Source organism: Scomber japonicus, chromosome 10 (assembly GCF_027409825.1).
Source record: "Scomber japonicus isolate fScoJap1 chromosome 10, fScoJap1.pri, whole genome shotgun sequence".
NCBI lineage: Eukaryota > Metazoa > Chordata > Actinopteri > Scombriformes > Scombridae > Scomber > Scomber japonicus.
This window is the reverse complement of record NC_070587.1, coordinates 2,789,860-2,861,948: the sequence shown is the minus strand read 5'-3', so window position 1 is coordinate 2,861,948 and position 72,089 is coordinate 2,789,860. Positions and strand designations below refer to the sequence as shown.

The window sequence follows — 72,089 nt, the reverse complement described above, 5'->3', positions numbered from 1 at the left end:
TTCCTAAGTGCTGGACCACTGCACTTCTTTTTTTTTCAAACCTTGCTTCTTTAACGCCTTGGAAAGTAAATACAATAAATTCCAGCACATAGCCAGAGCCGGGGTGTTATTTTTCGGCACCGCGGGTAAGCACAATAGAAACACAGCTGTGGTGATCAGTCCGGGCTCCCCGGGAGCCAACGGAGGCCGAGAGCACATGTTCGTTAATGATCAGTTACAAAGGCCACAATGGGAGTTGCTAGTCGCTGAGGTCTGTACTCCTTTGCATCTCAAACCATTTGAATGACTGCACCTTCTGCTAAATGTTTAAACCCTGGATGTGTCTCTCTGGATTGATTAGGGTTGAGTCGACAGTTTGACAGTTTAAACTCTTCTCTGATAGAGCTGGTGAAGTTATAAAGAGATTTGAGACTTCCTTAATCAGTAACTTCTCCAAAGACTCTTGGTTTTCTCTTAGTTGAGAATGCAGCTCATGAAAACCTTAATGTCAAAAATGGATTCAACCAAAGTCCAATACAAGTTTCATGCATCCTCTTTGAAACTGGTTTGTCTAAAAAAAAACAAGTGAAGGAACATAATCTAAGATCTGTCTATCTTCTCTTCATTCTTAAGTTAAGGAGGCTTAAGCTTTGATCCCCTGGCCTTCTTTAAACTGACTTTATCTCCAAAGGTTTTGTCCACAAAAGACAGAATACAGTATTATCTGATCAACTGAGGTGCTTTATCCTAACAAGAATTCACCATTGTTAAAAAAAAACCCAACACATTGCAAATAAGTTGACTGATAGCAATAAAAGTAAAATCTTTCACAATTATTTTGTAAGAAAACACACACATCACATTTCAGATCTTCTGACTGATGAAAAACCCAAAATGGATCTGAGACATTTTTGGAATAGATGTCTAAAAACTGCAGATGATGTGACATTGAAGGTCAGGGAGTTTAGGTGTTGCCTTATGATGGGTGAGTCTCCTCCAAACGACTCCCACAAAGCAGTAAACATCAAGAGAAAGTTCCAAATGCTCTGAGCACTAAAGCTGCGATGAGATGTTTTTTTTAAAAAAAGGGGGCTGCCCGAACAAGCTCACACATAAACACGTAGATGTGCGCGCCGAAGCAAGAGCACGCACATGCACACTCACAGCATATATACATATGTACCCATGCGCACACACATGCTCACAAACACACGCACAGGCACCTATCCCTCTAGGGCGATCCACGACCCTCCCCCACCCTTGAAACCCGATCTGTCGGCATGCAGCGCGGAATTCTCCAATCGCCCTGACTTTTGACCTCTGCCCTTTTTGGCAGTGCACAGAAGAGAAGATGAAGTGCCCAAGCCTCTCTCTTCCCCAACACAAAAAATCCCCTGTTCTAGCAGCCCTCCCACACATGAACGGGCACGCACACACACAAACATAGTAGACACACACACACACACACACACACACACACACACACACTGATTCCCAATTGGGACGCCTTGAGTCCAAACACTCTTTGGTTCTCGTGAGGCAAATGATCAAAATGATTCCTGATATGTAGGTAGCAGATATGTGTGTGTGTGTGTGTGTGTGTGTGTGTGTGTGTGTGTGTGTGTGTCTTAGAGAGAAACAGAGATAGAGAGAAAAGAGCTTTGACTTTTCAAATCCTTTCATTGCATCCTTCACATAGCAAAGACAGAGCTGTTAAAGCTTTGAGAGTTTTAATGAAGGGGCAAAATACCGGTTGCTGTTATCATTATACCATCATCATCCTCGTCACAATCATCGTCATTGTCCGCATCAATGGAGAGGACGAGACTGAAGAGAAGACTCAGAAAGAAAGAGAGTGAGAGAGAGAGAGAGAGAGAGTCACAGCCATGTGTTTCTATCATTTGGCCCCTGACACTGTGTTTATGTGGTGTCAGTTTGTGTTTTGCGTCTCTGTAAATAACACTTCATGTGTGATTGGAGTTCCACCTGCCCCCAAATCTTCCATCCAATCTAAGTTTCAAAAGGTTGATATGTGGTAGTTAGACAGTACATGTCTATATGCTCATGAAACTTGAAACTAGTTTGTCTTAAAACAACTTGAGGAAATTAATCTACAGCACACACAACTAAGATCCGTCTATTTTCTCTTCTTTGGTAGTGGCAGGGATGGTTGTTCACACTAATCTTTTGAAAGCATTTGACAATATTTGCAGTGTGTAAACTCATTTCTATAACTTAGAGTCGGGCCATGTTTCAGTGTGATTCAGCTCTCTACACGTTTTATCACTGCCAACAGATGTTTCAGATAAAGATGGTGTGAATTGGTTAGTTGAAGAGGTTTAATTTGGGGTCGGTCTGTTGCATGATGTTCATGACAACTGACAGACAGTAGTCATTATGTCATATTTAAAGGATTGATTCACCCAAATTACAAAGAGCAAAAAAACATTTGCTCACTTTCCTCTAATGTTGTCTATTTATGTTTCTAGTTTTGGTTTTGTTAGCCCATGTTTTGAGATCTTTGAGTTTTCTACTCAATCACAGTGGGTGTGAAGGTTAGTAGTGCTCAAGCAGTATTCAATAGTTCTTTTAGTCATTGATATTTGGAACCTCTAGGGCAGTTTTTTAGTCTAGTTTTTGGCAGTAAAATGTTTGTCTCATTTTTTAGATGTGTATGTCTTTCAAGCATTTTGAGGCTACAGCTGCCACCGTCTATGTTGTGTAGTTACCATGGTTACAGGTGTTCCTCTCTATCACAAGGTTAGTGGATAAGGTGCTGTTTACCTATTCACTGTCACACTCAGTTAATCCAGTTGTCATCTCCACTGACGAATAATTTACTCGTTCACTAAAGTATTGTTTGTCCGGGTTTAGCTTGAGAATAGAAGCTAAAATGTCAAATAACATTGTGATATTGAAAGAGTGATATTTCTCTAGCATCTAACATCTAGAGGAACATTTAGATGGTTGACTGCAAACATTGATCCTGGAACTTACTCATTCTTTCCAATAGTAACATGAAAGATAGTGTATATCTTTCTAAAAAATGTTCAAGAACCAGTAATATCACATAACATTACTGACAGAGACAGAGTGTTACTGAATGCAAGATGCTTCTTATTCATGGTGATGCAACAGGTGAACTGCTGAAAAAGAGGTGAGGTTACTGTTTTAATCAAGGGCCACAATGAGTGATTCCACAGGAGCATTAACCCTTACATTCAGGGTCAAATGTGATCCATTTTTACATTTGAGAGCTGTATAAACACCCAAATACACATTTCTGCCAGGTGGACTTTGACTAATGTGACCCCGAATATAAAAAAAGGAAATAAAATACATCATTTTTGTTAATTTTTGTGCAGCTGATGTTCAAAACACATCATCCATTCTTTACAGTATTGTTTAGTTTTTATTCTTTAGTGGAAAATATATTACACTTCATCATTGTTCTCATTTTCAAAGGTTATTTGAAACTTAGTAATACTACTTACTAATACTTACTAATATGTCATGACTAAATATTAAACAAATATTTTTCCTCATAGTTTTGTGATGTGTAATGCGGGGGCTCAATGCATCGTCATCTCTTTCTAGAAACAGTGTCTCTGTTATTTTGGATAATCAGAGTTTCCAGTTTCCAGAGATATGGAGAAATGGCTTCTGGTAAGACGTGTTGCAGTTTGATTTTAACAGAGTCATTTTTGGATGCTTTGAAACAAACACTAAGGCATAGGTGCCAGAAATTAGCTTTCAGGCAGAACTTATAATAGGATTTATTCAGAAGAGTCTTTCATTCCTAAACTTTGCTCTGGTTGTATAGGTAAATAATCTTCAATCTTGATTTTGGAACATTTAAACGTTTATTGTCTGCTGATGGAAAATGTAAGATTTTAAAATACTGCATTTGCATCTTAAAGTCTAACATACCAACTGATTCCTCAGCTCAACATATTTTACATGAAATTATAGCCTGTTTCTTTCTTTTGTGTCACTTTTAAACTGATGGAAAGTAGCTGTAATATTTCATTTCACTTGTGGAATCAAGCTCACTCAGATATTTCAAACATGTTGATGAGACTCTTGGTGATATACTGTATGTTGGGTGTATGAGAGAGTTTCCCATACATCTGACCCCATATCCCAAAAAGCGTCTTTAAAATCCCCGGAGCACCACCTCTCTCCTCCACCATCTGACCGCTGCCATTTGTGCATTGTGTGTGTCCAGCATGACTGCTCTCGTCATTTTCCCCTTTGATTGGCCTTCACACAATGTAATCAGTGTTGCAGCTGTCTGAAAAGGCCTCTTGTGCAGTATCTGAGCAATGCTGATCACCCCGATGCGTCCACAACTTTGCTTTTAGTTCCATTCAGGCTCTGTGACAAACGGCAAACTGTCCGGTGAGCATGTGTCAAGCCACTTGATTTAGTGCTTTGTTTGACTGCACTGGCCCTTTTCTGAATGTCGCCTCCGTCTTGTATGGCCTTACTGTATTGGTAAGAATTGCCATGGCCGTAAGCTTGAAATTCTAATGTACAGACTGACCGAAAGAATTGGACCATTGTATGTTTGAGTCACTTGATGTACTCCCAATACACAATAGCTGACTTATTCCTTAATTTTCTGTTTTGTGAACATGGTGGAAATGATTGACTGATGAATCAATAAAATATCATCTTTTGGTCTAATTGCACAAATTCAGTTGACTCTCAATTTTATAAAAAATATCAGAATCAACATATTCTCTATTTTTGGATGTGAAAGAAACATCCAAGGGAGTGCATGTCAGGGAAGTGCCATGTGGTTCGAGTTATATTGTTAGCGAGGGATGTGCCAGGTATAACTTGGTGTGCTGGACCCCTAAACTGTAGCCAATCCATTAAGACAAAGCTCTCTTGATCCCTTTCTTTAAATCCTCCACCATGGCTGATTAAATGTAGCCGATTTTCACGCCTGTGCCATGGAGGCCTCAAGGCCTGAATGGCTCCTCACAGCGCGACCACAGTGTGCTGTCACTCCGACAGCCTGAGGTAGAAAGAGAGGATAACCAGCACGCTGCTGGTGGTGGAAAATACTTAAGATGTCTTAAGATCCTGGTTATCCCTTGATAGTTCTGTCCAGATATAACCTGACTGTTTGTGAGACTGTATGATACCTTTATTATCTAAAGTTTCCTTCTCTGCTCAGAATTCAAGCTTTTTAGCAGCTACATGTATGAGGCTGATGACAGACATCAGTCCACCATCTCACTGGTCCAGACTGAATTATCTCAAAAACTACTGGGTGGCATGTCATGATATTTCCTGCACATATCCATGGTGCCCAGAGGATGAATCATCCTAACTTTGCTGATCCCCTGACTTTTAATCAGTAACTGTGGATAAGAATGAATATGCCAGAAGTCAGTGCAATGGAGTTAAAAAAGCTCTGTAACTTGTTAAGAGAAAAAATGTATTTGATAATGTTAAAAAATCTACCATGTGATATGAGATACTGTCTATTTCAACATTTTATTTAATGAATTGGAATGAAGAGAGATGGGTGAATGTCTTCAGTATTTTAGAACATATACATAATTTATATAAAGACCAATATTGTATTAATTAACAACAGCTGTATGTCAAAACTTTTAAGCAGTAGAAGCTATGGAAATAAGTTTCTTCAAGTCCTTGTGTGTCTTTTTATGTTTGTTTTTTGATAAATATTTGGATATGTGTGTTATGTGTATGTTGTTTTATGACAGAATTAATTTAAATAAAATCAAACCAAACCAATCGAGATGCTCAAAACTTAAAGAATTAAAAGACAAAAGAAAAGTCTGGAAAGTGCATGTCTGATTTTCAGTGTTACCTGAACTCAGAAACTTAATTTGTATGTAAATATACTGAATTACTATTTTAGAGGTGTTTGATGGCTTCATTTTCACCTGTGTGGTAACAACCAGATCATCCAAGACAGATTTTAAGAAGCAGTCTGAAGAGGATCAAGAGGATTTTTAAAAATATCATAACTCAAGATTGGATGATTCAAAAACCTTTTGCATAATTTTCTAGTATTCTCATTAAGACATCATTATGAAAGTTAATGTTTCTGACAACTTTACAGACTTTTATAATGGTTCCCATGATGCACTGACCTTTTTCACCTCCCCAATCTTTGTTTCATAAGCCATTTCAAAGGAAAATAACCCAATTACAGGCAAATCCAGTGAATTCCTTTCCCCAGATCAGTCCAAACAAAGCATTACTTATGCATCACTTGACTCCCAATACATGACCCTTCGGACAACAAACTGCCCCCCCCCTCTTCTCCCTATCCCTCCTCCCCTCTGCGAAAGGGTGTTAAGACCTGTCCCTACTCTCCCCAGGGAATGCTGGGAAAGGAAGGCCTCCACATCTGTCCCCAGCCTCAGGCAGACAGAGTGAGGCAATGAGACGGAGTGGGAAACATTCCTCCGTCCACAAGGAAGAAGAAAAGAAAGAAAAGAGAGTAAGAAAGACAGAGTCAGTTGACCAACAGAAAGTATGAGAAATAACAAAAGATGTTATGACTGACATCAGATACAAAATGAAAGGAGACGTTGAGAGACGGACAGAAAATGAAAGAGTAATTTAAAGACGTAGAGATCTTTGTGAATGAGAGATGGATCTCGTCTCCTTATGAAGCCATCCATCACTCCTTCAATAGCCCAGTGGGCAGAGGGAGAGAAGCAGGCACCCAGGGCCCTCCATCAAAAGGCCGGGAGGAGAGGAGGGAGGAGAGGAGGGAGGAGAGGAGGACGGCTGCAATGTGCTGGTGGAGCTGTGATCTTTACCTCCCTCCCTCCTGTGAAGTCAGCAGGGAAAGTGATTAGGCCTGCCTCTCTCCTCCTCCTCCTCCTCCTCCTCCTCCTCCTCCTCCTCCTCCTCCCTCTTCTTCCCTCCATTTTCACTTCTAATGCAAGTTGTAACAGTTTTGGGCCTCTTAGTGAGGCCTGCTGCTAATTTCTTCGCCTCACTAATGTGCCACTGATGCAGGCTTTCATCTCTCAATACACAACTGCAATACACCTGCAATTCACTATTAAAAACACTACACCACCTTTTCTTGCTCTTTAACATGTCATGTCCTAATAGTACATCCAAAATTTTAATTTGCCTTTATAGCTGTCTTAGTATGCCGTTTGTTCTTGAAAGTTTCAGGTGGGAAGTCGTGCCCTATTTGCATAGACTGTTAAATGTAAATTACATTTGGGATTTAAAATAACAACAAAAAATGATAAAAATGAAAAATGAATCAATCAAATGGATCAAAGTATTACCTTAATATATCTATTTTCATTTCTTTTGTTACATGTTAACATTTCAATTTTCCTCTTCTCTGAAAACGTAAGCAGTACTAATTCAGAAATGAGATGTAAACACACTTTCACACCAGGGTGTGACAAGTGTGAGATGTTGTTGACCCCTGTCTGTCCCCTCTCGTTCTGTTAAGGTCCCTTAACGTTAAGGTCACAACCTAGCAGTTTTATTGGCCCTCTAAAGTCATCAGTGCTTTGGGATTGGATGAAAGCCTTCTAATGGAGTCAGTAATTGGTCCAGTTTATCAGTTTATTAGGTGGTCTGGCTGTGGGAACAGCTTTGTTGTATAAAGTAAAGTATACATCATTAGCACAGAACTGGCTCTTTGGATACAAACAGAACCACCAGGACTTAATGTCATTTAATGTTTCAAGAGATCATTTTAAATATGTTGTTATAGAAAGTAGAAAAGTAGAAACCATACAAGCAGGATTTTGAAGAATGAAAGGTTTTAAGGTCTACATATGAGCTGCTATCTTTAAATACTAACCTCAGTTTTGATATTTAGCCTTTAAAACTTGACAACAATTTCCACCTCCGTTTATATGTTTAATAACTTTTAAGATAAGGTGAAGAATGAAACCTGTTGAAATTCAACCACGTCTGTCAATTAATTAAAAACAGGAGTAAAAATGTGAAGATTTTTCTCAACTCCAGAAACACTTGCTATTACTCGATTTCATTCATTCATTCACAACTTCATGCACACATCATTTCTCACTATTCCTAAACCTGCAAGTGAAATCACCAACTTAAGCTGTCATCTAGATATATTGTGTCCTATTTGTTGTCTGCTACTCAGAGGTGTGACAGGCCATCAAAGGCTCCATCCACGATATTCAGCAAAGAGGAAAGCTTTGGTCTTTAGTCTTTTCTCTCGGGTTCCCCATTATCTGTGTGACCCGTCACCTTAAAACACTCGGATGAGTGAAAGGTCCTGACTTTGCACTGAGCTCTGGCATAGATGTCAACCTTTGCTATTCAACCTGCACACTCGTACACCCCCACTGCAAGCAGAAGCCACACACTCCTACAAATCTACAAAAAGAGCCACATAATTACATGTAATTTGTAGAAAAATTACCAGAAAGCACATTACACATGGATATTGCTGGTATTTAATGTTTGAGTCTTAAGCACACACATGTATCCACACATGATTAATCCACTGAGATTTAGAGGACCACAGGAACGTGGTTCTGGATGAGCCGTCAACAAAGAGGAGGAAAACAACTGTATAAAAGCCCCCTACCCCCACCCACTGACCATCCCTCTTCCCTCCGCACCCACGGACTCCTTTCTCCCACTGACCACTGTTCAGAATTGCCCCCTCACCCCTGTGACCCCCCCAATGGGCCCTTTCACTCTGCAACAATGGCTGCCGGGGGCCGTGTTATTTGAGGCACTAAAGAGCCGTCCCACCCGCCCGCCCCCAGGACAATGCCCTCCCCCGCTGAGAGCTTTCTTCCCCTCACCTCCCTAATGACAGGTTTCATCCTCTCTGCCCTGACCCCCAGGAGAGGCTGCGGCTCCCGGCTCGGCCCACCGCCTTTCTGCCTGCTGACCCGCTCCGCCATCAGGCCCGCCTCCCGCTCACTAATACACATGTAGACACTTTCACTCACTAACTGGACTGTATGCATGTAGGGTGTCAGGTGTCTGACAGACTGTGTTATGTTTGATTCCCGTGAATCTCGGACACTTGTGAACACCACACATTACAGATACCTCCATACTGTACTTTAGCTACCCACTCACTAATTTGGAGGTGTTGTATTGAAATCCAGCCTCCTACTCCCGACAATGCCAATAGCTCTATTTCCATTTCTTTCATTCATTGCTCATTAATTTACTTAAACATATATTTACATTTTTCATTGTTGCAACTTTTCAGCACTGCAAAACTCTCTAAATAGAGAAGCAAACATGAGAGGTCAGATGTTCTGTACATGTAGCCACAACTGGAGGTGGGAAAAAAGCCTCTTCATGTAGCTAATAATCCAGGTAAACCATGAGGTAAACCATCAGTAGGTAAAATTTGAACCAGGAAGTCAGCTGTGGTAGATAAAAAATGTACAGTGCACCTTTAATTTGCCTTTCCAAATATATTTGACTAAATTGACTAAAGCTGTATGATCATCTGATCATCCTATTTTTAGCCGTTTCAAAACTTAACCAATCACTTCTGTTAATGTTATCATAACCATGAAGACAGACACTAAAAAATATAAGTATTCTCAGCCATATTTTTACTCTTAATATGTTTCCATCCAAGCGTTTTCATACTGCACAATATGGCTATGAAGGCTAATGCTGACACATTTTGTTTTCACTCTCGGTTACATATCTCTGCTGTATCTCATCTAGAAAGCCCCCAAAAAGTAAAGAATACAAAGGAGGAGGATGTCCAGGTGGCTCATTGCCCTAAAGGCGTCTAGGCTTCAGCTGAGATGCTTGTCGGTCACTGGAATTGGGAAGTCTGTGTCCATGAGTTGCTGTAACTTTTCAAAACTGATCATCACAATTATTTTAACCCAGTGATTGGCCATGTGTTTAAAAGTAAGACACTTGAACTTCTCACCCAAGCTCTCATGTTTCATTCTTTATTTTTTGTGTAGCACCATGAATACCTTTGAGGAGATACTCTCCAAAAGTGTTCACCATTATCCCAATTTGTACGATTATGGCATCTTGTCCCTTTTTTATGATAGCCAACTTTATAGTCCACCTTCAAGGGGTGTAATTTTGCCTTCAGACATGTTCAGACAATAGACCACCACGGTCATGAAAAATACTTGGCTGACAGGTGTCAATTAAGATACGGTTTAACCACAAATCAGCGAGTATGGTGAAGACTAGTGTCCTCTCAAGAAAAGAAATAGTCCCAAAACGACATATGTTTATGTTAAAGTGACATGATTTGGACCAAACCTGGCACTCCTGAAAGAAACACTGGCACCTGAAGAAAGCTGAACTTTTCACTTTCATAGTTTACATCAAAACGTTTGTGTTATTTCACAAATCAAAGGAATATACAAGTCATTTTTACATTTGTCTTTATTTAGTGCTCTAATTACGTTGGTCCTCACTTGATAATAAGAACAATTACATTTGTTGTTGAATGCAGTCCTAAAATCAATTATATTCCTTAATTAACAGTGACACCCCCATTTAACAGCAATGACAAATGTGGCCCATGGTTGAACTTAATTGCTGACCCCTGTCTTATATACTTTTGAACTACACACACTGTGTCACATTCATTTCTGCATGAAGCATGCAGAGGATATTACTGGAAATGTAATAATGATAAACAAATTAGTTTTTCTAGTGACAGGTGTAACGTCTTCCTCTTTGTAACCTTTATTTTCTGTCATAGTCCTAAAGGTTCACATTACTGAGGGAACACACAGCAGCTTGCTCACCTCACTCCGCCTCACCTCACACACAGCTTATGGCTGTTGACAGATGAAAACCACTTCTCTTTAACCTGCTTTAGAAATGATTCAACGTGTTCCAAATGCCCAAAGGGTAATGAAACATATTTAACATATTAACAGCCTAACAAGCTTTTGAAGTTGTAAAAAGACACAAAATTTCAGTTGGACATTTTTCTATGACAGCTGCATTATTCTCTTTATTCGGGATGTTAAAGGAAACCTCAGTCATCACTTACAACTTGTCACTCAAAGTCTAACATAGGTTACTGGTCACTCATTATCTAAGCCCAAAGCAACACAACACCTTTCCTCACAGGAAAAATCAATCTCTCTGCTTTTATGTCATGTCTGTCTTTGTGATGATGATGTATCACTGTCAGAGAGACCAGCATGTATTGGCTAGTTTTGCAATTAAGAGCTGGGAAGCTCAATTACCTCGAGCCAGTGAAGAGAAATTAACTTTTCTGTAGTTAATTAATGACCCACTGACTCAGAGTAACAAAAGTCGGTCATTTTCATTCTGTTGCGTTGGAGAAATGAGAGGAAAATGTTCTTTGCGGTGTCTACAACCAGCGTATACTTCCCTATTCATTCCGGTCCCATGACTTTAGTCATGATCTCATTTTAATCCTGATAAATTGTTTCCTTTGTTGGGTATTACAGACCTCCTATCCTGAGAACCTATGGGTCTAAATACAACAGGCAAAGCTTTTAAATGTCAAAGGGATATAAAATGCATATAAACATTATGATCACGTGTGTTGTTAAAAGAGCTGCTGTTCTTAAAATGTGAAGATCAAATGCAGACACACCTGTCATGTTTGAATACAAATGTACTCCACGACTATTTTATGATATACGGTTGTATGGTTATTTTTTTACATTATGGTGCTGACATTTCTTCACCCCATTGGACTAGGTCTACTAAAGTTTGTGAACCATGAGAATGTATTTTTGACTTTGTAAAACAAAAAGACAAATGGTCTTACTGGTGAAAATTGTATCTTATCGTATTTCAAATAATTGGGAGTGTCTGCAATCAGGGCCTGCATTGCGTTCTGGTCTCCAGAGGCTGATGTCAGTAGAGGAACTGGTCTCTATGCCTCTGTTTAAGTAGACTTCCCTCTGAATATTGAAAGTTAATGCAAAATGGGCAGATAAAAACCCATATGAGCAGCTGTTGCCCAGAGGTAAAGCAGGTCGTCCACTAATCTTAAGATTGGAAATAAGAAATAAGAAATATTTTAGATAGCTGATCTGAACAACAATATGGTTACAAATATCTCAAAATCTAATGATCTAATGTTGAGTTCTCATTGTAACCAAGACACCAGAGATGTGAGGTGCATGACAACCAGACTTTGCTTAACAATTACTCACCATCTCTGTCATTTATTTTTGGCATCCCTGGAAGTTAAATGCATTGACAGAGAAACGAGTTTAAGCTGTCAAACTCAACACTAATGGGATAAGTTCCAACAGTTTATTCAAGAGGCGTATTTGTACCAGAGGAGGTTAAATATGGTGCCACCCAGCTGATAAGCTATGGTAGCTTCCTCCATTTTGGACTCTCCAGCTTTTAATTAGTGTAAATCACCTAAAAATAAGAATCATTGTGTTTTCATTACCTTAGAGTGAGCTGTTTATATCTCCATGGAGGCAGCTGTGTTACATTTTTCGCAATTTTCACAGCAGCTGTAAATTCTCCTACACACTTGGAAAAGGAGGGTGAGGGGAAGTGTATTGATTTGGTTGCAATCTTCAGCCTCACTGCTAGATGCCACTAATTCTTCCACACTGGTCCTTTAAGTTTAATGAACACAAAAGATGGGAAACCACTAAATACAATGAATCCAATAAAATGAACTGATTTGCACTGTTTGTTTTAAAAGCTGGTGAGACCAGGTCTTATATAAGGATAAGAAAAAAATGGTGAACTTATATTTAAGACCTTAAACCGAGAAAGCGTGGAAAACCACCTCATTAAGAATGTATGTTATTGGCACCACAGCTTAAATTAACCTGAAACTATAAGTCTCTAGAGAAAAGAGAGACACTTGCTATCATTTAACAGAAGTGGAGAGTGAGTGGCGGTGGGAGTGTCACTACTGTCGGGCACTGAGGTGGAGAGAAGGCGAGAAAAGCAGCCACTGTGCAGCAGTGACATGAAGGCAACAGGGTGTGACAGGATGAGCCATCAGACTGCAGGGCCCACAAGTAGGAATCCTTCACTTTCTCACTCACTTTCTTTCTTTCTCTCTCTCTCTCTCTCTCTCTCTCTCAAACACACACACACACACACACACACACCCTAATCCATTTGTGTATCCTAACCTTAAACACAATCACACTGCTAACCATACGCTACCCTTAACATAACCATAAATTAGTTCCTTTTAAGTAGCTTGCTCTCCACATGGATGGGGCTTTCTGATTAATTAAAGGGCCAAATAAAAAGATGAAGCAAGTTAAACTGACAAACCAATCAAAATGATTTTTTCACAACCTTAATGACTTGTTATCGATAAATAGCATCTATAAAGCCATTTTTTTTACTGTAATGTAATTTTACTCAGTAGTACAAAACAAACATACAGGTGGAACCAGGTACACATGCTAACATATTTGGGTGGTGAAAGATAAAACATGCAAAGCAAAGCATGTCCTCAAGCACAACGTGGACACAGAAATTTTAGACACTGTAAATAATATACCTGCATGCATTTGAACACATTCTCTCATACATAGTGAGACAGTATACTTGAATGGACATGTATACTCACACACTGGCAGGCTTAAACACACAAACACGCACGCACGCACGTGCACGCACATGCACGCACGCAAACGCACATGCACGCACATACACACACACACCTGTATGAAGCTGGATTTTTGCTTTTATCTTGAGAGCACTTACCAACACTGCCTAACTGGAGCATCTGTGCTCCATTAGATGTACCTGCTGCGCATTCATGCATTTCTGTCTCAACGTGTGAACAGTCTGATAGTTTTCTCCTCAGGAACATCTGATGTCTGCATTTGAAACAACCTGCCGACACAGAGAGCACTTTCAACTACGATCGTTCAAAAGGCCTCAGCTTGGACATCGGAAACTTTCCTCAGGGTATCAGTGAGTTCATTGAACCATTCTCAATTGTATTTGACAAATTTGTCACTGAGCCTGAGGTTAGGCTGTTTTTCAAGCGTGTTCAGACAGATGTTGTTTTTCTGGAAACATCTACCAAAGAGTCAATACAGTATCTCTTAATGCACACATACAAAATAAGCCTACTGTAGGTCAATGTTACTAACCTTACACTATTACTAATATTTAGTTTGTTAGACAGAACCATTTGAGAATTCATCCTTTGAAACTTTTTGGGACAGACACTTAAAAAAAAGGTGATAAGATGAACAATCTGTCATCACTGTCACCGCCTATTCACAAAATCATGTGAAAATCCAGGTGCACATAACTTGAAGCCTCACAAGATAGATTGTTGCATTATGTCATGATGTCATGACCTGGTGAGCTGCCTCATAAGGTAAAAATGTTGCATCAGAAGTCAATGAAAAATATGTGTGACACCTGCAAGTATTCATCATATAGTGTTTTTGATCGGACAGGTATCAGTTTTTACAACTAAATAGTCTTTTGGGTACTGATACTTGTTGGTTATGTACTGTGCATGACTGGCATCACTGCCACATCTTATCCTTTAGTCTTAACTCCACTGCACTACAACTACACACACACACATATGCCTCACTGCTTGTCCACAACTCCACCCTGGGGGGTCACAGTGGCAAGGAGGGAGGGATTTCACGCTTGACCTTCCCCTCACAGCTTTGTGAGCCCCTTTACTCCCGCCTTGATTCTCTTGACCTACTTGGTCATCCTGGAGCAAGCCACTTATAATACCTACATCTTACCCAGCAGCACACACTCTCTCTCTTTCTCAAATACACATACACATCTGTCTCACTGATCTGTCTGTTGGTTTCTCCCTCTGCAGCGCTCTCTATGGCAGTGGCCTCGTGCTGGATGCTAAAGTTGGAAGATAAAGATTTAATCCCTTTGTGCCATATATTGTTTTCGACTGCTCACTGAATTCTGGGAAATCCGTTGCCCTGGCTTCCCAATCCTTTTATTTGTTTTTTAATCTAAATCTCTCGGGACCTCTCGTGTGTTTTCACATGTGTGGAGGCCAGGCCTATAACGTTCACATCAACTATACAGAGATGATTCCTTTGAAAACACATGCAGTCTCTGTCTAACTAGCAAAGAGGATGTAATTACAGAGATAATCTTTAACAATTTAATGCTGCATTACTACCCTCAAACAAAATATGAGGACTGTTTTGTCTGTGGTGGTAACGTTCGGATGTCATGTTAATAAACCAGTCTTGTGTTGTTTTAGAAGATTTAAATCAGCAAGTGTCACAGTCTATTCATCATGTGTTTTGCTTCTGATGATATGCCTCCACTGATCACAGTGCAGTCTCTTTGTGCCAAGCTCTGGGGATTCCCCTCCTCTTCCTCATCCTTTCTCCCCCTCGTCCCTCTACACCCCCAGAGGAGCTGGGTAGAGCGTCGGCTGTATTCAGTGGCATCCAGAGCCTCTGTTTCTCCCCTGGCGAGCACCACTTAAGGCCTCCTGTCTCACACTGCAGCCCCGTCAGTAGTTGGGAACTATTTCTACTCAGATGAGCGCAAACAAAGACATGCATGTGCAGGAGCGAGGGAAGAGGGAGGGAGGAGGGGGTGAGGCAGGACAGAGGAGAGGAGGAGGAGGCTGTTGGTGTGTTTGGTAAACAGTGAGAAAGCCGAAGGGAGCGGCCACTCGGGAGGAGAGAAAGAAGGGAAGGGGAAGTGGAGGATAGGGGAACGTGAGAAGGGGATCGTACAGTGAAGTATGACTGAGTCGGAAGCAGGCAAAGAGTTCAGTAAAGGAAATTGCAGGGGTTTCCATGTCACAATCCGCAGATGGGCTGATCACAAAGGAACGGGGCGGCACACCTAGCACTAAACAAACACATATGTATACACAGACACACAGCTGGAACTGTACATACTGCTCTATGTGGCACGCATGCATCCTCCTACAATGTAAACCATCAGATAGCAGAAAGCTCAATCAGAGGTAGAACTCATTTATTCATGCTTCTACTATTACAAACACACTCCAGAGAAAGTGTGCCCATCCCTTAATGACACTAAGCTCTTCAGTGTTGCCCTGAGCCTTGTCCTATTCTGAGGATATGAGGATTGAACCCAAAGATGACAAAGTCCTCATATCAAAGCCCACACACTCCCGGTTGACCCAGAGCTTCCCCCTGACCCTGTTGTTTTATTTGGGGCCTAATAACTCTCCTAATTAAAGCCCCTTCCTATTATTTTTCCCTCCACTCCGCTGTAAAAGGCCTGGGTTTCAAAGTGCTAATAAAATAAACTGGAAGGGGCCCGTTTCTTTATTTGTATGTGTGTGAAGAGTGTGTGGGAGAAGGAGTCAGGGAAAGGAGGGGGAGTTGAAAGGACAGAGGTTTTAGGTTCAGAGGGGGGTAAAAGAAACAGAGGTCAATGGAAACAAAGAAGCGCAAGACCCCGGGGTCAAGCTGCCTGGTGTCCACAGTCACCGGGGATGGCGTTGTTGCAGGGCGAATGGCCCCGCTTGTATTATCGCCAGGGTATGTTTTGTCCGCTAGTGTAGCGTAGAATATATCACTGCGCTGCTGACAGACGAACAATAGATCACGTTTTGTGGAAGTCCGAGCGGAGCCTTCGCAGATCCTTTGAGTTGGCTGGTACATCTGGAAGAGCCAAGATTAACCCTCCGTTTACTGGCCTCGCGTATGGCTGACCCCTTTGACCTGAACTGCAGCCTGAACAATATCGCTTATGGGTTAATATAGGACTCAAAGACACCCTATAGGGGAGGGCAGCAGTGAATCATCCTCTTAGAAGTGAATGGGATACAATCAATACAAAAGTGATGCAAGTTGTTGGCAGATTAACAGCAACTGGCAATTTTCATTTTTCAAAGTGAAACAAGACTCAGAGAACAATGCTAACATGCAGGTTGGCCTATAATATTACCATTTTAGTTTAGCATGTTAGCAGTACAACATTTGCTTATTAGTTTTAAACAGAAGGCAGATGGGATGGCCTTTAGTTTAGCACATATTTGGCAATAAACCAAAGTATTACGAAATTCAAATTTTCTTCTAATGATGACATTTGATGAAAGTCTAGGGATCACCAAACTGATTCCAATTCATCATAATCCAACAAGTGTGGAGACATCTCACTCTGAACCAAAAATGTCAACCTGATGGCAACTTGAGAGGAAGAGGCAGGGGATCATTAACTTAAATGGAAACGTACAGTTACACATGTACTGGTAACTCTAACAGTATATATCTTGTTAACATATAGTTTTCCCTTTTTTCTAATTTCTTCTGAAGTGCTGCTTTTAAGTACTTTAATCTATTTTCTAGCAGTTTGCTGAATGTGTGTGTGTGCGTCGGGGGGGTGGGGTGGGGGGACTACAACTGAATTTTTTTGTGCAGTCCTCCAATATATAATGACAATTGAAATAACCTTGAACCTTTGTGGCGCAAAAGAAAAGTCGGTGGATCATAAGAGTTATTAGGATTAATTCTCTGGGCACCGTGGATATGCAGTGTGTGTATGGATGGCAATCTATTCAAAACCTCTTGAGACATTTCACTAAATATCAAAAAGATTAACAAAGCCCTCATGATTCTTCTTTTGGGCACCATAAATGTCTGTACAAAATTTCCTTCCAATCCATCCAATATTTGTTTAGATATGTCAGTCTGAACCAAAGGGGTTGACCCACCAATTGACCAACAGACCAATGTTTCCCTCCCTACGTTGCTAAAAGCTAAGAAATAATAACTAATACAAACATTTATGTGTGTGATCTAAAACCAGGGTAGAGCAGGTGCAAAGTGACACCACTGACCGCACAAGAAAACCTGCTGCTAATCAAGTATTTTTTATGATATTTGAAGCTCAGCCATAAAAGTGGTCAATCTCTGTTAACTCTCCCTTTGGTTTTATGATGATAAACATGTCGGAGTTGAGGTTTACAAGTGTGGCTGGGTCTCTCTGCAGCGACTGTAAAAGCAGCTCTGTGAATATCATATGCTTCATAAGTCTGCTGCCTGTTCAGGTCTGCTGTCATTCAAATCCCACAAAATATTCAAAACACTGGTGTTTGAATAACTTACAACCTCTCGACTAAAAACATCAGCACTGAGTAATACCCGAGGGGAGAAGCAATAACATAATATGGTGATATGATAATAGCTTCAGGCTGTGCATGAGATATAAACATGATCATATAGGGTATCGAGTACTCCAGGGGGTTAAGTGAATGTAATCCTCCTTGAGACACAGTGCTAAAGAAAGGGGGAGAAAAGGGAGGCAGAGAAAGTCATGTGTCAGGGTTCAGCCATGAGCAACCAGGAGCCCTGGAGAGGCTGAGGAAAGATTGTTGGGAATCATTATACCAAGAGTGGGAATACGGTGCATGTTCAGCTCAGCTACACATGAACAGCAATGTTGAAAATTGGGAGAACTTCGATGAAAGTTGATAAGAGGTCAAAAGAAGTTTATGTGGAGAAAGCTGCTGGAGGCAAAGGGTAACTAGTCAAAGTGTGCAAACTGGGTCATAGCCTGCACAGACCATGATGTGATTGACAGCAAGTCGAGATGGACGGGGTGCAATAAGAATGAAGCACAGGTTCAAAGCTAGAAAGCAGGAGTGGGACGATCACAGAGGTTGAGTAGAAAGGTTGAGAGGGAGTTAAGAGAGGGTACAGGAGGAGCCCAAAGACAAGGCCTTATCTGTGACCCATCTGTCTTGACATGCACACTCCTCTGTTTAGTGCCCTTGAGGGGAGGGAAGGGGAGCTGCATGCGTGTCAGCAACTGAGTGTGCAGGGCTGAGGGCTTAGGGCGAAGGCCTTGGCCTGTGCACTCTGGCCCAAAAACCAGCCTAACCAGCCCCATGCCTTAACACCCCCAGGAAAAACTCCCATGACTTACTGCGGTGATCATGTGATTGCTTGAGCTGCGCAGTCAGAACAAAAAAACACATTAACAAAAAAGCTGTCACACATCAGCGAAGACACAGATGTTACTTTCTTTGACAAATAACTTCTCAACTTTACTGTCAGCTGATCTGTCACAAACCTTTGTCAGTGGCATCTTGTTCTTTTATGTGTGTGTGTGTGTGTGTGGGGGGGGGGGGGGGGGTCATTTGGAAAGACTCCACCAGATCTGCAGTGGGTCTGTCTGATGACTTTGTGCCTTCAAAGAATTGGTTGAGTTGATTCACTTGAATTATTTGCACAGAAGGTAAAGTAAGAAATTACAACCAGCTACCCGGCTGCTGAAAAACTGTGAGGATATTTGAACCTCGTAAAAGTATTGTTTTAAATAAAATAATTTAAGGTAAGTATTTCAGCAGGACTGCAGGTGCTTACATCATCCTGGATCTCATCACAGTTAAACACTGGGGTTTGTTCAGTTTAAATGTATAGTTCACTTGATGCTAGCTTATTTCTCCAGGGTGGATTAACCTCTTGACTGTCTGTCTCTCACTTCAGTAGTTAATAGAGTTGTTGGTCTAACTGAAACAAAATATACCCTCAAATATTTTGTTTTAATAAAATAGTTGTATTATCTGCTGTGCTGCAAGCTACAGCTGATTTTGACCCAATCTTAACACATCATTTTGACTTTGGTCATGGCAGAAAACCAACTTTTAATGCCCCACCTCAAAAAAATAAGGTGCAGAGATTTACCTAAAATTGTATTTCCTAGTGATGGTGCACAATAATTATGATATTTTCAGTCTGCTGTATGACACAAAGGTGTTTTAAAAATCACATTTCTGAGAATAACACTTCAGCTGTGACTGGAATCAGTTTGTGAGGTCCCCGCCAGTTCCCACGTCTACTGTCCACAGCAGTCCAAGTTGGTTTGCATCAAATCCAACCTCCTAAGATGTTTGACTTTACTTGCATGTACAGCACACCTGGGAGATTTACCATAATGAATACCTGATGTGGTGAAGCAGTTAATTCCGCCTATAAAATAACTCCCTTCCTCCTTCCTGTGGGCCCCGGCTGTTGTTTATCAAACGAGGTAACGTCCTGTCATGTGACCCCTCCTCCCTCCCAGCAACCCACCTGTGTGGACTTTTCTCTTAATCCCTCTCTAGCCTTCCCCCTTCTTTTTTTTTGCACTGCGCTTTGAATACTTAGACTACTGAGTGTAACTAATTCTCCCACACAAGGATATTGTCTTCTCCCTATCTCTGCTTTTGTCCTTCCCTTTCAAGCCGGCTATTCACTGATTTCATTAGTTGGCGGTGTGGTGTGAGAGAGAGTTGACGAAGAGGGAGGGGGGAGCTTTCCAATTAAAAGGCCTTAATAGCCTATTACCATCACCTTAAGTTCAACATGAGGGCTTTTTTTACAACATGAAACCAGCTAAGGATTAATCACCAGACCGGTGTGCAAGCTTTTAAAAGCAATTATTTTATTATTTAACTGTAATTAGGACTGATTAATTTGGGCTGCCTTCTATAATAGTTTTGCATATTATTCCAATTAACAATAAAGATTAAAGGGACTAAACAGTGCTACTTCTGACTGCTAATAACAAATCATTCCTGTTGTACAACACTATCAGGTTTAGCATTAAAGATAATAAATGTAATGATTGTTGTTCTTAGTGGGGGTTTGAATTAAATGTGTTTAGCAGGCTGTTCTCCCTGCACACATGCTGCACAGATCCTGCAGCTGACCAGGGGGCCAGAGGATGAAGCTAGTCCCCTGGGATGACCAAACCACCCTTTCTCAGACACCCATTTGTCGTACCCACCCCACCACCTCCACTCCCTCCAGCCCCCTCCTCCTCCCTCCCGATGGATGACCCTGCAACCAGCAGGGGTCAGCTGTGCAGAAGGAGCCCCCTGCACCCCAGCCCAAGGTCCGGAGCCGCAGCGTAAATCAGCGGCTGTTCATCGCGGGAACACTGCCCTGCCCGGGGTCCCAGCCCAGCCTGGCACCATCTGTCCCGGGGCTCTGACGCAGAGGCAGTGCTGCCAAGGTGGGTTCCCACTGACCTGCTGTACCCTCCAGGCCATATGGGCAAGACGTGGGCCCAGAGACAGATCCATCACCAGTGGAGTCTGGACATGGTATAAGAGGCTTGGTGTACATATGTGTGTTTGTGTGTGTGTGTGTGTGTGTGTGTGTGTGTGTGTGTGTGTGACTGTGGACAAATAAACGGTAGATAAATTAAAAGAAAATTCCTTATTATACATCAAAACCACAATACACCAACAGCAAGTTTGATCTTCACTGAATGTCTAAAAACCGAAACATATAAGTATTCAACTGAAGCTCATTTTTATTGCAGAGCTACTGTATTTTAAAAAAATCAAATTACATTGTTGTGTCCATGCTTTGCAAGTGGGGATGACAATAACTGGCCTGAAATACTTTTCCTGAGCTGGATGGATTCAATTCAAAACATATCCATAAACGGCCACTCTGCTATTAAAACTACTGCTTTTCATTATGCTGACAGGTTTCTACAATATAAAGCATACCGGCAAAAAAAAAGAGGCTACAACAACTACAAGAATTTCCTTCTCAAGTAGAAGTATTTTTACCTTTGACACAAGTATTACTAAAGTACATGATTACCTGTCTAAAAAGTAAATCAAGCAGCCCTTTTGAAGACAACACAGTTACGTAGGGTCAGTGTGAAAGGCCAAATGTGGCATCCTGATTGTAACCATTTCAGTGGGAATACGTCCTCCCTCCAAGTGAGGATCTTAGAAGTACTGACCATCTCATCAAGAAAGCTTTCTCAAAGACAGCCCTGTGAAACAAACTAAAACAAACTTAAGTGGCGTCTTCTTCTGATTAGGCCTTAATTGCAGAGCTGTAGGCTACTCTGAAAATTCCTGCTTGTCTTGCCAAGAAGTTGACTACTTTGTTCAGTAAGAGCACAAATACTGATTTTAGAATATAGAAAAAAAAGAAGTAAAAATACATGAAAAAGCACTTGCAATTAGTTATATTCTACCTTGGGCCAAAACAATTCACGGCCTATTAGAGACGACCTGACCGACCCTGTTATTTAGCTGTAAACTGCCACAGACTAAATAGGTGATGTGCTACTCACACATGTAAAACTGTCCAAAGGTTTAACTGCAAGACAAGTCCTTGCACTCCTCCTCATCACCCTTAGACGACTTGACGTCTTTTCCCTCTCCATCATAACAGCACCTGGAATAGTGACACGTAAATCTTATCGGCAGAGACAGTCTGCGGGTCCCCGGGCAGTAAGGCCTGCTTATTGCTTTCTTCCCAGCCTGGCCTTGCTTCTCACCCCCCCTCCACCTACCCTCCTTAAGGCCTGACTCTAATGGGCGAGCAGGGTCATAAAGTGGTCGTGTTACTGTTTTCCTTTTTCCAAACCAGTGACACCAGTTGTTCACCCTCCTCACTGAGGCCTTTTGTGAGGCCTGACAGGCTGTCAATTCCAGGCGGAGGATGATTGTAGAAGACAACACGCATTACCTTGAGGTGACACCACATTCCTCCGAAGGCTCGTCTTTATGAGCTAACAATAACTTTGAATAGCTTTGCAGAAAAGCATTAAAAGTTCTGCTCTGGGTCTGTTGTGAGCGATTGGTGCTGTCTCATTTCTCGCTCTGTGTTGCATCAAATCTGGACAAATCTCTAAAAATATCTGGAGCAAATTAATCTAGCAGATGGATGATAATTGGGGTAAAAAGATCACTGTTTATTGAGACTCCCACCAACAGTCCCTGATGTATATTTGTTGTCTTATCACTCTCACAGGCTCAAGGAGTGATTCTTGGCCGTCATTTGGGTTGAGGGAAGGACAAGAAGACCTTCACAGTGACACATACAACCCCCAAGACAGAAATAGACGCCCACCCACATACGCATGCACACACACATACTGTAAAAGAGTGTGTCATTCTGGGAACAAGCGCAAACTACTAAACAGTTTGTACTTTTGTCCTCTGGTTTGCTCGGCCTGTCACAGTAAAGTTGAATTTAAGGATCATTTAAATCACAAGTTATATTAGGCAGATCATAGGTTGATTGTAATAAAGACTTGTCCTGTCCTGTCATCTAAAGCTACTACTGGATTTAAAAGTAGATTCTTAAGTGAATAAAACATTTTGGGTCGTTAAACATTTTACAGATTTTCCCTTGAATTAATGCTGTATTTATATTCATTAATTTACTCTTTTAGTGTAACTGTTCATGAGGACAAATTTCAAAATGACTCCATAACTGATCAACATTCAGAGTAATAATGAAGACATCTTGTATTCTTTCATCAGCCCACCCTCCTGCTTCAGTTTGTCCGATGATATGTGTTCATACTGCCCCCGTGTGTTGAGACAGTAGTACTGAGATTGTCGTCAGGAGCAAAGGCGCCTCACATGGGAATTACGAGGCATTTTTTGCACAACTTGTGTTACTATTAGTACCATTTCTTTCAGAGTACTGTTATTGGAGATGATTTTAAAGTAGTTAACCATAACTGAAATGTTTAAATGTTCAATAGTAGCATAATGATGTTAAGGACTGCTATACAGAAAGATGGTAGTGAAAATTAAATTTAACACAAACTAATTGGATAATGATTTTTTTTATTAGGGTTACACATAGTAGGTGAGGGATACCTGAAGACACCAAGAAAGGAACGTATCACGAGACTGACTTTACTGTTTTTGGAGTTATGTTTTGTTCTAAATGTGTTAAACCGAGTCACAGAAATATTAGAACTTTTCAATCTCACAGCAACCTGTTTTGGTGTTTTCTTTGCTCTGATTGTAACCTCTATTACAAGGCCTATGTTCAATTTAGAAGCTTGAATATTCGGTTAAATCAAGTTGGAAGCTATACAGTCTATGGTTGGAAGACCTGTTTCTTTCAAAGTCGTCAAACTAAAAAGCTGCAGTGTGTAGGATTTAGTGACATCTAGTGTCGAGGTTGCATATTGCAACCAAGTGAAAACCAAGTGGCTGTGAAACTTGCTAAAAAAGCGAAAGTTACCCTCTAGAGCCATTTGAGCTACATGGAGGGCTCCATGGATGAGGGCCCACTCCCAACGAATATATAAAAGGCTCATTCTAATTTCATAAAAACACAATATGTACTTTCAGGTGATTATACACTAATGAAAACATACACATGACATTATGACCTACTGGGTTTGTTTGTTTTCCTTGCCAGGACAGCCTTGATTCTTGACCTCACTGCTTCAGTCACTGTAAATATATCCTGCTCTGTTTATTTGTTTCACTCTTCTGCTTCTGTAGCATTTAACAATAAGTCATCATAACTGGCACATGTGACTTCATTATTAATTAATATCCTGCCTGGTTAAATAATCTGGTTTGAACATCAGTCATGAGTCTCAGAAATGTGTTTACAATTTTAAAGGACACTGTTTATTTTCATTGGCATGCAGAAATGCACACATGAACGTCCATTTTAACATCTGGCCTGTGACACTGCCACTTTCAGTCATCACTGAATAAACATATTAACGCACAAACACCTCTATACACAGTGCTGTTGGAGATTAGACAACAGTCTTTTCTGAACGTAAACTCAGCATTTCAGACAGAAACTGGGAACTATGAGCAGAAGCACAATAATGGAGTTGTTTAATAGGTGTGTCGCATCAGAGCAAAATATCAGCAACCACTAGTATAATAGGAGATTTTTGATTTAGCTGAATTAACTCTAAAACCCACTGTTGATTTATGTTTACAATTATGTTTTATTGTGAGAGAGCAACCATAGAAACACATGTTTGTATTATTTGTATTATTATTTATTCTGCACAGAATACTAAGAGCCATTAATGTATAATCAAAATTAAAATACCTCCAAATATCACTGTGTAAAGAGGAAACACTCATCTTTATACCTCTTCTAAAACATCCACCTGCATTTTTCACAGTTCAGTCCGACAGCAAGTGTAAAACTGTTTCATAGTCCAACACTTCACTCTCGCCCTGCCTTCAGTTTCTCCTCCATCGTGTGATCTCCCCTCGAGCCTCCCAGGCAGGGCGGACTCTTAGCCAGGCTGGGGTTACTCCCCCACTGCTCAGGAGTCTTTGCTTGGATAGCCAGCGCATGAACACAATTGCTCAACTCCTCCTTCAAAGCCTCATTAACCAGACGGTGGCGCTGTATCAACGACACACCCTCAAACTTGGAGCTTACAACCAGGACACGGAAATGGGATTCAGAACCGGGGGGTACGGCGTGCATATGGCTTTCATTGTGCACCTCTAAGTGGTCCGGCTTAAAGGAGTCGGTCAGTTTGGTTCTGATAGTCCTCTCAACGGGCCGGCTGGGATCTGGGTCCATGTGCGGTCTGAAGTGGGCCAGAGGCCGGGTAAAGGCAAGACTGGTGGAGACGGGCCGAGCACAGCGGAGGACACTGGACAGCATCAGAGAATGTGGCAGGAGACCACTTAGAGGAGCCAGATGTGTATAAAAACACCTGGATGATGGGGGGTTGAAATGAGAGAAATTCATCTTTTAGCAGGCATTTTTAGTTTAAGAGACTTTCAGGTGGAGTAATGAAGGGAGTTAGTAATTCAGAGAACGGCCACTTGAACTTAATCACAACACAGTACAATTTACTGATTGGCTAATGGACAGAAAAATAATATGCAACAGTTTTGATAATTGAGAAGTTATTTAAATACACAATACTAGTTTGATGACATTGTGAAACAGTGAGGGATCATTGGAGTTGTTGTTTCCACTGTTAAACAATCAGCTTCTCCCAGTCAGGATTCCTTCAGTGTTTATCGTTTTTACTGGAAGCCTAATTACCTGCAGAGGTCTTGCTTTATTCAGTTATTATAAACTGAATAAAGCAATTTCTCTGAGGCTATTAGTGAGACACAGGACGTCCAGGAACGCTGTGTGTGAGACAAGCTGCCGCTAACATTGCTCAGCTTGTATCTCTGTTGTCTGTCTCTTGTTTCTGAACATAACATCCAGACATCCTTCATCCACTTTATAGATATACTTAGAAATGAAAAAGATCTAAAAAGTTTATCATAGACATGCAGCTTGAAACTGAGTCAAAGTCAGTTTATGAAAGTTTCTGGCAGACAACCACAACGCAGACACATAGGCTAGTTTCGACACTTCTGCCCTAGATTGTTGTAGGGCTGAATGCAAATTTGATGTACAATTGGCCTAGATTAAAAAAAGCATCGGTCACACTTCTACATATTGCAGATTTATTTCCACAAAGAATGTTTACTGTATATAGGCCTAGTATTTTATCACTTTCACCCTTGTGCTGCTACTTTTTGTCCCACTGTACTGCTGTGTCAATTTGAATATCTACCAAGGGTGATCAATAAAGATACACCTTATCTTATTAAGAAAACCTCTGACAACCTATGGACTAAAATCAATCAATCTTTATCATACAACTATCTGTCTGTGTCTGAAATGTGTCAGCATGTTATAACTATATTACTTCAATGATGCAACCAGATGTTTTGCAACTATAAATCCTCAACACACTGATGTCTGGTGTGACAGAAAACACATAATGAGTCACATTTACAGGTGCACGAAGTTGGTGACACTATAACTAATAACGTTACAGCTAAATTTACTAAAGTAAACTTTCTAGCTTACATTAACTAGCATGGCGTTTGTTTGCTAGCATTAGCCATTAGCTTTCATGATAAACATTACCAGATATTTACGCAAACAGGAACAATGTCACGGAGCTTCTGCGCAGATCAGCTTTATAAAGAATAAACCCACACCTGTGTAAAACAGTAGAGCTTAATAATAAGTGATGAAGCTACAGTTATGTAAAGTGTAGGAAGATTTTGTGTACTCACCTTGCAAGAGAAGACAGTTGCGTCACTTCGCCAGATCCGTCACGTAACACTCACCGGAAGTGCTGGGGTTTGTAGTTTTTTAAGCGCTGTGTGTGTAGTTTTCTGGCTCTGGTAGCAGTAGTAAACTCTTTTTTTATGTTTAGTTTTTGTCCACAACACCTCATCTATACAACTTGTGTCTACAAACCGGGGGGCTAGAATAGTTTATTGTCATTGTGTGCTCAAGCACCCCTAAATTTGATATCAGCACCTCTAAAAATAAATAAATGTTTTTTAGGTTTTGGTTCACTTTCAGGGCATTGTCAAATTAGGAAGTGAGCCCCCCTAAAGATTTCATCCTACAATCGCCCCTGTGTAGAGGTAGCCTATACAATGAAATGTCTGCTGCACCGCCTGAGTGGAGCTCAAACAGAAAGACACAAAATTAATTGAAGTTTAAAAAAGCTCTCTCTCTCTCTCTCTCTCTCTCTCTCTCTCTCTCTCTCTCTCTCTCTCTCCTCTCTCTCCCTCTCTCTCGCTCTCTCGCTTGTATTGCACTTGTTCAAAGGTAGGTGTATTGCACACAGTGGCGGTTTTTGCTATGGGCAATGTGGGCAACTGCCCAGGGCGCAATCTACTTGGGGGCGCACGAGCGCTCTCAAAAAAAAAAAAAAGGAAAAAAAAGTCCGTCCGACTCCTCAAAAAAAGAAAAGCGCGTCCTCAAAAAGAAAAATCGCCAGTTTTCTAGACTAATACCGCTCATTTCCACATCAAGTTGGTGCAGTGGGCGATGAGGGGCCCCTACTATCACGTCAACTTGCTGCTGACAGTCATGTTTACAGGTTGTGTGTGTCAGAAGAAAAGGCAAAGGGGAGGGAGGGGGATCAACTTGCGACTACAGAGGCTGTGAGCAGGTTGTGAGTGAGTCTCAGGGGCCATCCACACGGACACGCTTTTTGGTTTAAACGCAGATGTTTTGCATCGTTTTGGCCGATCGTCCAAATGAATACTGTAAACGCATTGCCTGTAAACGAAGCTTTCTGAAACCTGGTCCCAGGGTAAAAAAATCGCAAACGCAGCCCTTGAGTGTTCGTGTGGATGGTGAAGACGCATACCCGCGTTTCGATCATGTCATCGCCACACCCCTCGAGCTTAGCCTTCCACTGTGATAACATACAGTCAACAGATACAGTCTCAGCCATGGATGTACATCCAAGGCTTTAATTTATCTTAACTTCTCTTATACAGTCTATGGGCTTTAATAGGCTACCCTCATTCTCAGAGGAAAAGCAAGGGGGGGAGAGGGGCGGGGGATAGACTGACCTGTGATGATTATGATCCTAGGCCACACAACACAAACTGCTGCTTCCAAATAAATAATAATACATTTATAAAATTAATACAGACCCGCTATAGCTACATGTAAGTTATTGGGTTATGTGAAAATGCAATAAATGAATAAATAACTTTACACCTGCACTTTCATGTGGTCAAGGACTCCCTGATAGCAATCTAATCACCCACAAAACATTTTAATGCCAGTTGTAAAAAGGGTGAAAGTCTGTCAGATTACGTTAGCCTAATTATTAGTATTTTTCATTTTATTTTATTCATTTGTATGATGACGGATGTGTGTAATTTACTTTGGTGTTTACATACTATATTTCATTTATTTATCTTATTTTTTGTGTGATGAAGGATTTGTGGGGAGGGGCGCCAATAGTCGGTCCGCCCAGGGCGCAAGACTAGCCAGGACCGCCTCTGATTGCACATAGTAAAAATAAATAAATGAGAGTATTGCACTTCATAGCACAGGATTGTCCATGATACTTTAATTGCAGTGTCCTTTAGTGCAGTGTTCAGCGTGGTGATAGCTTTTGGAACTGTTCATGAGTCTGTTGGTGTGTGCTGTGATTCTGTAGTGCCTTCCTGAGGGCAGAAAGTCAAACAAAAAATAAAAAAAAAAATTGAATAGTTAAAGAAAATGAATGAATAGTTAAATATTAATAATGAAATATATATACATACCTATATATATACATACAAAACCCCAATTTTCCAGTTTTTTATTGAAAATTATTTTCAAGCTTACCATCTTGGTCTTTTTTACCAAGGTAGTTCTGGCATAGCTTGGTCTGTTTTGGGTCATTATCTTGCTGTAGGATGAACCCCTGACCAACTACGTGCATACCAGAGGGTACTGCATGGTGCTGCAGAAAGCTGTGGTAGCTGACCCTGGATCCAGATAAACAGCCCCAGACCATCATGTTTCCTCCTCCATATTTGACAGTTTGACAAAACTCCTGTGTGACTTTTGATTCATCAGTCCATAACACCTTCTCCCAGTCTTCAGTAGTCCATTGGTGGTGTTTCATGGCCCAGACAAGCCTTTTCTTCTTATTCTGACGTCTTAGCAATGGCTTTCTGCTGCAACTTGACCTGTCAAACCTGCAACTCCAAGTCTTCTCTTCACAGTTGAAACTGAGACTTGCTTACTAAGGCCACCATTAAGCTGTGCTTGAAGCTGTTGTCCTGTGAGCCGCCTATCACGCAAGCTGTTGACTCTATTGTGACTTTGGGTCTGCCAAACCTCTTCCTTTCAAAGTTTCCCCCAGAGTACTTTTTGATGGTAACCTTTTTTTTCTTTACCTCTGGCAGTTCATCACTTACCTTTGCACCATTTCAAGCTATTCATTGGACTTGAACTGCTTGAATTTCAATAAAAAACTGGAAAAATTGGGGTGTTCTAAAACTTTTGACCGGTAGTGTATATAGTTAAAAATATCTTGTGAGGCTTGCAGGAATTATAAGTTATTATAGTCGCTTTGTATTCAGGCGTGTTTTGATTTGTGAATATAAAATTACGTGAAAATAGCAAATTACATTAAACTGAGCAGATCCATAATCAGTGAATCCAAATATCGTATTTTATCAAAGTAATGCATAGTCGGGATTATGATCAGCAATAAATCATGACATTTTACTGAACAGATATTTTGTATGCAGGCAAGACCCCCCATAAAGTATAACTTACACCGATGTCTTTCCTGAGTAGCAGCAGGTTTTCTACCATTTGAAGTGTGTCTGTTATGAACATAATCCACAATATTCAGAGATATTTAAAATAATGACAAATATTTCACTTTTCATAGTTTTTATTCTTCATGGTTCTTTGTTATCCATTGTGATTCTAAAGGGTCAGGCGCACGACAAAGTGCAGACCCGATCGAAAATCAACAATGAGAAAAATATAAGAAAAAAAAATCTCACACACCTTTTAAACAGAACTGATGTTGTCACATTTAGGCTAACTATGATTCATAACCGGTATTTAACATTGATGTATTTACTTATATTTCATTCTCATTTACAAAATACACAAAATCAAAGACAACATACAGCATTGTCCATTTGCACTTCTTTTTTTTGTAACTTTTTTTTTATATTTATGATTCCACAAACAGTTTCTATACTTACAAACAATCAACTACAGTTTCTACAGCACAGTACAATGACAAAGGTGATAAATTCTTTGTTACATTTAATTAATGGCAATGCAATCTTATTGACAAAAGCCTCAAGGCCTAGGGCTGTTTTAGAGAGTACACACGAATGTTAGCTGTTACGTTTTGTGTCATCAAGCCAACACTCAGCATTTTTAGTGGGCAAGGCCGGCATATAGTAATGTGCTCCGATTCCCAATAGCTTCAAAGGAGAGAATAGAGACAAATACCCAAACACTTATTGCTTTGTTAACTTTTTGCACTCACGATTGACTGTTGCTCAGGCAACAATAATTATACAAAAAAACCCTGTAACATAAGCTAAGATATGTATCTACGAGAGACAATCTTGACTTGAACGGAGCCTGAACTGAGTCACTGAGACAGGTTAGCGTTTTAACAGCAATTTCATGTTGAACAAATACAACAGTTACCTTGACATCGTTGTTCTTAATTTCATTGGTGATACAGGACAACATACAGAGAATAGAACTGCTGACTTTTATGTGCTTTGCTTTTATATTTGTACAGTTAATGTGCATTTATAATCTATCAATGTGCTTTAAAGAGGGCAAATTTTTCTTTCTGCTTCCAATTTTTGGCTTCTGAAGCCATTATTTCTTTCATTTTAAAAACAAGGGCACCTGGACCCTTGAAACCCAGCTCCTGGGTGAGTGATGAAATATTTTCATCATCACATAACAAGTCCAGTTGTTCTTGTCTTCCAACTGCTAGATATCACATGAACCAATGGCTGAGAACCTGACTGCAATAGTATATTTCTAAGGGTCAAAAGGTTTGAAGAGCTTATAATCTTATTAGTTACATTATAATTATTTTTATTTACATATATTCATATCTATAACAGAGATTTGATGGTGTAATGTGTAAACTCAGGCCATACAAAATATTTGGCAATAATTAATGAGGTGGTACTCATGGCACACTCATGGATAATAGGTCAGATGTCAATTTTGGGTTCAGATTAGTGTGAGATGGTGGGGGGGGGGGGGGGGGGCGGTGAAATGTGAAGAGCAGGTCATTTTTCTGGTAGAGGGCTGTGGTAAAGCTCGAAGCCCTAATGTTCACAACTGCACTCATGTTCACAAACTTGTCATTTGGAAGATTTTGGTCATTGTGCTCTTGCTAAACGCTGACCTTGTTCTTCATTAAATTTCTCACAAGGCTGTATCAGGATGTGTCTTGAAGAACTCAAGGCATTCACAATTGTGCATGTACAACTGTGTGTGTACATTTAGTGCAATGGGTTGTCTATTTATTCAACTGTCTTGAGTCTACCTATGGCTGCTATCCTACAAAATGGCAGTTTGGACAAAAACTTTTTTTTTTTTTTTAACTCTGGTATGTCAATGATTGTTTTTTATTTCACCATGCAATTGTGAACATATCACCCTTGCTTTTCTAGATCAGGGGAACGTGGCAATGTGTCCGCCAACACTCTGTGCTGTTACCGGTGTGGAATACATGACAATCAGCCCTTGGCAGTGAGTTCTCTACGGTGAATCTCATGTTATATCCAGCTACATTTGTATGAATGAAGCACAAGTTAACACAGTGTCCCATCCTAACTGTTCAACATGTTATGTGCTCCGATGACAAAACACATCTCAAATGAGGAAAATATGAAATAGAACAACTCTGCTGTAACCCACTTTTTTTTTTTACTCTGGGTGCAGTATATTCCAACCACTTGAATAACTACTCTACTGATTTTGTGCTCTAATTTTCTGGACTTTCTTGAACCCAGAGCAAAATCCCAGTTAACATGAGACAGCTACCCCACATCCATTAATAAAATAGAATTTGCCAAATGTGAAATGGTAAAAGATGAAAAAAAAAAACCCAAAACAAAACAGATATTCAATATTGCACAGAGGTTCAATATTGCACTAAGAAGCACACTCACATTAATATAAACATTCAGTTCACACAATTAGATTATAGTTTATCTGCCATCTCTTACACACTTAACACAATTTGTGTCTGCACTAAAAACATCAAAAATAAAAATGAAGCCTTTTTGTTTCACTTTTTTTCTCCTTGTGATTACCTCTTTTTCTTTCACGTGTTATGTAAGTTAATAAAGGAATATTTTTTAAATTTGAACCCATCCTGTAGAGTGTGCTCTAAGAAGAGTGTGGTAAGATTCATCTGCTGTAAGCAACAGCATAATAAATGCATTGTGCTGTCTTTTGTGGGGTAGGGTAGGAAATATCCAAACATTACAGCAACTTAAACCAGACTGACTGATAAAAGGAAATGCAACATGTCCAAAATGCTGTTTACATGTTATACTCTCAATTTTCATAAATTTACATACATACTTTTTGACATGCATAACACCCTCCAAAACACAATTATAAGAGACAAACATACTGTAAGTCTGGGAGGAGAGGTACTAAAAAGGCATTTCTTACAAAGGGATATACAGTATGATTGAAAAATGATGATTGAGTGTGAGCTTCTAGACATTTTCGTCAAGTCAAGAAAATGTTAGGGACATTCACACTGGCAAGTGGTTGTGCTTTAAATGTACATTTGAACAAATAGCTTAATTGTCGTGATGAAATGGCAATCATGACAGCACAAAATCTTCACTTGGCATGGGAAACTGAATGATCTCATGACTGGTCAGAGGTGATCAGAAACAATGTTTTTAAAGGGAAAAGGGGCTTGTTTGATCGCCTTGTCACATTCTAACAATAAGAAAAACAAACCTGGAATGTTTCTATAATCTATAAAATGGCAGTTAATCTGTACACCAACACAAGACCTCAGGAGATACATAATGAGGATAGGTCTTTGTTAAAGAAAAAGCCAAGAGAGTTGTGTCTTGGTTTTACCCCGCAGAGTCAAAAATGCTTCAAATCAAGGCATAAAATGTTGCATTTTTGATCTATGTCCAACAACGGTAAAGTAGCTACTCAAAACTTGAGAGGTGAGTTGAATTTGCTCAGAAGAATGAAGGTGACTACAGATAACTCTGCAACAATGGCTAGTGGTCATTTCTATGAGTCTATTTGCATGGCTCACCATCAAGAGCCCCCATCCCCTGACCTCCAACCCCAGGTGTATGTACAGATATTAGGGGTAACACATCTAAATGTACTATTATATTCCAGGGAAATCAAGTTTCACACCCTCACTGAACATGTTAACATTATGTTTGCCTCACATTTTCCTTGAGACCAATTCTGAGCAATCATCAATAATTTGTCCAAATCAGCCAATCATGGTTCATCACAGCTCCACCATCATGGAGAGATACCTATCAGATAATGACCAATACCAAATATTTACAGCTCAGCAGATCTGTGTGGATCTTCTGCACTGTGTTATGTGCACAAACTTGATTCTGTTATTGTGTGGAAGGGGTTAGAGGGTAGAATAAGGAGGGCTCTTGAGCTGTTCGTTCACAGTGTGGCGAAAACTCTTCTGCCCCCCTGGAAAGTTGTTGGCGCCACATTATTGCAGCACCTGGCCCCGGGTTTCTGGTAGTTTGAGGGCCAAAAAACTGCCTGCCGCCAATGCCCCCGAGGCAAAGAGGATGGGTACAGCCTTGGTGATACCAACGAAGGAGGTGAAAATACTTATGCCTAACACTGCTGCTAATTTACAGAGGGCGTTGAGGAAGCCAAATGCCGTAGTTCTGAGGAAAGAGAGGGCACAGACAAACAGTACAGAGTTAGTTTGTTGTCTGTTGCTTGATTGTGTTTTAATTAGGAATAAAATAACCAAATGAGAAAAGAAATTGAGTAATATAGCAACAACAATACATTAATCTTTCACTTTGTACATGAAGTACAGTCATCTTACTGAGACAGTATGGTGAGAAATTTCTCTATTTTTACACCATACACTGTATACAGTATATATGTAACATATTATCTTTATATACAGTCCATGGTTTATACACTGTACCATAGTGGAACTCCATACAACCACAAGGTGGAGCTACATCCTCTTAAATGAAAAGTCTCAAAAGCATTTCTCTTGAATACAGCAGGACAACATAAACAATGATGATACTTGAGAATTATGTTCCTCGCAAATAGTGATATTTTATTTTGTATTAAGCTCCATTTTAATGAATAAATCAAAGTAGGGTTTACATGCGCTGCCATTCAGGCAAAAGCACATCCTGCTCAAACCATTAGATGGCAACAAGGCAGCTAAATGCTGTACATCACAAGCACTACCAATGAGTTCCCTCCACAATGTCATGCATCCACATAAGCCGACCAATCATGATGGAGCAACATTTATGACATAATTTAACACATCACTCAGCACCATTGACCCTGCCTTCACAGTGTCAAGGAGATTTCGGGGCATGCCTGATTTGCCTACCTCTTGTCAGATGGGTAGAGCTCAACGGTCAGCACATCCAGGGCATTCCAGGAGGCGATGCTGATTCCCCCAAACAGGCAGAGCAGAGCAATCATGGCTGACTCGCTGTTGCCAAAGGACAGGAAGAAACAGCTGATGCAAGAAATCACACTGGAGCCCGCTGGAGATAAGACAAGGGGAGAAAAAGGGTAAATATGAGAAAAGAGTGACGTATGAAGAAAGGAAGGAAATCCTGCATAATTTGACTGTAATGTAATTATACCAGATTTTACAAGCTCAAGTGTCATAAACATGGTTCCCTTAGTGCTCTTTCTGTCCAAAAATATATGTGCACCTGGACCAATGACAAAACGTACATATCAAAGTATTAACTTAACTAAAGGTGAATTTGATTTACTTTTATAGATTATGGTGACATCATCTACTATGACCCTCTACTCTGAAACCTCATGTACGTACTGTATGTAACGTGTAATGTCATGTAACTCTGCAATTAGATTTGCAACTGACACTTCCCTGTACTTTCTCTGTGTAAGAATAGAGCATAGTTGAGTTATAGTCTTCTCAACTGATTTGACTAAAGTTTGAGTTGAGTTTTTGACTCAAATGGCTTGAGTCTATCTCATCACATAGACTAAGAAACAGTCAACACAGAATCCACCACAGGGCTGCCACTGATAGAGAAGCACTCTTATTCATACCTGCAGAAAATATGTTAACATGTAAGCTATATGTCGTTGGATAAAAGGATGTCATTAATTGGAAAACATCAACAGAGGCAGCCACTGATGTATCCTGCATCCTTTTTTTCAAACGTTTTCAGTGCAGTAGTAAGAAAGTATGCACAAATCTCTCAGAGTTGGACGGTAAAAGTTCTGACCTATACTGGCAGAAACTAAGAAGCTGAGATGAGTAAGATCTTTTGACCAACCAAAGGTAAAAGAAACACTTTTGCCACGCATTACTTTAGAAATAAAATGGACAAAAGCTATTACTGACCACTAATGCCTATTAGTGATGCTGATGTACAAACTTTACTCCCAATCTTATTTTTCTTTCAATACACATGGTGCTGAATATTATGCATGTCTCCTTGCTGCCTAGAGTATATTACCAAGCATCCTCAGCCGTCCAATCTTGTCCATAAGCAGCGCAGAAACAATGTTGCCTGGCAGCACAGCCAAGGTGCCCAGGAAGCTGACAAAGTAGACCATGTAGGCATTATTATCATCACTGACGTCACTGAGCAGGCAGCCTTCTTTGTTGTGCAGGAAAGTGCTGTTGATAAGCTTGCAGTTGACCAGCCTGTATTTGAAGAGATCTGGAGAGAAGGGAGGGAGTGGGAGAACAGAAGGTGGTGAGAAAGGAGGCAGAAAAGAAGCAGGGTTAGAGAGGAAAAGGGGTTGACTAGTAAATGACCAGGCCTAGTTTTACATCAAATCACCCCACATTACTTAAGGCACGGGCAGCCACTCCTGATTAGACACACCAGAAGGTATATAAAACTCCACCTTCTAAGTTAATTAGTCAATTTCCCTCCAAATCACTGTTGTGTGAACAAAGAAATAAAGAAAGAAAGTTTAACGGATGACTTTTCACCCTTAAATTTATGTATTCTGTTTGTTAATATTCCATGGATATGTTTGAATATTTCAGTAGTAAGAGTAAGAGTGGGTAAATGCACACCAAATTCTTTGTAAGGTGCTGGTGCTAATAGCAGAATTCAGACAGGATGATTAGGAAAAAGTACCTGACACGCAGCTCCATTTTTAGTTCTGTTAATCACCAACATTTCGACAAAGTCACAGCTTTGTTGAAGCACTGTTGAAACTAAAAATGGGTTCTCATGTTGTAATTTTTACCATATATTTAAAAAAAAATCATCCACCATCCATCATCCATGCAATCATTCATTTTTTATTTAAAGTTGTATTTTTTTGGAGAGTCCTTTTGGATTCTGTGCTTAAATGTGCACCCACCTTCAATGTTACATGAGCCAATGCCATCACCATCTACAAAGTTTTTTTTAGTGAGGATTAATCCGCTATTGGACACTTGTAACTCAGGCAATGAGTGGTAATTGAAAAACTTGAACTTGAATGCCCAGATTTTCTGTAATATGAATGAATGAATGCCTTTATTGTCATTGCATGTTCACGTACAACAAAATTTGCTGTATAATATAACATCAGTAAACTCTACTCCTGGGCAGTGTTTTCAATTGTTGTGACTTTACCCTTATTTCATACACTTAAGAGGAAGAACATTATACCTTTTACTCTACTACCTTCATCTGAGAACAGCTAAGTCTGACTAGCTGTTATTTATAAAAGTCAGGTTGTATGTTTTAATTAGTGTATAATGACCTGAAAATAAGGCTCATTGGGGTTTTTTGTTAGCTTAACTGCCACCACGTTTCTACAGTAGCCCAGAATGGACAAACCAAACACTGACTGTAGGCTGCTTTAACGGCAGCTTAACATCAGTAAAGCAGACAAGTAGCGTGTATAATTGTAGATGACAGGGGACATGTAGGGAAATGTTTACCTATCCTTGTTTCTGCCAGGACATCGCAACCATTCCCTTTTTTATACTCACAATTATTGACAGCTATGTCTTTCCGAATGATGAATATAGAGGAAAAACTATACAAACATAATTATAATTAAACATTTTAATTTAGAATTGTTATATTACATATTATATTTACATTATATTATCATTTACATTATATCATTATTTACATTATATTCACATTATATTATTTTTTACATTATATTCACATTATATTATTTTTTACATTATATTCACATTATATTATTTTTTACATTATATTTACATGAAATTTACAATGAAACAACTCTCCCTAATCAGGTGGTGGTAAGGCACCAGTTTCTTCCACCACCCATTCATAATATTGCCAAAATCTTTCTCTTGCCCTCAACAGAAAAGGTAGGATTCCCAATCTGGGAATGGTAAATTCATCCTCTCGGAATAAGTTGGCGATTCTTACTAGGACTGAGTATAAAGCAAGGTACATTCTTCTCATCGCCATGTTGAAAAACTGTACTGCTCGTGCCACGGGTGAAAAGGACATGACTCTTCTCCTGGTCATGCCAAAAAAACGTCCAATTCTTTCTCGTGTCTCGGGAAAAAGGGACACGATTTTTCTTCTGGCCACATTGAAAAAACCTTCAATTCCTGCTCGTGCCACGGGCAAAAAGGACATGACTCTTCTCCTGGTCATGTCAAAAAAACTTCCAATTCTTTCTCGTGTCTCGGGAAAAAGGGACACGATGTTTCTTCTGGCCACACTGAAAAAACCTTCAATCCCTGCTCGTGCCACAGGCGAAAAGGAAACAATTCGTCTTCTGGCAACGTTGAAAAAACCTTCAAGCCCTGCCCGTGCCCTGGGCAAAAGGGACGCAATGGTAGTTCTGGTCATGTTAGTAAAAGTGTTGATCCCTGCTTGGGCCCTGGGGACAACAGCTCCAAACCCTGCTCGGGCTCTGATATGGGCAGCTGCAATCATTGCTCTGGTTTGAACTCTGACTCTTGCATGAGCAATGGCAAAAAATATCATAACCCCTTCTCTGGTCCTGTTTAAAAATCCTTGGTCCATGTAAGGAAAGTGTCCTCTGGTGATGGAAGTTTGAGCTGCATTGTTTGCTGTGGAAACAACCTCCAATCTGCCAGCATCTTGTGGCATCTCTAGGTCCAGTGATGTATCATCCCTGATTACTTCATTTGCAGGGCAGAGACAGTAAAATAGGTAGAATGAGAGACCAGGAAGTGGAAGAATATCTCGTCCTGTATCTCTCAGTTGGACAACAGACTGGCTGGAACTCTCCAAACTCAGGCTTTGGACATTGCTAGGTTGTATGAGGTCAGTCTTGGATGAATTGGGGTTAGGGTTAGGGTTAGCTTGTTTGCTACCTTGTGTAAGGTTAGTCGTGGATGTATTAGGACTATTAGGGTTAGGGTTAACTTGTTTGTTATCTTGTGTAAGGTTAGCCCGCGATGAATTGGGGCCGTCAAGCACCAGATGAGGTCTTAAGATGTGACAAACAGGCTTTGCGACCCACATGCGAGCTCCAAACATTGACATGTTGACAATATTTCTTCTTTCTCTTATGCAAATACGGCTGGAAAGTTTTCTAAAATTCACCAAAAAGGTTGTAAATTAGTCAATGGATTTCTCTGAGTATCCTTGAATTTACATTAAACTGGGAGTGGAGCCTATATGAAGTGGAACCATTGTGACGTCATAGTGCTTTAATTCGCAATGCCTACTTACGTCATCGTAACATCATTATAATATGAAAGCCATTGTGACGTCATAGTGCTTTAATTCGCAATGCCTAGTTACGTCATCGTAACATCATTATAATATGAATGATGTTACGTATGATGTTACGTAATACTGTCATAGTGTTAATTCTACAGCAATACAATGTGTTGAGTTAAATTAGTTATGTGTTATAATTACACAAGATTCACACAAGATACCACGGCGTTCACTTTAAGTTATATCTCCCGCATGTGCGTCTCCCCTTTCGTTACTGTTCTCCACGGGAGAGGTAAGCGTCTTTTCTGTTGTGTGTGTCAACTGATTTGTGTAGGGGCTGGAGTGTTTCGAGCTAATTGACCGGAGGATTTTGTCACTAATTCTGTTGTCAGAATAAACGTAGGTTGCCTCCAAAGACATCCTTGGTCTGAGTCTGCATCTTAACGCACACAACAGTTACATTAATATGACACTGCCTATGTTATAGTTTAGTTTTTTTCTGTCTGTGCCAAAAAATTTGGCTCATCCCACATTAGAGTCCATACGGATAGATCAGCACCATGGACAGCGGCAGCCAGGAGCTGCAATTTAATTTCCTGTTTCACATGTAAATTGTATTGAATCCAATTCGTAATGTATTACTTATTTTATTTCTTACGTGTCTATGTTTTGTATGCCATAGACATGAGATGCGTGTGTGTATGTACCTTTGAAATGTATTCGATTTACACTCTTTGCTGCTAGAAACGAAAACACCAAAATGATGAACAAAGCGCATTTAAAGGTCAGGAAAATACGGGCATGTATGATAACACAGCCGCTTACCCTCCCAACTCTTTACCTGAATGAAACGTTGGTTAAACCACATTTTTAGGCCGTTAACCTATAAACGTGGCGTTTATATCAAACAAATTTAAAAAAGGTCAGAATATGTTCTCCCTTAAATGGACGCAGTGCGATATTCATTCGACTTTGTAAGGACACTTTTCAGCACTTAACACAAACTTAATTTCTTTAAATTCTAAGGTAAATTTGTACAAAATGTATTAAGAGACTTTTACATGTTATTCTCATTTGTTAATTCTGTCTTCTCCTCTCCATGCCTTTCTCACAAACTTAGGTCAAGTACAAGAAGAAAATGCAATCTGAGGTAAGAAGAGGACACAGCAGTCCCCCCCCCCCCCCCAAACAAAATAAAATCCCCCCAATTTTGAAAAATGTCAGGCCCTGTAAATAAACGAGTAATAAATAAATGCATTATTATTCTTTTATTGCTGCAATCATGCTCCTTTTCCCATTGTTTAGCTTCATTGGTCAGACAGTCAAAGCCCAAAACCCTGCCAGCCTCCTGGTGGATCACACTTTAAAGTCTGTGGTTGGGGGTTTCTTGCTTGCGTGGTTGCAAGGAATAAAAGTAAAAAAATATATTTAAAAGGAGAAATTAAATAAAAACAGGTGTAAAATACCATACACCCAAACAAATAAATGCATAAACTCATTAATAACATTAAATATTAATATTATAATATGATATTATGTAATATAGCCTATGCAGCAGCTCTTCTGCACTTAATACTTTACACTGGTTGAAGCAACGTTATGGACAGGAGACTCCCATTAACGGACTGGAGGTCTTCATTTAGTGAACATCTAATTATAATTCTTCATCAGCAGATGGTACAGGTGATGGCATACTGTAGATGATTGGAGGTGGATGATGTGAGGGTGTGTGGTTTATCATCTAAGGACGCACAATTGGAAAAATAAATTAGCCGGCTTGATAGTGTGCATTAATCGGAAGAAGGGAGGAAACCATGGCAACAACAAACTTGAGTTCCGCTCTCAGTCTTTCTAACACAGCCGACCCCAATTATCTGACAAGAGAATTATCTATCACTCAGAAAGACTGCCTGGGGTGTCCTCAGCCTCTGAATGACTGGACGTGTATAGGTCATGTCCTTGACCTTCACAGTAGCTGAACGCACTCAGCTGTCTGGCCCTGAGAAGGTCTCAGTCACTGTGCCCACAGGCCAGAGTGCACGTGGAAGTCATGAATTGATAACAAGGACAACCTGACCCACAGTGAGTTCCTTGCCATCAGATCTGATGACTGTAGGCTTGGCATGTAATGCTGGATGAATGAAGCCTAGAAGTTATCTGCCAGCACCTGGCTATGCCTCGTTTCCCCAGCAGGTCTTCGTTGTCATACAAGGTTTGGAGGAGAGAAGAATCTCGACGACCCATCAGTAGCATGTTGGGTGTTATGGGGTCCAAATCTGCTACATGTGCTGATACATATCCCAGAGGTTTAACATTTAAGATGCCTTCCACTTCGACGAGGAGAGTCTGCAAGATGGGTTCAGGGACTGACTGCTCTCTTAGGATGACTCTTAGTGCTGTTTTTACTGACTTCACCTCTCGTTCAAATGTTCCTCCGAAATGTGGAACAGCTGGTTGGTTGAACCAGAAATGTATTTTCTGTTCTTCTAACTGCTTCTGCAACTGGGGGGGCATTACCTAGATAGCCTCCTTGAGCTCACGACATCCTCCAGTGAAATTTGTTCCATTGTCGCAGAGTAGCTCGAACTGTTTGCCTCTGTGAGCCACAAGAAGACGTATGGAGAGTAAGAAGGCATCAGAGTCAAGGCTTTCCAGGAGGTCTAAGTGCAGGCATCTTGTTATCATGCTCAATATAATCTGCAGTAAACGTGTGTATTAATATAATCTTGCAATAATTACTCTCAATTTAATTGAATAAAATGTGAATAATAGCTCTCGGATCAGTACAGTACAGATCAACAGGATGTCACACCTGTGTAGCTCACCTGCATTCATCATGTGGTTTATTCCCATCATGCTGCACTGTAATAATAATAATAAAGGTGCACCATGGCAACTATCCAGCAGCCTAAAGTCCTGAACAGGGAGCTCAAAGAGAGATTAAGCCATAAGAAGTTTAATTCATATTTTAATGAAGAACTCCTGGCCAGCAGTGATAGCAGCTACGATGTGCAAAAGACTGCAAACACCTAACAAAGCAAAAAGGAAGCTTTGGCTGTGTGGACACAGCTGCTGAATCTATAGTGGACAAGTGTCCTTGTTTCCCTAAAGACAAAGATACATTTATTATCAGCTTTCTGTGCATGTAACACCTTTTATGGGAAAAATCAATTGTATAGTTTGAGATGAGACACAGCTGTGCAATTTTAAAGCTGGGGAAGGAAAAAAAGGTTGCTAGGAGACGTTGCAGCTCTGCAATGCTGCTTTTGGTGTGGTGCCAGTCAGTCAGTCAGTCAGTCAGTCAGTCAGTGAGTGGAGGGGGGAAAAAGAAAGTAATTGCACCATTTTGACAAACAGTTGGAACAAAATGTTCCTGCTGTTTTTTACCCGTCAAAAGAAGGAAAGAAAAGGTTGGATAATACACTGTCCACTAAAGCTGAATATTATATGATGCAGGGGTAGATTATAATAGATTTTATAGGTGATAAACTGGTAATTATACGCTGACTGAAAATTCAACAGACTCCACTGATTTTCTGTGCAATATTAGAACTTCATGTATACTACTAATTTCAACTCGACTGTACAATATACATACAATATACATATATATTTCCTTTCACTTTAATCTGTGCAATAACAATATCATCTCTGGTATATTACCATTCAATACCAATATTACTCTTGTAAACAATGTAAATAATGTCAGGATTATTTTATTATAAGGGTCAGTGACAAATAAGTGTTGGCAAAATGAGCAATTCAAAAATATCTTTAAAAATAGTTTTAAAAGCAGCATCAGGTTTGTTAAAATGTACTTTTTACATTTTTGTTGGTTTTATGTCATTTGAAATGACACTTGCACCATTTTTTAACACCAAAAGTAAGACTGAATGCTGAAAATGTCAAATGGTGTAACCATAAAATAATGATAAATATTAAATATTGTATCCACTTACAGTGTATTTAAGTGTACTTACACAAATAATTAATTCATTTCAAAACATCAAATGAAAGTAGTGTAGTGGAGTATTTCTACATTTAAATTTTAAATCATTTCGTCAATATTGAGCATAACATATCCTAAAAACAATCATTGAGTGAATTATATTTATTCCACATTTTAGTTCACATTTATTTTTCTGTATACGGTCAAATTTTTATGAAAACAACAATTAAAAATATAAATTGTACAACAATTGACACTGGGTTACATCTGGTACGTCATTGACCCATATTTCTTTTTACTATTATTGTTCTTATTGCTTTTCTTATTGCTGCTCTTCTATTTATTGTCCACTTGCTGCTGTGATAATGCAAATGTCCCCATTGTGGGACTAATAAAGGAACATTGCATTTGTGGACAGCAAACACATGTGAGTGAAACTGTACAAACAGCTACTTAAAAGGAAGTTATTTATACAGAGATTTGTGAAAGTTCTATAAATAGCACGGAGAGGACAGAGAGAGGGAGAGAGAGAAATATGAGCCTGAGGCACCTATACACAGCTTACAACACATTTTAAATAGATTTTATTCCCTTTTTTTTTAGGAATTGCTCAAATCTCAAGTGAATTGTTCATTTTAAGAGCAAAACACATAAAGTGAGACTTTTCTTATGACGCTCTCTAGACATTGTTCTCTTACTTCATGACCTTTCCCTGCAGGAGACTGGAGGGCAGAGACGCCGGTCGGATTTAATCTTTTAGTAGGTCAGCCAGTCTTTACTGCTCCCTGACTTCCACTGTTGGTTCTCGGTTTCTTTTTCTGCACCATGCAGCATCTCACAGCATATCGTCCACTCATTCCTCAATAAAAAATAAACATTTCTCAGTTCCAATTTGTGTGTTATCCCCTTTTTTATTCCTGCTCGAGCTGTGTTGTAACAATACTTGTTATAATTTGTTGCCTTTCTATCTTGTTTTAGTCCTTAAAATGACATGAATCATTTCAGGAAGCTGCTTGGCCCACCACTTGAAATCAGATTTTTAGTAAGCACAGAGCAACTTTTCATTTTCAGAAGATGAATGTGAAACATACATCATTGTGCACAGTGAAGCTGAAAAAACATTAGAAAACTAATAGAAAAACATATTTTTGAGTGGAGGGGGACTATAACTGTGTATGTGTGTGTGTGTGTGTGTGTGTGTGTGTGTGTGTGTGTGTGTAGGTGTGTATGTGTGTGTGTGTGTGTGTGTGTGTGCGTGCGTGTGTGTTTCCTACCTGTGTTGTAGAAGAGGGTGGCGATGAAGGTGCAGTTCTTGAAGAAGGTGTTGCTGGAGGTAATGTCTTCAAAGTAACACTCCTCAAACAACGAGTCCTCAAACACCATAGACCTCATTCTCAGGTTCATAAACCTGGAAGCAATTAGGCGAGAGAAGGGAGGGAATTAAAGAATGGAGGCAAAGAGACAATGAGTGTGGTAGGGAGAGTAGAGGGAGAAAGAAGGATATTGCAAAGAGATAGAGAGACATGCCTGTTAGGATGTTTATTATTACATTAATGCTTCAATTTGAACAACTCATTCACCAAAGAAACACTAACAAGCAAATGAGGCTAACTCACTTGTCGTTGAAGTACTCTCCCTGGCGGTGGACCTGGTTTTCCAGGGTGAAGTTAAAGGTGACATGTTCTACTTTTTCCTTAACGAAAACCTTGGTGCGTGAGGAGTACTCCTGTTTCTGCAGGTACTTGATCATGTCGGGGAACCACACTGTCAGGCCATAGTAGCTGAAAAAGGAGGAGGAGGAGAGAAGAAGACAAATCTAACAGGTCTGCTGAGAAAAGTGACACATGAGCAGTGTTGCATTATTATATGTCTCAGCAATGTTTTTTTTCATTTAAAGAGGTTTTAAAAGGTCTGAAAACATTTGTTCTTAAAAATGTGAAGATGCCCTGTTATACTCTTTAGTTTTACAAATGTTTGCAGCCAAGGAATTCAAGATTATTGTGCTCTCATAAAAATATTTGGTAAATCTAATTAATGAAAATAATTTTATGTTTTTGCTTTAGTTACTTTAATTATTGTATGATACTGAAATTGTTCTTAAACTGTACCCAAAGGAAGAGTTAAACATTTTGACTTAAATAAAAAGATCGATAGAGCTCTCATACACTAGCTATGGTGACTTCATTTAAGGCAAAAATTGTGTGGTAGACGCTCACATCTGGAGTAAGAAAGTAGGCGCCAGACCAAATAACAAAAATCAGTGAAAGCAGGGAAAAGGTCCACACACCCTGCAGCTCCCAATGCAGGTACATCTAATAGGATATCACGAGTGACGTTTCCAGCTTACTGCTCCTCTTCAGACATGATATCCTATTAAATTTATCTGCATTGGGAGCTGCAGGGTGCAGACTTTTTTTGACTTTCACGACTTAGCTTAAGGCTACATGAAGCAGCAGTTAGCTTAGATTAGCACAAAGACTGAAAAACATGGAAAAAGCTAGTTTACCTTTTTGTCTAATGTCAACAAAATCTGCTCTGACGCTCACTAACTAACACATTATATAACATTTGATTAGTTGGTCCACAAACCAAAGGGTAAAAGTGGTAATTTTACATTTTACAGAGGGTTATGAAACTGGCTCAGAATGGTTGCTAGGCAATGAGTTGAGGCTCCATTATGTTCCAGCCAATAGCTAGTAGCTGTTTCTCACTGTTTCAAGTCTTTATGCTAAGCTGATGGTAGTAGTTTCATCAAGTACTTCTATTTTTGACATGTTAAATATGTTTTGCTGATCATACTTATGTAAAATTTAACTGATATTTCTATAACGGAGAATTATTAGCTACTTTTAATCGAGGAAAGGATGTGAATTCTCTAAAACTTTTATCTTCATCTTTTGTGCTTCTGCTTTTCTGTTGTTTATTTTATTCTGACCAAAAAAGAAGAAAAAGACATTTTTGTGAACACACATTAATAAAGGCTGTTCACAGTCAGCAGGTATGACCCTAATATGTGCAGCCTGGCCGTGTCATTTTTGGCGGGAGATTATAGACCACTTTTGAGCATTTCCTCTGCATTCAGGCCGCCCACTGCTAGCTGAGTGCTGTGATCATCATAAAAGGCCTTCGCTGACTGATTGCATGAATAAGTGGCGTTGTGTAAGTCAAATTATGAGCCAGAAAAATCTGCAGTAGTGCAATGCTCTTCACCCTTATCTCACCTGAAGGACATAGAGAACCAAACAGCCATCATCATGTAGGTGGTGCGGCGGTACTCAGGGGAGAAAACAGCCTGGAAATTACTCCACACCTGGAGGAACACACATACACAGGAATACAGGGGAAAACATGGACAGAAAATAATAAATACAAACTGTAGAACCAGATAAAAAGTCAACAAACACCGGTCTTCTCTCCACTGGCTGCAAGAAATAAACATCATAACCCAGAATCCCTTTGTTAGGCAGGGGTAAATAAACTGAGGCGGATTCAGCGACGCTCAAACTGAGAGACAAATCTCATGTCTTGTACCTGAATACACAGACAAAGAGAGCTGAGCTGTGCAGAGCGGAGCAACATTTCATCTGAGCTCTGACTGATGTTTGTGTTCTCCTTATTAAAAACAAATACACCTCTTGCCTGTCTGCAGTATATTACATCTTAGTTACTATTGATTATAATAAAACACACACATCCCTCAATAAGATATCAATTTCTGATGGTGAAAATAAAATAAAGAGGGTAATTATCCTCCAGTATTATAATATCACACATTGCTTGTTTATTTTTTGGCAAGCTCTTAACCCTTTCACGCATAGTGGTCACTATAGTGGACAGCTATTCAAACAGCTGTTCTCTTAAATATATATATATATATACACACATATATACATATATTTATATATATATATATATGTGTATGTATATGTATGTATATATATATATATATATATATATATATATATATATATATTTAAGAGAACAGCTGTTTGAATAGCTGTCCACTATGCGTGAAAGGGTTAACACATGGGTTTTGATGGCATAGTTGCAATTAAGCCACCACAGTTGTTAGTGAGTCATTCCATACACTACTATCATCACACTTCATCTGCAGTCATTTTTGTGGTTTTAAATCAGTTGATTTATGTTATTGTCATGTAATGTAATTTGATGAATGAGAAAAGTTCTTTTTTTTCCATGCTTAAAGAGAAATAAGAACATTTGAGGAAAAACTCCTGCCTCGCTTATCATGATTGAATGAAACTGTTAATTGGCTTTATTCTGTTGTTTTCATTATTTTTGTTGATTTTTTTGATTTTTTTGGCCTCTTTAAATTGTCTTACATGTACTCCTACCCAAATTTTATTCCAGCATTTATCATGTTTTACTCACAGGACTATTTTCTAGCAACTTCTAACTGAATTTGTTATAAAGTTATTAAGACCTCCAGTAATTGTATAACCATTCATTAAGCTGTAGAGTACAGTTTTTAACAACTGAAATCAATGACTTAGGTCTATTTCTGATTCTAATTCTTCTTTCTATCATACACAGATTATTTATTTGTCGTAATCTGTCCTCAGTGTGCCGCATTCGTCACCTGATGGAAAAGTGCAGCGAGCTTCTGCCTCCATTTCGCATGCCAGGGGCTGTTGTCGCTCATGTTCACCAGTTCATCCATCTGCTTCACTGTTTTGATCGTCGTCACCTGGAAAGAACAACACACTCATTAAATATTTAGATTCAACTGCTGCACTTAATGATTGTGTGTATTCCTCTAAGCGGTGTTTAGTGGAAACCTTTTCACAATATTTATTGATATAAAGCAAATTGTGGACAACCGTGCAAAAGGAAGGAAGTTGTGTTCAATATTTAAATGTCTCTCTTCCACTTTGCTGTAGTTTCTGAAGTCTCTATTTTCTTAGTTTGGTGTCAGATTGACTGACGTTTTGATTCAATTCACCATCTAGTTTTGCACAGGTTGACGCAGCAACCTGGAGCTCTCCCTACAGAGACTCACTGTATACTTGAAATGACAATAAAGATTCAATATATGTATATGTTTATATATATATATATATATGTATATGTGTATGTGTGTGTATATATATAAAAAAGTATAATAAAAAAAAGTTAGATGAGTTTAGTTGGCAAGTACTAACTCAAAATTATTAGTTCTTGTAAATTAATAACTATTATGAACCCAAATATAAACCACCACTTACAAATGAAATCATATTTTTCTGTTTTTACTTATAATTCGTACCAAATTGCACCACCCTCTCTTTCAAATGTCATAATAAGGAAATTACTATAAAATTAAAGGAACTAAACTACACAAATGTATCAATTGAGTTGTTTTTCATCATTGCTGAATATGCAAAGTGTTGCTTTGAAATATTGCTTATTCAAAGTAGAATTCATTTCTCTTTCATATTATTAACATTTATGTAGGAATAAAAACACCATTAACTGTATGATATATTCAACATGGCCAGTAATACTCATTGATTTTACTCATTAATATATTAAGAAGAAGTTATAAAGTCATTTAATGCCAGCATATTTAAGTATTAATATCAACTCTATTGCTTGAAGCATTAAAAGGTTATAGTAGTTTCAAGAAAATCTCTTAATATGCAAATGTATGCAGCACCAAGCTCAAAACCTGCTGCTCTGTAATAAGCCTGCAGACAAAAGATGCCCACCCACCATGATGATGTCATTTCCTGCTTAGATTTGAGACAACCTTGAGTGAGACTTACAGAAAAGACCCTCTCTGGGTAACCCTTGGCCCTCATGTTGGTGTCATGGACCTGCTTCAGGATCATCCATGCCTCATCATGTTTCCCGTTCTGGAGAAGAAAAACAGAATCATTATATTTCCCGAATACATATTAATGAGCACTCACTACATTGTAGACATATGTTGTTAAAAAAAAAAAAAAAAAAAAAAAAGGAAGGAAGTTGTGTTCAATATTTAAATGTCTCTCTTCCACTTTGCTGTATTTTCTGAAGTCTCTATTTTCTTGGTTTGGTGTCAGATTGAGTGACGTTTTGATTCAATCATTAATTAAACAGCTTGATGTGAGAAAGTGCACTGGCTGTTGACTGCTGCCCCCCCCCCCCCCCCTGCTGCGATTTAAGACAAGTGTGACTGGATGTGACAACACAGCAAAACACTTTGAAATGAATTTCCTCAACTGTTTCATCTACTGAAATTCTGCCAATTAGGTACAATTTCATCAAGCTTATAGTCGAGGGGAAATCAAGATGTGACAACCTCAGGCCTTTTGGTCAACACCTTTTTTTACCAGCAATTTCCTTCTTCACATGTGTATAGTTTGTGTATAGTTTCACTGGAGCATACAGTATGTGGTGTAAGTGTAAGTGCTCCAGGCTTAAGGCCATGTCAGCCAGAGTGGTTGAAGAAGCGGAGACTCTTACTCATTCAGAAAGTGCACTTGTGGTGATTTGACGCTATATAAATAATTCACTCCTTCTGCACAGATTGGTCTGTTTTATGTTTTTGTATAATGTTTAATTTTAATTCTATGAATGATATCTCACTCTACCATATGCTTATTCTTGTGGATATAGTTAGAATGACAAATAAAAACAGAGAGTAGGGAAGGAGGATTAAAGTCTTACTTTACATAACTTTTGTCATGGGTAAGTGTGGTTATTTGGCAAGTAAACAGAAATATTGTAGGAAAAAGTAACCTATGTTCACTTGATGTGTATTGTGACTAATTACACATTGTATTTGGACTGCAAATCACTTGCATAGACTGAATGTCCACATATACAAGCTGTAAAAGACTCCTTCATGCATTAAACATTTCAAAAACGTTTAAAATTTAAATAATTTAAAAACTATTGAGCAGTGTTTTATCATTTTAACTTTACAGTCCAGCTTTACTCCAGCTTGTACTGTATAATATTTCATGTATTTTACCTTGCAAATGGAGCTATTTAACCTGCCCAAAGATTGATATATGTACATATTTATTTATTTATTCATTCAAAATATTCTGGAAAAGTGTGTAAGCAGCACAACTGTCTGCAGCAAAGCATCTTCCACTTTGTGTGAGTGCACCGATGCTTTACGTTCTCATGGCTGTTTATGCATTCAAGAAGTCAAAACGCATTCGAGAAATATTTCTACAAGGTCTGAGTGTGGCGAAGGCTGACAAGGCTGACCTCCAGGTAGAAGCGGGGGCTCTCAGGCATGGTGGTGAGGGCAGAGATGGCCGCCACAGCAGGGAAGGCACACACCAACACAAAGACACGCCAGCTGTGGAACTGGTAGGCCGAGCCCATCTGGAAACTCCAGCCTACATGAGGAGAGAGAGAGAGGAGGTGTCAGAGCAGACGGCAGCTGCAACACTCAAATTCTGTGTGTCAAGGAGCTTCCTCTATTGATACTGTAATGCTCGGATTGCATCCACGTCCTTGAAGTGCAGTGATTAAGAACTGTATCGCAGTTATTTGTCTCACATGCTCTTTTCTTTTTTTAAATCAATGTGTGATTGTTTTTTGCATGATATATATTTTTTATCACTTTGCACTTGTGCAAAGGTGAATATCTATGAGGTTGAAATGAATTGAGTTGAACTTTATGCATTAAAATCCTGACCAGGTGCTTCACACAAAAAGAAAGTGATGAACTTGCACTCCACTGATAATACATTTAAACTCACTTAACCTCAGCTGGTCTTTGTCATGGCATACTGTACTGAAAATAACACTGAAGTATATCTCAGACTCAGAACTCAGCCGTGATCTCAGTCATTTGTCATGCTGACTCAAATTTGAGAATATAAACATTAAGTAAACACATCATAGTCACACTTTTATTTTAGATGAGATATGTCTGGAAGAAACACAGTAAGTGGACCAAGATAAAGAATGTAATTTTAATGTCTTCATGAGTTTTAAATATATTTATAGACATTATAAATACAGCATGATGACCGCTATGTTACACTGCGCTTTCAATGTATTATGAGCTATTGCAGACAACCCTTTATATATCTCCTTACTGAGTGTTATAAACAATTGCTTAAGTATTTACATATATACTTCTTATGAATTCTAAACAGGGCAGGTTAAAGTGAAATGTCATCTGATCTGTAATAAAACTAAGGTGTTCTTGACCTTCCCAGACAAGATAATTGTGATGAAGATGTGGACACAGAGATCCTAAATTTGAGACCACAGTAAGTGTACCACCGACTCTAAATCAATGAAAGTGTTGCAGGATCGTGCACGAACAGAAGCTCATTACACAGCTATTCTTATCTTTGTGCAGGTGTAATTTGATGACAACAGTACGGCAGAAATGTTCTCAACTTTTTTTATTTTTTCCCTGAAGTTACACTCTTGTATTACTATGAAAACATTCAGACTGGTATTGTCAGAGATTTCTCAAGCAAAGCAAGAGCTGCAATTTACTTGAAATGTTGTTGTGCTCAACTTTATTCAGGTAGCTGCAAGTGACTGAAGGAAACTAATACTCTAAACTAATGCACTGAAATGGCCTCAACCATAACATCTTCACATTTTGTAAAGAAAAATAAGACTCATGCTGAGCTGTTCTGCTAACTGACTATTGCCAAAGATAACGATTTCCTGACTGAATGATCTCACTGCCTGTTTGTTTTTCTCACCATAGTGTGGGATGATGGCCCAGGCCATGGCGGAGGCGTAGATACCACCGATCATCCAGAACATGCAGAGCCAGCTCAGATGCTCTCCTCGCTTCTCCTGGGCCAGGAACTCAGAGTAGTAGGAGAACACGATGGGGATGGAGCCGCCGATGCTACGGAGAGAGGAAGACAGTGATGAATAAAGGGAAAGAGAATTAAAAAAAGAGCATGAGGAGGGTTGGCAGGTGAGATAAGAGGGTGGAAAGGTGGAAAACTGTGGTAATTTGAAATGGTGGCAACAATGAAAAGAAAAGGAATTAAGCAATGTTATGAAGAAAAAGAGGAGAGAAATGGTTGTGTGAAAATGCAGCGGGAGAATGTGAGTTATGGGAGACATTATTTTGCAGCTTATATTTAATTAAGAAGGAAATATAAAGTCTGAAAAGTCACCAGTAATGGCCCAACTGACTATAATCAATACTGATTATAGTCTGCAGAGCACCATCTTTATAACCTCTGTGCATCAAAACAATTTACAATGTGATGCTGATACTGCTGCCGAGAGCATATTTAGACTCAGAGCTCTGCAGTCACACAACAACACTGATTGCTTAAGTAAATTACACTAGTTTGGAAAATGTTAATGTTCACCACAATGCAGAATAAATAGGCCACCAAGCACATTTCACATGGTTTATAAACTGCAGAGGACAGAGAGAGACGCAGAGAGGAAAGAATATCGCTGTTTGATTGTTGATGTGTCTTCTTAAATCTGAGAATCTTAATTCAAACTGTTCATTTACATAATGTACAGTGCGTCTGTTAAAAAAATTGCCAGATTACACTGTCATTGTACTCACATTAAAGCCACTATCTGAAGAATTTAAATATTTCTGCCTTTGATGCCCTCAGTAGCGTTATCACCCAGATTAAAAGACATGCTAACAGCTCTGAGGCTGCATGTACAGTCAGAAAAGTGGTGCTTTGAGCCATATTTATATTTATATATGTATCTGTATGAGGGCATTTTTATACATGTATGTATATATGTATGTATATTTCTGCATACATGTAAGTCAATATGCCATATCAAATAGACACAGTTTAGATTTTAGGCTGTATTTTTCTAGTGCATGGACCAAATATGATGTCACCCATGTCATTTATTGGATACTCCCCTTTCCTCCCTGCCTATCTGGGACAACGATTGGCCTGAAGTCACATGACCATGTACCCAACCCATCTTGGTGCATTACCCATTGGCTGATGCATATCTGGATGCGCATTATTGGTTATGTTTTGTATATAGTTTTACCTTTTTGAATTTTTTTCTGTTTTTTAAATACCCTATATAAATGCTGCTTTAAATGTGTTTTATGATGACCCTGATGAAGGCCACAAGCTGAAACACATTGGTCGGTTAATAATGTTCTCCTATACTACAAGTGTTGCTGGAGATTTCACTTTTTTTCCTTCTCTGCACACCTTGGAAGTAGGTGAAGTTGTGCCAGAAACCTCCATCCGGTTTCTACAGCTATGAAAAGTCACATACATGGTACATGAATGCCAAATCTAACACCAATCCATCCAATAGTTAAGATATTTCATTCAAGCTCAAAACTGCCATGGTGACATTAGAGGAGAAGTCGGTGAATGCCCAAAAGTAACTAGTATTCATTGTTTAGTAGTTGTACATTTCATTGAAATTCAGTGTCACATCTATCCAATATTTATTGAGATTTCTGTCTGGACTGACATTTGCACTGCTAGGAATGCTGTCATGGTTTAAAAAAACTGCACCAATAAATATCTGTAGAAGATAGTAGATATCTTATATTGTGCTTTGTTATTGGTGATCTGTTTTCTCATTTCTTTGCATAACTGATGAAGCAAAGACAACATGATGTTATATCAAAATATAACATGCAAGCTAATATTTAACATCTGAAACAGCTAAAACCTGGTGACCATCATGGTTTGAAGTCAGGTCCTGACAGTCAGAGTAGAGGGCTGCCATTTCACTGACATTTTGTTATTGCCATCAGCATTTAACAACACACACTGAATTCCACTGATAGCCTTAAGGGACCAGAATGCAAGGAAACCACAAATCATTAATTTCAAATGTGGAGTTTGACCACAATCAGATTCACTCCACGAACTACAGTAGCTACATTTGTACTGTATATGCCTTCACATCCATCTTTAATCAAAGAACAGCTCATCAGTTATTCTGTGAAGGTCGCTGACTCAAGTGTATGATGTAAGACAAAGCTGTTTGAAAGAAATAGGCACACCTAAAAAGCACATTGCAGCACTTCATTGCAAAATAGCTCCTGAAATGCATTAAAATCAGACATCCAAGTACTGTATCTGAGGAGGGTATTTTTCTTTTTTACATTAATTCAAGCACTGCATCTTTAACCGTCCCCTGATGTGTGGCATTGCTCTGCTTGTCAAGTGAACTGATCTATCACAGCGGTCGTGACTGCCTCATTTCCTGGCCCGACTTGCTCTGCCTGTGTGATTCATCTGTCTCCTTACCCCACACCAGAGAGCAGGCGGCAGAAGAGGAAAGAGCTGTAGCCCTGGACGAAGGACGAGAAGAAGGCAAACACGCTGTTGATAGAGAGGGAGATGAGGAGTGTTTGCCGTCGGCCAATCCGGTCGGCCAGGCCGCCCCACACGAACGCCCCGACCATCATCCCCAGGTACACGATCAGACCTGGAGAGAGGAAGGAGGAAAGAGGGAAGAGTTGGTTGAATGAAAGACAAGAGAATGATGGCAGGATAATGTGATGGGAAGAGATAATGAAGAGGGTAAGAGAGCAAGAGGGCATGATAATTGAGTATTATTCATCAGTAAACTCATTGATATTACTTCCAGCACTCACTTCCAATCTCATTAGATTCCCAGTGCCCAGTAAATCAGCTAATTTGGCAACGTTACTGGACTGCAGAAATATTTAGCATAAAGCACAAACCAGACAGAGAGAGCAAAATCATCTGAACCGTATAATATCACAGCAGAGGAGGGGTAGGGTCCCATTTTCATACTACTACTAATTATTATACTAACTATACAGTACAATAACTATAAGATATCCATTTATTTACAGAGCAGTTTTCAAATCAAACTAACAAGATGCTTCACACAGGATACCAGGATTATAAAACAATACTGAGGGGGCAGGTGTGCAGGGATCAGGTGATGGGGGAATGGCAGGAAGGCAGGCATGAATTATAGTGGATAAATACAGTGTTACAATGGAGTAACTAGTTATATGTAATAGGGTTATGGAGTTTAATTACAAAATAAATGTAATCTGTTACAGTTACTGAGAAAAAAGTGTGTCATTAAATTACAGTTACTTATGAAAATGTTAATGATTACAAAAGAAGTTACATCTGAAGTCAGACCTTTAAGATCTTGCTCAGGAGGGTTTTTTTCTTCATTTTTTAAATATTTAACATGTTACTTAATACATATATTACTGTTTTTAATTCTTTGAAATCACATTTTTTAAAAATATTTTTTAAATAAATATTGATATGGGCTTACATGGTGTCACAGTGCCAATTAAGCTCATGCCAGACTTTTTTCATAAAATATCTTTATTTTATATTCCAAAATCTACATGAACTAATGAATACATTTTAAAATTAAATCTTGCTTTATAAGAAATGATCTCCCTTATATATCATGTCATGAAAAACACCTGAACTTAGATGTTGGTGCTTAATGTGTACATACTTACCCTAACAGCTGAAAACATTAGTTAGAACATTAGAAAAGTAATCATAAAGTAATCAAATGCAATAATTTACATAGTAGTTACATTACTTATTACATTTTAAATCGGGTAACTGAAATCCTTAACCTATTATATTTCCAAAGTAACCTTCCCAACCCTGTATATATATGTGCGTGTGTGCGCGTGTGTGTGCGTGTGTGTGCGTGTGCATGTGTGTGTGTGTGTGCATGTGTGTGTGTAGGATAAATCTGTGACAGATATAGACTGTCTCTGCTGTGTCAGAAACTCAGTGGCATGTAGCAGACAGGCTGTTAACAGAAACAAACAGCACCTTTATCATCCTGGTCTTGTGATTTGAGGCGCTAACATGACTCACATCTAACATGCTATCCAAGCTAGCCTCTCTGTGTCTCTCTAGCTTTCTCTGTCCCTGTGCAGCACTGATGATGCTCCCACACACACACACAGACACACACACACACACACACACTCACACACACACACACACACACACACACACACACACACACACACACACACACACACACACACACACACACACACACACACACACACACACACACACACACACACAAGTTGCTCGTTTGCAATTGCTGCCTTATTGACTTCCTGTCAGCAGTCTTCTCACCCCTGAGCCTGCAGTGACACAAGTTAATGTTGGGATCACTCTGAATGAAAAAGGCCAGCGTTCAGTGCCGGCTCCTGACATCTTTGTTTAAATATTATCTGTAAATATGTCATCATCAGTTTCCTGGAACTAAGATAGGAACATCACATCATATACTATATATGTTATATATTGTGTTTATTAAACACGGGCACATTTAACTCAGTGTGTGCAGCATGAACCCAACAGCTTTGTCAAATATTCCATCCTGATCGGACACTCAAGATATCAATTTTGTTGATTATAAATCTATTTTACTGACATCTTGTGCCAATCAGTCACTTCTACCTCATTACCACAAACAAACACAAGACTAATCTAATTGACAAAACAATCTCAACTCAAGGTCCACTTCTTCCAGAGATATTTGTTATAAGTCAGGAATGAACCATCAAGCTAAATGTTAAAAGCCAACATGGATGACATGATGTCCTACAAGTGCATAAAAATAATGGTTTGAAGATCACTTTCATGACCGTACATAGTCTGGCTCCACTTTGCATTTCTGAACTCCTCACACCCCATTATGCACCAAGATACCTCAGATATGAAAATCAGATGTTCTTACTAGGGCTGTCAGCGTTAACGCGTTAATCACGATTAGATTAATGCAATCCATAACTCGTTATTTTTTTTTAAATCACATTTTAATGTTGCAAGCCTTTTTGTCCCTTCTACTCCCCCGTAGACAGCTCCTCTAGCTGTAGCGCTATGCTTTGAAGTGGCCTCCTGCAGTAAACCTACCGCGCTGATGGAAAGTAAGAGAGCTACTGGACTTTTGAACGGCTTGTTTAACTTTAAAACACTTCCAGACGCTTCAGTTGACAAGTCAAAAGTAAAACGCAACCTGTGTCAAACGGAGTTTAACTACCACCGGAGTACGTGGAGTTTGAGTTACCACCTCCACGCTAAACACCCAGGTGCAGCCAAGCCAGCCTCAGCTCCACCAAAGGACCATTTTGGAGTGTGGGAGTCGCAGCAGAGCCGTGATTGATTCCCAGTTAAGACACTCTGGTAAGAAATGCTTTACATTATGGGCTTAAAACTGCCTTCAAATGTAAAATAACAGGATTTTAAACATGCAATTCAAAATGCGATTAATCGCGATTAACTATGGGAATTCTGCGATTAATCACGATTACAAAATGTATCGTTTTACAGTCCTAGTTCTTACATGTACCAAGGTCAAGGCTTAAAACCAAAGGATACCATGCTTTTACTGTTGTTGCCCCAATGCTATGGAACAAACTCTCAGTCAGTGCTTCATTTTAAAAAGCTTTTAAAGACCCACTTGTACAGACAGGCATTTTTATAATATTGTATAATTGCTGCTTTTTGTCATTGTTTGATTTATTATTTCATATTTAATCTATTTATGCTTGATTTTGTTTTTTATTGTATTTTTGTGTTGGTGATTCTGTTAATATTGTATTGTGTGAAGCACCTTGTCCCTTCGGTTTTGAAAAAGTGCTACAGAAATAAAGTTTATTCTTATCTACAGTTTTCTTTGACAGCTGAGCAAACTCTCTCTGTTGATGGAGATGGTTGAAAACATCGGACACGGTTGAAAGTTACTGAAAAAGTGAATAATGAGACACCTTCTGTTCCCGAGGAATTGTCGATCTTGAGGCTGAACAGAACTTTTAGTCAAATCCTCTAAGTGTTTATTGTTTGACTGATGATTAGAAGTTGATTGATATTTGATTTTATGTCAGGTTTACTATTAAGAAGGCCAATTTTGAGGCAGATTAATGTGCTTCGCTTAGTAAAAAAGTACAGACAATGTATTACAATCTTCTGTATTCTGCACACCTCTGTTTAATTTGTTGTCACGGCAACAATCAACCAGACAAGCAGCAATATCGAGTGTTGTGATGTTGTGTTTTAAGGACTATAAAGGCTTTAAACAGAGCTGTTGGATCAGCTCAGGTAATCCATCACACAGTCTTAACGAGGTAACTGCTGAGATGATGAAGTTGGACACACGGATGGTGTTAGCTAGGATTAAAAAGCAAAGGTTGCACCGATGACGGATGATCTTGACTGAGACTGAGAAGAATAAGAAGATGGGGGTGTCCTTTTCTTTTAGATGAAAGACCTTTTAAGGCATTTGCGTGTGTGTTTGTGTGTGTGACTTGTTCCCTCTTTCTGTCCTTCGTCTGTCTGTCTGCGTAAACACTGCAGTGCTGATTTAGGGAAGAAGGTGACTTTCACTCTCTGCTTTGATTGACTGCAGGAGATTCTTTGTGTTTGTGTGCACATGTTGGCATGTTTCCCATGATCCTTAGTGTGTGTGTGTGTGTGTGTGTGTGTGTGTGTGTGTATTTGCTCACTGTTTTCCTCATGTCTGCATGTGTACGCCTACGTGTTTTAGTCAATATCCCAATTTTCTCATGATCTGCACATGGGTGAGCATTCCAATTTTACTGCATGTGCACCTGTCTCTGTGTGTGTGTGTGTGTGTGTGTGTGTGTGTGTGTGTGTGTGTGTGTGTGTGTGTGTGTGTGTATGTGTGTGTGTTTGTGCACACCCTGGCAGAGCAGAGAGACAGCTGCAAGACGCTTCTACTGACAATACAGTTTGTGGCGGCAACAACGAGCCAGTGATGATGACTGGGCTCAATAGCACATCACTGCAATGCAGCAACATCGAGGACAGAAAGACGGACAGATAGACGACCACAGTGACCATAAGTATTACCACTTAAATTGCAAGCTGGGAATCCAACCGCTGCTCTGACCTGTCATCCTTTCAGTATCGCTACCTCGCTCTCTCTGTCTCACATTCAGCTGGCTCAGGCCTGCCAATCTGTGCAAATAGCTTGGATGCATTAGCAGCTGCATTTGGCTCAAGGATATACTGTGTGCCAATTTATCACTATTCACCTGAGGGGCAAAATAATTGATTGCAGGTCTCAGTACAAAGCCCAACTGAAAGTCAAATCTCGAAGTCATCAGTATTCAAAGGTAGAGCTGTGTGTGACTTTGCAGTTTGGCCGCTAAATAACAGCAAATAGGAGAATTACTGAGAGATTAAGTGATGAATGTCTCAGTTTATCCCCTCTTAATTGCAGCAGTTTGACAGAAAGTGAGTGTACACATTTACACTGAAAAGTACACAGTTTAACAGATGTCATAAACAGGAATATAATAGACCTACTTGACATCATATTTGCAGTTAATTATTCACCATAAAAGGTTTCTGATCCGTGACCTCTGTGGAACAAATCTGCATTAATTCAGTCTGAGCTAAAAGGTGGAATTACTAAAAAGGCCCCATGAATATCTTTAACGGTGACATCATCCTGCACTAGTGGGCGTAAATTAAAATTTCAACCAATAAAACCTTCATAAATGTTTAAACATCCTCTCATGTGCACCAATGCCTTAAAATAAAATTGTGTTTCTTTCTCAAACTGACATCCCTTCCTGCACCATGTCCCGCCCCAACATCCTGTTTGAACAGGAAATACTTAACACATGAAGAATTATCACCTGACTCTGAACTCCACCTCATGGAGCTTGTTGGAGCTATTCGTTGTTCTTGTAAAATGTAATAATTAAACTTTAATATATTTATTTTTTTGTTGCTGTTTGTTTTGAGGAATGCAGTTTGATTATAATACTAGTATCATTTTATTTTTACTGGTTAATGCTTTTATTTTAAAAAGGTACTGAGCAGCTTGGGCTCACAAGGTGAATTCATTGATATATGTATGCAGGTATAAGACCAGTGGGCACCAGGAAGGGTTCATGGTTTTTTACCTGAACAATAGAGGCAGCAGACACCATTGTTCTTTGTCTGTTTGCTTGCAAAAATGATCAAATGACCCACACGAAACTTTATGCTTCCCTGGACAATGAACTAATATTTCCTGTATAAGATTAATTCCTTAGAAGTCTCAGTGGCTGTTTGATTTTGAGTTTATTCATTTATTTTTCTTCATATTTTTTCATTTTCATTTGCCACTACAGACCTTTCAGCTCATTGTTTTACAGCTCGCAATGTTTCTGTTTTGGTCACTCTCGCTGCTCTCATCAGTGTCATTTTCAGCTGCATCAGACAGCTGTTTTCACTGCTACCTGCACCATCATGAAACAGCAGACAGATAAAGTTAACAACTAGCTGGTGAACATAATAGGAAACATGACTGGCAGTGTTGGCTTGTTTATCTGATTACACCTGCTTGGTACCAAATGTGGGAAGAAGGGCTAAAATAACTGTTGGGGAGAAAAGGGAAAATGCCTAAGCAAAAGTAGCACAATGACTTTTCTGATGTGCCTTTTAATGTGCATTTTTGTACATTGGTAGGTACAGTATGACACATATGTATGTAAAAATAGACTTGTAAAATACCTACACTAGTACAGGATGCAGCTACGAGACTCTGCATTTCAAAAATCTGCTGCTTCTGTATGAGTGTATCTGACATTTGCATTTGTCTCTTTTCAGTGTAATGAAAACAGCAACAAAGGGCTTCAAAGGCCACAACAAGGTTTGAGGGTGACACACATTCTGCCAACAGTAAGCCTGGTCTCATCAGCTCTTTTTTTGCATTTGAAAATATTTAAAAAATCAACATTAGTAAGCTGCCAAACATTTTCTTCATGTTATATTTCTTTGGCAATTTCACACATGTTCTTCCTGTTGGAGTTCAGCTGTAGAGTTGTTTCTACTGCAATGATTTTTTGGCTTTTGATATGAGTTGGTTTTTACTTTAATTGCCCTTTACTATCAATTTTACTTTCATATTTACTTACTGTGACCTTCAATTAATTAAATTGCCTAATAGTAAGGTGTAGGGAGTGTGCAATATCACAAAACAACTATTTTCCCCCATTATTATGATACACTGTAAAAGCCCTTTTTTTAGATACAGCTGAGACCAAATGAATGGTACAGAAAAAGAAAGATGAGCACGAGTGAAAGGACGAGAGCACAAGGACCCAGACAGCTGAGCACCTCTGCACTTTGGAGAGGAAGTTGGGGGAGGGGAGGATGGAGAATGAGGAAGAGAACAAGCAGAAAAAAAAGAAAAAAGAGAGGGAGGGATAGAGATAGAGATAGAGATAGAGAGAGAGAGAGACAGAGACAGAGAGAGAGAGAGAGAGAGACAGAGACAGACAGAGAGAGAGAGAGAGAGAGAGAGAGGGAAGGACGGTGGCAAGTCTGCACTGTGACAGAGCTCCCAAAGGCTGCAGGGTAGTGTGTGTGTGTGTGTGTGTGTGTGTGTGTGTGTGTGTGTGTGTGTGTGTGTGTGTGGTTGAACATGTAAAGTTGTGTGTGTGCATCACTGCAGGCTTGTGCGTGTGTGTGTGTGTGTGTACATGTACGTGGGTGAGGGATGGGGCAGGGCAGGGGACCACTATTAATAGCCGTTTTTCCCCTTCCTGCAAGAGCGAACAGGGCTTTTTGAATGAGCCGGGGGGGCTGGAGGCTCTTCAGCACTGGAGGAAAATGTAGTCTCTCATCAGTTGACTTAGCCAGTCAGCCATCACACTCCCACTGCTCACCACCAGACATTGAAATAAAATAAATGATATAAGTGCTTTAAAGCAGGGATCTAAATCTGTGATAGTGAGTGCTGTGATAAAAGGGTGAAAATAACATACAGTATAGCTCTGTATGGCACAAGGATAGAAACCTTCAATCCACCTTCAATATTAGTGCAACATTTTAAAGACTAGGGAGCCCCTCTGGTGACATGGTTATAAAAAATAATTAAATTCCTGCCAAAATATAGCTATATTGTGTGCACAAAATACTAATTCGTGGCCACGAAATAGGTATAACGTGCACACGAAATACTAATTAATAATATTAATATCATTCCAGCTGGGTAAGCAAATCGAGCGCACCTTCTCTAGAACCTGGCTCTCAATATCCTGTTTAAATGTCTCTCGGTAATTATGGTTCCTTACAACGCCAGGCTTTTCAGAATGTCTTTGTAGCTCATTCCAAGCCTAAAATAAAACCCTATCATACTGTCCCTGTCCACTGTGTAGCTTTAGCCCCTCTAATGCCTCTACCTTATAGAACATGCGCTTGATTTGCTTACCCAGCTGTCCAGGAATGATATTAAAATATTATTAATTAGTATTTCGTGCACACGTTATAGCTATATTGTGGCCACTTTTTTTCAGAGGGGCTCCGTAAAAGACTCTATGTTGTTTGAAAAAGAAAATATTACTCTCTTTTGTTTGTAGTTGGTATTTTAATGCATCTATTATAAAAAGGTGCTTATTGTTAGAATAGAGTGTAGATCTAGGTTTGTATTTTACTGCGTTACTGTGGATAAGAGTATCAGCAAATGTCCAAAAATGTCAATTCAATTAAAAGGAAAATGTGCAGTTGATTATTTTTTTAGATTTTCTCAAAAGAAATCCAAATTATAGCCCTGATCACATAAACAGGAAATAAAATAATAGGTCCCTTTAAGTCACACCTCTATGTTTGACAATTTTATCAAAACATTAAATTAAACCATCTGTCGCCTGATAGCTTGCATATTTAGTCTAGATGTTAGCTGAATATAATTATGCAAGCTTAATTCCTCTCTGACACACTCATTTCCATTTCTACAACAATGCGTACTACATTTGTGTTGCTAAATATAGTTCATTATATCTATCAGGCTGCAACATCCAACCTGGTTTTCCTACAGTTTCCTCCGCCCGCGTCTCCCCAACAAGAGGCAATAAATGAAACAGACACTGACATCCCTTCTGTCTCCCCTCATCCTTCATCTCGGTTCTTGAGTCCACGTTCATCAGAAGGCCGAAGAGAAATTACGATACCAGCCTCGGGGAAAAAAGGTGCAATATATCTGTCAAAGAAATGAGCTAATGGGGATGTAGCCACAATGATTAGTGGAGGCCATGCCGGTGGGAAAGGCTACAGCTTCAAACTTCTTAAGGATATATCTTACAGAAGTGTGGCTGTAAATATCAAGATAAATTAAATGCAGTTGGGGGGGCGTATAAATACCAGATATTTTTTCCCCTTCATCCATAACATTTTCCCAGCAGGAAGAAAGAGTGCACCGAAATCAAGTGGCTAAACAGTGTGAAATCTGCTTGACATTAAAAGTACTTATGCTTATCCAGCATTTCTCCAGTGCTCCCAGTGTGGCAGAGCTTCTGCATGTACCAAATCCCCCCCCCCTAGTTTCTTCTTCTCATTATGGCAAGCCCAACTATGCTGCAGTTTCAAGCTCTGCAGCTTCATAACAAGGGCAAATCAATGACAAACCACTCTGTGCTTCCCTGCTACCCTTTGAAAGTGTCTCCTTTTAGCTCGACGTGCAAAAACACAGACGCATCGCTGCTGTCATCTGAAAGCATTGCTGCGTTTTTCACTTGATTTTAAATATTCGTGTTGCTGTTGAAACATTTCATGAATATGACGATCCATGATGTGTACTTAAAACACATCTTATAATGTCAAAAATACAACAGGTACATGTCAGAACTGCAGAGATGATGAGTTTTTATGTGTGGTGACATTTCTGTCTCGGAATAAAAATGGGATGTTTTCTGCTATAAGAGGGTTGATATTGCACAGGCGATTACTCCTCACACATGTACAGACGCTCACTTTCTCTCTCTCACACACACACACACACACACACACACACACACACACAATACAATACAATTCCACCACAGTGCATCAGGTTAATGTAGCTGGCACTATGACGGCAGAGGAAGCTCCACTTGGACCGTGTTGAGAAGGAGAGTGGTGGTGGTGGGGGTGGAGGGGGTGGAGGGAGAGGACACTACGAATCATGCAGAGTAGACTGAGCAAAGGAGGAGGCTCTCTAGCATGAGTCAGGCATGTTGCGTAACCAGGAGGAGAGAGGAGAGGAGAGGGGGGGATCGGGGACAATCACGTCTCTCTACTGGCTCCCCGCTGGCATCACACAAACCCAGCCAGAGAGAGGGGAGGGGGGAGGGAGGGAGAGAGGTGGTGAGTACTGTAACTAAGTATTTTCAAACATTAGGTGCTTGTTAGACTTTCTACTAGGGCTGCAACTAACTATTATTTTTATTATAAATTAATCAGTCGGTTATTTTCTCAATTAACCATTTAAGTCATTTGGTCTATAAACTGTCAGAAAATGGTTAAAAATGTCGATTACTGGCCACAAACAAAAATCTTCAGCTTATTATCATAGAAGACTAAAGAAACCAGCAAATATGAAAATGACTCAAAATGATTAATAGAATATCAAACTGTTTTCTGTCAAGCCTCTAATTGTCACCGCTCTACTTTCTACTATTGTCCTTTTTATTCCACCATTTATCTGGCAGCTGCAGTTATCTTGAAAATCTATGTTTTAAAAGATAAAAAATAGAGAGAAATACAGCACTCATTGGTATCAGACTTCAGAAAATATCAAACTGAATTTAAAAAAGCTACGCTCACTCAAATCTCTGAAAGAATCTCTTCAATTAGCGAGCTTTCAGTCAGAGACTTTCTTGAAGGCAGGTAGTAAGTGAATGCATCAGTATAAAGAACTGAGAGAATAAATATTTTGATGTATTAAGATGCATTCACTTACTACCTGCCTTTAAGAAGATGTCTGAGTCTCAAAGCTCGCTAATCAAAAAGATGCTTGCACAGATGGGGGATGTTGTTTTAAATGTTTTAAAAGTATTAAAAGCTCATATAGAATCATTGACACAAAGTTTTCTTTCTATCCTTGCATCACTTCTTCCTTCCTTCCATTTTTTTGCCTATTTCCTACTCTAATCTTAAACAGTTTTTCTACTTTTCATTCTTAAATTCTAAATTAATAATACATTTTCACCCTGATAGTGACAAATAAACTCTACACTTCTTCAAAATAAGTGCTTTTACTGTACTTGGGTGAATTTCTTTTTATTTAGTGTTTATCTGCATTTCTCTTGCTGCTGCTGCTGCTACACACATATGCACATATGCACGTTATACTGTACACGTGTCTCTTGTTATGGACATTTGAGCAAATCAACATGTTCACTCACACACAGGATGGTCACTGTACATGTCGGTACTGCAATCCTTACACTATCCATACATTATCCTGTGGACCATGGTGAAAATCACACAACCCAGCACCCAATTAAATGAAATGCCCACTAAATGTAGCAGTGTGCGTTTGAGTAGTCCTATTTTATTGTGAATGTGTGTGTGTTTCCTGCATAACCAGCACATATAGTGTTTTATCCCCACAAATATAGCAGTATAACCTAATTGCTAGAAAGGTGTGTTTGTTACTGGGACAGCTGCAAACGATCAGACAGGACAACTGGAATGAACTGCTGGGCTGACTCATTTACAGGTGTGAAAATGATATTATTGCTGAAAAATAATATACTGTACTTCATTAGGAAACCCTTCTTTTTCAAACTTATCAAAATCAAAATCTTGTAAATCTGTAAACACTATCTGCAAATGCAAACTATGATCTCTTGAAAAAAAGAATCAATCTGAATTGATCTGGCAGAGAATGTAGTTAAGGTCACGTAAAGGTCACTGTTAAGTAAGTGTTGCTCAACAATAGTTCTTCAATCAAAGAAAGTATGAATCAATTTTGTTCATTTTTAAAACGGCACACTCACTCAATACTCTCAGGTATCCTCCACCTGCAGGAAAACATGTTCATCTGCATGGCAGTCGTACATCTGAACAGTCAAAATCCTCTCTGTGCACTGACAAAATATTTAATTAAAACTAATTGCATTCATTAAAATGAAATACCAATCGAACATCTGAGTCTAATGCTGTGTCTCAAATCACATATTTCTGTTAGTACACTGTGTACACTTTATACTTGTGCAATGCCCACATTTCGACAGGGTAGTGTCATTAAACACTTCAATTAGCTAGTTAGCAAGCTAGCGTTAGCATGCACATTAACATTCGCAGTACGAAATCATTACAGGCTGCTAAATTAACCCAAGAAACCGACTGAGGCTCATATGTGACAACAGTATAGCAGTGCTTAGTGCAAAAAACACATATATAATTTACATTTGTATAATGCAGCAATGTTCACTGTCCTTGGCCGTCATTTCCAGTTTGAAAAGTGGTCCGCTACGTAGCTAAGATGGCAACTGTTGAGGGCAAGAAGTATCCAGAGTTACACTTAAGTTTAACCATTTTGAGTGCACTATCCGGGTACTTACAGTGCACTGTATTTTTCCATACTTCTCAGTATGAACACACTTATGCATTTGTGAAATTCTTTGGTTTTCATCTACTTTAATTCAGTATTTCAGTGCAGCTGAACTAAATGCATCCCCGAATCAGTATAATTTATCATTATTTTGGATTTAGCTACATAAATATATAATTTGAGTATAGTTATATTTACAGATTTATCTATTTGTGACAAAACTGCTTCCAACAGTCTGCAGAGAGTGAGTGTGAACATTGCTATTTTCCACTGGCGAGCTCAAACGTTGCTGCACAGAAATATCTCAATATCTTATCTTCTAGAATAAAACAAATTATACACTCTTTGTGTACTGTATCTCCACATGGAGGTACATCTCCTGGCAGGCTTGAAAAATATATCTTCAGGAGAACTTTGACCCTTGTTCATGGCGTCCTTGCTGTGCAACCAAAGACAGATGGCGAGGCAGATTTGGACTCTGATTGGCCATTAGCCCTCTGGACAGGAAATGATCACGACTTCTTTGTGGACTTTACAGCATACAAAAAAACCCAGACACAGTAACACACATGCATTAACTATTAAAAGCACCTTCTCACAAACACACACACACACACACACACACACACACATTGCCTAACAGCTGAACTGAAGCAGAGAACAGCGTGTTATATTGGCATTCAACTGCCGTTCAGAAGCTGCACGGGCAGTTGAATCTTAAATAGCTGTGGTTCCCTGTGCCAACAAGGCTGTAGAGAAGCAATTACTGCAGGATAAGCTGAAAAGGTAACGGCTAAGATGAGACAGAGATAAACTGAGAAGCGGTGGCAGAAACTCCCAAAGGAGCCATTGAAGCAAAAATAAACGGAGAGAGAGGGCAAAGAAGAGAGGAGCTGAGTAGAAAGGAAACAGTTGCTCGGTGGTTAAAAACACAAGACTGTGTTGGTACTGGGGAGTCCTCAAGTGTGTAATCCCTTCTTCCATGTGTTCATAATTGTTTTATAATTTTTTCCCACTTTAAATAAACACAAAAAAGTGTCTATTTTTGTTCTATTTGGAAGCAAGAGAGAGATATATGGAAATCTTACCCAGCATGCCCTTGTTGGGCTCAGATAGACACATGTCCTTCTCTGCACTGGGCAGCACAAAGCCGACCACAAAGATCTCCACGCCGTCCGCCATCAACGCCAGCCCCAGAACGAAGTAGAGCGTCCACTGGAACTTCCCGTGGCCGCACTCCTGCAGGATGGCCTCGTACTGCTGGGCCAGCTCCTCCTGGTCTTTCCGCCTCTCCGCTTCGTAGGCCGCCAGATCCCTGAACTGCTGTGCCTGGGCGTCCGTCACCCCGTCCATGCTGCCAGCTTTGCCTGAGTCGGCCCTCGGGATGCCTTGGTACTCGCCTTCGTAGATCTCGTCGTCCTCATCGTGTCCCTCGGTGGAGTCGCTGTGACCTTCGTCGTCATTGGCTCGGCTGTCATTGCGATAATATCCACCGTCGTTACCTTGTACGCCGGCGTAGTCTTCGTCGTCATCTTCCTCCTCAAAACGCTTATAGGAGCGCTTGGTGTACTCGTCGGCCATTTTGTCCACACCTCGCCCCATCTTCTTACCGACCTGCTTCTTGGCCACTTTGGCAATGTCCTTGGCGCCGCGGATGAAGTCTGAGCGGCCGTCTCTGTAGCGTCCGTTTTCGTCGTCCATTTTGGATGTTGAGGTGGTGATCAGTTGCTGCTAGGAAATGGGAGGTATCAGGAGCGGCCCAAGTACATGAGTGTGCAATGTGGATATCTGTTGGCTGATGAATTCAGCACCACGGACAGCTCCCTGCTCCACTGCACTGCTGCTGTTGGAGTTTGTCCAGCGTGCGCTCAGACACCAAATCCTGTGGAAAAGCAAAGAAAAGGATTTGTGTTAGCATTGATTTATCACACTCGCAGTGTAGCACGTGTGAGGAAGAAACACCAATTTTTAGCACATTTTTAAACAGTCTAGATCAGAGCCAATTAATACTGAAGCACAAAGAACCATTGGAATTCACTCTGCGTTGGCATTTGTGGGACCCATTATCTGGCTCAGCACTAATGGCTGAAAAAAAGGAGACATGACAGCTTTAAGGAGCTGACATCTGAATCTAGAAGCTCAGTGACCTATATTGACTGAACAGCAGTTATCTCATAGCTCTCCTCAGCTCAGCACAAATCATAGTGTGGCATTTACAGCGACGCGCAACCAACGTATAAACGACACACTCTGCGACACCGACGTCTCCAATTAACAAGGAGAGCAGCAACGTGAGGCTCTATAGGTCAGCGTATAAAAGCGTGAATGTACTGCAACTGCTGCTGCTAAGGTTACACTGAAGTTCACACTGAGGCCACGAGTGATTATAATCTGTGAACTCTAACAGATGTTAAAACCAGATGTTTGTTGCTGCAAAATATAATGTTACTTTAAGAGAGAAATCATTAAGTACTTTTCAAATCAATAAAACCACACTAACTGTATAAAAGAAGTCTTGGTAGTCTATTTTTTGTAATATCTACTTTCGTGTCGTCTTAACACCTTTTTCTTCACTGTCACACCTTTATACTCCTCCATCCTATGTCATTTTCCCCTCCTCCTGCTCTTCTCCACACCCTCTTAATCACGTTCACGAAGAGAAGAGAAGAGACAGAACCAGATGAAGTACAAAAAAAAGGCCACAATGTCTTTTTTCTCCTTGACACTTCTGTCACTGTAATGCTTTGTTCATCTTACTGAAGGAGACACACTGTACTGAGGAAAAGACTGTGAGTGCTACAAATGTGCAAGAACAAACTCACCAAGGAGAGAGAGAGATTATTAGTAGCATTTCATACTCTATTCATACAGTATTATGCTTTTTACAAATAAAGCATCTACATGTGAATAATTCAGTTTAGATTATCAATCCTCTCCTAATTCTGAAGTTTCTCTCCTCCAGGGATAGACTTTAAACCACACAGATAATGCCACAGGTTGAGCCATGCCCAAATATGGGCAGATCCAACACATCTACAATATACAGAATTTAGTCTACTGGTCTATAGACAAAACATTGCTTAGACCTCACTCAGGACCTTTGTCCTACATCCAACACTATATCAAACCTCTGACTACGGTTACCTCTACCCCATTCAGGGAAAACAGTCAAAGACATATCTCACCTTGGCTGCTATAGCAACTAGGCATGGGATGATAACCGTGTTCAAGGTATACCGCGATTTGAAAAAGCCACGATAACCGAAACTGCCAAATTTTCTGTCATACCGTTCCTAAGGTATGAGCTGAGTATAATGACCCCTCACACTGTCATTACAGATTCAGGTTAAATGAACATGTCTGCCTTTATTTTTCTTCCTTTTAGGAACATTTTAGAGCTGTATGCGATTACAGCAAGGTTTACCACCATACCGTGAAACGGTGATATTTTTGCTTATGCTTATAATAGCAACACTATCAGAATGCCTCCTGTTTTCCCCAAAAGGAGCAGACTCACTGCTTACCACTATCTCAAGTGGAGACAGTGTCTAAACCTATCATTTGGTGAGGCCTTGCTATGACCGCAAAGCCTAGTTTGACCCAGTGCATAGAGAGTGATATTTTCTGTTTAAGAAAGCAAATGGAAAAGTATTTCTAAAAATGTCAAACTAATACTTTAAAAACACATAAAAATATACATTTACATTAAGCATTAACATCTTTGTGTTTCTGACATTTTTTGTTTAAATATGTTTTTCTATAAAACTCTTTTTTGATTTACCAAAAGAAGCAAAACTTCTCAAATGTGTAATGTTCTCATAACAAAAACAGCTGCATAAGAACTTTGTTTCCTTATATGAAAGATTAATAAGAATAAGAGTCTGACTGTGAATTTGATGCAAACGTTTAGTTGAGTTTGTAGCCAAAGACTATTAATATAAACACCCAGCCTAAAACCTGGTATTGTGGTTCCCAACTACAGTAGAATAAATCTGAGGGGTCAGCAGTTGATTAATGGGATAAAGAAAAAGTCTTTTGCAGAAAAATGTTATTTTTTTGTTTGCTTTTTCACACACACATACACACACACACACACACACACACACACCTCTTCACCGCTCCATTTTAAGGAGCCACAAGCAAAGAAGTTTGGGAAAAACAAACCCAAGTCTACTGAAGTCTTCCTGTCTGACACATGCAGTTGCTCTGAGATAACAGACTGTTTACAGCTTGTCTGCACTAGTAACACATCTTCAGCATGTATGTGCTGCGCTCAGGAGACAAAGCAGATATGATGTGCCCCCGGAGAGCAAATCTCTGTGGATCGATTGCAGCTGTAGCCAACACTGAAGTCATTCTGGTAGCTTCCCTCAGTCTCTTCAAAGAGAGCAACTGCAGCAGCAATCAGCGTGAGGAAGAGTGAGAAAATCATCAGCCTGAGGGAGCCAACAGCAACCAACAGCACGACTACAAACACTGAATTTACTAAAATATTCTTGTCAAACAGTACTTGTCACTAAAGTGCTGCATTTTGTTCCTTACATGGCACCTAAGTTTTCACGCTCTGTCAAACAGTTTATCTATTTATACTACAAAGCACCATTACATTTCCTTCCTGGAAAACAACGCTATTTAATTGGTAAAGCTTTACATAACAGTTTATCTGAGCGACCCAGAGCCTGTTGCAATAAGCAATAAAAATCAAACTGCAGACAGTACAAATAGATGAAAGCCCAGCCCCTCCCTCCACTCCACCATGCATAAAACCTACAATTTCACAGCTTTTAAAAGTTAAACGAGAGGCAATGCAGAGTTTCAAATGTTCCTGTTCTCTTCTGCCTGCAGTAATAACAAGAGTGAAGCATGTTTTGCAAGAGCATTGCAGGGTAACATCCAGTTCTCCTGAGTCATCCACTGTTTCCAACTGTTTAACAACTACCCTTCCTCTGCTGCTTCAACTGGAAACACAGGAAAGAGTCTATTTTCTCCATATTGAAGTGAGGATTGGTAGCTGTTAGACGCATCAAACAACAGCAATTAACTGCAGTGCACCATCCTCCTCCTCCCCTCATTTTCCTCTGCTCTTTTTAAATGACACTAGCATCTTACAGTCATTCAGTCTGAATCATACAGAGTTCAATATTGCCTTTTCATGTCATATTGTGAGCATAAGAGACATAAACACCTTGGTTTCCTCTGAAATGTAATGAAACAAGATCACTACATCACAATGTATGTTCAAGAAATAAGAAAATCTCATTTTCAATCTGACTTGACTTTGTAGGAACAAAAAAAAATCCAGTCTTGGAACATAACTTTAACAGTCGAACAGGTGTTAACTCAAAAATGAGGTCAAATTGAATTTAAATGAGGCCTACTGACCATCACGTTCAAAAATATCTGTAAAACCTACAGTATGGTAATAAGTTGGAATGAAGTTGGCTAAAAAGGCTTTACCACAGACAGTTTGATGATCCCTCTGCTGCAGATGTTTTGGAAAATTGAGATTATACTGTACATGCAAAGCTGAGAAAATTACACCAGGAGATGAATTTTATGGATATGGATTAACCTTTGTGTTGTCCTCCTGGGTCAAATTGACCCGGTCTGTTTTGACTGTTCCTCCTTCCCTCCCTCCCTCCCTCCCTCCCTCCCTCCCTCCCTCCCTCCGTCTTCCTTCCTCCCTCCCTCCTTTCCTACCTTCTTCCTTCCTTCTTTCTTCCTTCCTCCCTCCTTTCCTTCCTTCTTTCTTTCTTTCTTCCTTCCTTCCTCCCTCCCTCCCTCCTTTCCTTCCTTGTTTCTTCCTTCCTTCCTCCCTCCTTTCCTGCTTTCTTTCCATCTTCCTTCCTCCCTCCCTCCTTTCCTTCCTTTTTCCTCCCTTCCTTCCTTGACTCGAGGACAACAGGAGGGTTAAACAAAGTTACAATGATGTGAGTATATCAGCACTGGTAGATTTTCACAGGAGCTGTAGTTTTTTAGATGCTCACA

The 72,089-nt window shown here is 39.6% G+C and overlaps 2 protein-coding genes across 2 annotated transcripts; both read right to left on the bottom strand.

The window, feature by feature from the left end:
* Nucleotides 1-24,348: 24,348 nt before the first annotated feature.
* On the bottom strand, nt 24,349-26,812 carry bola1 (bolA family member 1). Its single transcript, XM_053327040.1, has 2 exons — nt 26,756-26,812; nt 24,349-25,380 (listed from the first exon to the last, which is right to left on the bottom strand). Exon 2 carries the CDS (start codon nt 25,326-25,328, stop codon nt 24,876-24,878), a length of 453 nt encoding a protein of 150 aa, XP_053183015.1. The 5' UTR covers nt 25,329-25,380; nt 26,756-26,812; the 3' UTR covers nt 24,349-24,875.
* A 6,911-nt stretch (nt 26,813-33,723) lies between these two features.
* sv2a (synaptic vesicle glycoprotein 2A) lies at nt 33,724-67,802 on the bottom strand. Its single transcript, XM_053326783.1, has 12 exons — nt 67,190-67,802; nt 54,041-54,221; nt 51,518-51,669; nt 50,049-50,182; nt 48,611-48,700; nt 47,446-47,553; nt 46,067-46,155; nt 44,462-44,626; nt 44,120-44,253; nt 35,723-35,929; nt 34,609-34,768; nt 33,724-33,907 (listed from the first exon to the last, which is right to left on the bottom strand). The coding sequence occupies exons 1-12, from the start codon at nt 67,800-67,802 to the stop codon at nt 33,724-33,726; spliced, it is 2,217 nt and encodes a 738-aa protein (XP_053182758.1).
* Nucleotides 67,803-72,089: the final 4,287 nt, after the last annotated feature.

What these genes read in the sequence shown, in the direction of transcription:
- bola1 (XM_053327040.1), bottom strand. Translation starts at nt 25,328, where the DNA reads ATGCTGTCCAGTGTCCTCCGCTGTGCTCGGCCCGTCTCCACCAGTCTT.
- sv2a (XM_053326783.1), bottom strand. Translation starts at nt 67,802, where the DNA reads ATGGACGACGAAAACGGACGCTACAGAGACGGCCGCTCAGACTTCATC. An exon ending in ACCCAGAGAGGGTCTTTTCT is followed by an intron (nt 47,554 to 48,610) that starts GTAAGTCTCACT and finishes TGTTCTTTCCAG; the next exon opens with GTGACGACGATCAAAACAGT. An exon ending in TCGCTGCACTTTTCCATCAG is followed by an intron (nt 46,156 to 47,445) that starts GTGACGAATGCG and finishes GTGTTCCTCCAG; the next exon opens with GTGTGGAGTAATTTCCAGGC.